This window comes from Chelon labrosus, assembly GCF_963514085.1.
Source record: "Chelon labrosus genome assembly, chromosome: 6".
In the NCBI taxonomy this organism is placed as follows: domain Eukaryota; kingdom Metazoa; phylum Chordata; class Actinopteri; order Mugiliformes; family Mugilidae; genus Chelon; species Chelon labrosus.
The window spans coordinates 1,394,143-1,455,090 of NC_140342.1; the positions used below are offsets into that span (position 1 = coordinate 1,394,143).

The 60,948-nt window shown below is 40.4% G+C and overlaps 2 protein-coding genes across 3 annotated transcripts; both read left to right on the forward strand.

Annotated features, from left to right (window-relative positions):
- The first annotated feature begins 30,854 nt into the window (after nucleotides 1-30,854).
- Nucleotides 30,855-40,707, forward strand: fam110b (family with sequence similarity 110 member B). Its single transcript, XM_084546628.1, has 3 exons — nucleotides 30,855-31,357; nucleotides 33,632-34,044; nucleotides 34,649-40,707. The coding sequence occupies exons 1-3, from the start codon at nucleotides 31,235-31,237 to the stop codon at nucleotides 35,550-35,552; spliced, it is 1,440 nt and encodes a 479-aa protein (XP_084402754.1). The 5' UTR covers nucleotides 30,855-31,234; the 3' UTR covers nucleotides 35,553-40,707.
- A 2,607-nt stretch (nucleotides 40,708-43,314) lies between these two features.
- Nucleotides 43,315-48,947, forward strand: atg10 (ATG10 autophagy related 10 homolog). 2 transcript variants are annotated; one of them, XM_084547336.1, is made up of 7 exons: nucleotides 43,315-43,428; nucleotides 45,304-45,410; nucleotides 45,512-45,646; nucleotides 46,528-46,702; nucleotides 47,517-47,614; nucleotides 47,697-47,794; nucleotides 48,542-48,947. In XM_084547336.1, the coding sequence occupies exons 2-7, from the start codon at nucleotides 45,306-45,308 to the stop codon at nucleotides 48,639-48,641; spliced, it is 711 nt and encodes a 236-aa protein (XP_084403462.1). In that variant the 5' UTR covers nucleotides 43,315-43,428; nucleotides 45,304-45,305; the 3' UTR covers nucleotides 48,642-48,947. The 2 variants fall into 2 exon arrangements, with proteins under 2 accessions (XP_084403462.1, XP_084403461.1); XM_084547335.1 differs by lacking the exon at nucleotides 43,315-43,428 and having other exon boundaries at nucleotides 44,799-45,410.
- The last annotated feature ends 12,001 nt before the right edge of the window (nucleotides 48,948-60,948 follow it).

The following is a 60,948-nucleotide window of genomic DNA, read 5'->3' on the forward strand; positions in this document are numbered from 1 at the left end:
CTGGTACACTCCTGAACTACACAATATGAAATCACGAAAACGACAGCTTGAAAGACTCCACAAGAAAACCGGTTTAACTGTCCATCTACAAGCCTATAGAGATTACCTTCAGCAGTACAAGGATGCTCTCAGTACTGCCCGGTCCACCTACTACTCTTACCTCATACACTCTGGCTCCACCAACCCCAAGGCTCTGTTTTCTACAGTAAATAAACTCCTCAAGCCCAGCGGCAATACCTCCAACTCATTCACCACTGACAAATGCAACTCCTTTCTCTCATTCTTCCAAACAAAAATCGACACCATTTATAACAATTTGTCCTCCTCTCCTGCCCCCACGGTCTGCACTCCCACTCCCTCACCTGCTCCTCCCCTCCTCACCTCTCAGCCTCTGTCTCAGTTCTCCCCCGTGTCACCAGGGGAGCTGCCCAAAATCATGATAGGCATGAAAACCTCTACATGTGTTCTGGATCCCATCCCATCTCACCTCATTAAGGACTCTTTACCAGCCACCTCCACACACATCACAGAAATCATCAACTCCTCTCTCAGGTCTTGCTCAGTCCCCCGTTCACTCAAATAGGCTGCTGTCACCCCATCCTCAAAAAACCTGGACTCAACCCTGACATCTTGTCGAACTTCCGGCCAGTCTCCAATCTCCCCTTTCTGTCCAAAATACTGGAGCATATTGTCGCCACACAACTCAAAGCCCACCTCTGCTCAAATGACCTGTTCGAACCATTTCAATACGGTTTCCGTTCCCATCACAGAACCGAAACAGCCCTCCTGAAAGTCACCAATGACATCCTCCTCTCCGCAGACTCCGGACACCTCACCATCCTCATCCTCCTGGACCTCACTGCAGCTTTCGACACCATAAACCACACCATTCTGCTCTCCCACCTTGAGTCCTCCCTCGGCATCACTGGCACTGCACTCTCCTGGCTCAAATCATACCTCTCAGACCAACAACAATTCATCCACATCAACAGCTGCACCTCCTCCACTGTTCCTCTGTCCCAAGGCGTCCCCCAGGGTTTGGTGCTTGGTCCTCTCCTCTTCATACTTTACCTGCTCCCCCTTGGCAACATCATTCGCCACCACGGTCTCCATTTCCACTGTTATGCCGATGACGTCCAGCTTTATATCTCCACCAACTCCATCACTCCTGCCACTCATTCCACTCTCTCCAATTGCCTCGCTGACATCAAATCCTGGATGCAGACCAACTTCCTCAAACTAAATTGTGACAAATCAGACCTAATCATTATCGGCCCCAAATCCCTCACCAAAACCACAGACAGTTTCCGCCTCACCATCGACAACTCCACCCTGTCTCCGTCCCCCCACAGTCGCAACCTCGGAGTCATCTTTGACAGTAACCTCTCCTTTGATCCCCTTCCTATCTCACTGACCTGCTCCATTGCCACAATCCATCCCGCAGCCTTCGTTCATCTGACGCAAACCTCCTTACTCCACCACTCAGGACCAAGCACCGAACCTGGGGCGACAGAGCCTTCTCTGCAGCTGCCCCCTCCCTCTGGAACTCTCTCCCTAAACACATCTGCGACTGTACCGACCTTCCTACATTCAAATCTCTGACAAAAACACACCCTTTTAAAATTGCTTTTAATGTTTAGCTCAGTCTATTGTGTTTTTAGTGTTCTATTTCACATTGTTTTGCTGATTTGATGTTCTTTTTATGTAAAGTGTCTTTGAGTATCTTGAAAAGCGCTTTTAAATAAAATGTATTATTATTTTTATTATAGCAATGAGGAAACTGTGCAACACTTTCAACAACCAGCTAAATGCACATCCACACTTCTGTTCAACCCAAATGATCAACATTTTTAACCTGTCCCTCAAACAAGCTGTACCTGTCTAAAATCTTCCACCATTGTCCCTGTGCCCAAGAAAACAACAACTAACTAACAATATTCAACATAGCCTACAGCTATACAATTCGATTTATTTTCTGTATTGTAGATTCATATTAAGACTAAAATACTATAAGACTAAAAGAACACCAGAAACATACAACATTACATCACTGATTGAGATAATAAATCATAGTGGACATGGTTACAGATAAAGCTTTTTACACAGACACTACAGTGGTTAGAGGGATATGCATGTAATTTGGACTATTTGAAGAACTGCATACACTATGGCAGGTAGTAGTAGCAGGTGTGCCTGTTTGTGTGGCCTCAAATGGCTTTTACATTTTGCTCTAACAGCCACTTGGTCTGATTTTGTGTGAGACTCTGAGATGACAAGGATGCTGTCTCTGTACCCTGGTTTTTCACGGTTGCTAGGTAACAGTGTGGGGGTTGCCCACATGACAACACTGAAGCTCAGAAGCTGTGTAAGTGTGCGTGTGTGTAATGGCTAAACAACACTGTTAAGGAGGCACACACTTACTGACTCTTGACACATTTCCTCCTGTCTTTCCTCCTCCCCATCCATACATGTGTTTAAGGTTTTTCAATGAGACATTTTTTAAATGTTTTTTTACTGAAGAAAACCACATGGAACTAAATAACCCAAAACATGCATTTAAACCAGATGTAGCTTTTTTTCTTGCTGAAATTCTCCTCCAGCATGTGCATGTTGATAACATCCACTGTCAACTGAAAGCAATCTTGGCTCAGGACGTGGTGGAGTGTTGCTAAGGTTAAGATTGTTACATAGAACTTTGTCTTCTGCACAGATGCCTTATGACCCATTAAACTAAATAGGTTCAACTTGCAAAACAACTTGAGAGTTGTAAAAGTATTAGATCAGACAAAATGCGAGAAAAAAATTCCTTTCTCCACCTTTGTAGGCTGTTTAACAATGAACAATGTATCTCCACTAAACAAATGATATCTAGAATGTTAATCTTGGATGGTACACTGAGAATGTTGTGCATTTTATTAGCTTCAATTCAATTCAATTCAATTCAATTCAATTTTATTTATATAGCATCAATAACAATACAAATCGTCTCAAGACGCTTTACAAAAACCTGGCCTGAAACCCCCAGAGCAAGCCTGAAGGCAACGGTGGCAAGGAAAAACTCCCTTTTAACAGGAAGAAACCTTGAGCAGAACCCAGCTCATATGGAGGGACCCATCTGCCTAAGGCCAGCCGGGTACAGACAGAAGAAAGAGAGAAGAGAACAGCAAGATAAACATACATCTGTCTTAGATAGACATATCTGACTAAAGCGTACATGTGGAATCTTATGATACAAACTGATGATGTTACATGACAGTTTGAAAATGTAAGAGGAATCACAGGCAGGTTGGAGATTTGTTCATTCAGTTTTTTTCTTTTTTATTCAGTGTCTTAACACAAACTGGACTGAACCAGAAGTTGGTTCTATAAGCTTGAAGAGACTATTGTGGAAAACACACAATCAAGATTTTGGACACAAATCTTAAATACAGGACAACAAATAACTTGTTTAATCATTTATGCATCAAAGGGGTATGAAAAAATCTGTGTTGGAGAAAGACAGAGAAAATGCTTAAAATACAGTGATTTTATTTCGTGGGGTCGTACTTTTGAGCCATAAAGACTGCTGCCAACGACAACGACGCACTGGCCCTTTAATAAGTGGACGACTCCATTCAGATTCATAGGGGAGAACTGATTGGTCAACAACTCAATATTCTTGAAATTCAGTAAAAACTACAAAGTCTCGCTGGGATATATTGGAGGAAATCACTCAGACAATCTTGGTATGGCAACATAAATACTTACAGTCGATTTCAAATGCAGTAAAAAATATGTCTGTCCGGGTTGTTCTCCTGTTCAGCTGCATCTATCAGTCTCATTGCGGAGACAGCCGCTGGAAGCTGCGTCAAGGTATCTGCACTAGTGGAACACAAACCGGAAAACGCTGGATTTTAATCTACAAAATACACGGGATTAAAATAGTGCCCATGACATTTAAATAATTAGTTTGAGGACTAAATTAAAACAAATACAATCTCCCAGCAAAATTTTAACTTCGACATATTTCCACTGTTCTCTTTCAACAACAATATATATCAGTCTATGTTTACTGAATTGTATTTGTGTAAAAAAAATCCTCTATTTTTCCCTGTCTTTAAAAAATCAAGTAAATATTTTTTCATACGATATCCGTGGTAATTCTTTGCATGTACAGACAGCACAACCACATGAATATCTGAATCGTGCGTGATAACAGCGCTACACAGATTTTGACCAGCATTATGAAAGTTATGACCGGAAGTTCCGGTCTCATTTTCGTGCAGTCTGTCTGACAGTGGCGCTGGTGGCAGGGAACAGGATGCTGCCAGGCCGAAGAAACGCACCGACCTAACGGAGCAGCATCCTTTGTTTTCTTTAACTGGATAACCAGGTAAGGACGGATAACTGTCTTAGCTGTGGGGCTATGTTGGCTGCCTGCCATAACTATATTTATTAAAACGTTACGCAGCCAGCTGACGATACGCAGGACCTGTATTTTTTTTCTTCATTTCCAGTCATGTCGAAACTATACCTATTGTTCGACACACTGTCATACAGGCAGCAGTTTAGAAAAATCATCAAAACGCAACATATGTCAGTTCAGTTAAGGAGGTAAAGTATTAGGTGGTGGTGTGTTGTCTAACTGCTGCTTGAGTTTTGTGGTGATGTTACAGAACTAGTTTGCAGCGTAGGAATACTGTAACAATCCGTGCAGTAATACATCCAGGGCTGTGTTGTAGTATCGGTGGGCTTTGGCATTGCATTGCACCACCGCTAGCGCGCGCGCACACAGATGTACGCACGCAGGTGTAGTTAGTGTTTGTGTCAGCTGTTGGTAATGGCGTCAGATGCACATTAGCAGCTCCTAACACATGTTTAATCTGCTCATACCAACTGGACACTCTCTGTTTTGCCTGTGTATTAAGAATAGATAAGGCCTGCGGACTGGATTTTAGGGGTGTTGTACATGTACATTTCCTGGCTGATTTTTTTTTTTAACTATTAATGTCATTGTGTACATCCTATCCTGCATATTAATTTTGTTGTGATGCACAAATATGAGGGATATTACAATTTCCTTATTGCTCCACACACGTCCAATGTTTTTATCCATTCTTCGGTGGATGTTGAAGTCATATGCTTCATGTACATAGGCCATGTAGTCTTTTCCCTTTGCACTTTATTCTTTTATTACCATACCAATTTTCCCAGCACAGCCAAGTGTAATTTTTCATTTTCTAAATCTTCAGCAATTCAGAAATTCTCATAAAAACAGGTGGATGGAGTTATTAATGCTTTATGGTCGTGAACATATTTTGTAAGCAAACAATTCATAAAAATGTTTAGTAACACAACAGCAAAGACTCACAGTAAACCATCAGCGCCAGTAATGCTGGTTAATCATTGTACGTTCAGTTCAGCTGATATTTAGTTAAAAATGACTGTCAAGTGTCACACAGTGCTGTAGCTCTCTGCAGAAACCTGTCCAATAGTGGTGAGAGGAGTCATGGGGTAAGGGAACTACAATTTGTACAATTAATTATTATTGATTATTATTATATTGATTAATTGATGTACTGGTTATTTTCTGACTACTCAATCAGGCCTTAACTTAACACTAAGAAAATAAATATATCCTCCACTAGCAGTTTTAATTCACACATTTTCTCATAACATATTTTAACCTAAAATCTATGAATGAAGAAACATTTTCAAGCTTACTGTTACTACTTACTATTCAGCGCAAAGGTTAAGATCTGTGCAATGTAGATTAAATTAGGGCAGGTGTTGGTCTGCCGTTAAATTGGTAGTGTTGATTTCACTTAAATGGCTTGTGCTGAATGTTATGCACTTGTATTATTTATCTGCAAAGGTTGCTTAAACTGGCTTAGCATAGTGTAACACAAAACACACTGTTATAGCCTAAATACTGACTCTGCTGTCTTGTTGTTTTGAGGTTGGAAAGGTGATGGATCTTCTTTGTTTAGATGCTTTGATGCATTAACCTCTTATGGCACAATACAACTTAATACATTTATGGGCACATACACCTTACTCTGATAGTCTGATACTCTGATATGTTTTGCACTGACCTTCCCTGGTCGATATAAATTAATTGGAATGCTAACTACTTAGCTTGCTCCAGATTTACAGCAGCTAGCACATTTTGCAGCGTATGTGTGGGGAGATCTCAGACTGCCTATCTGTCAGTCCATCATTGTATTGTATGTCAACCAAGTGTCATAGTGAGGACAGATGAGAGACTAACATCTGAAACTTTTATTTTAGGGATGGGACGTTAACACGTTAATTACGATTAATTAATTACAAAGAAAATGAATACATAAAAAAACAAATTAACGCATTTAATCACAGTTTGCATTCCGAACATCGCGGAACTTTTGTCAGTGTCACATTATCCCAATAAGGTACGAATGTCTGTGTCTATTTGATACAGTCATCCACTAAAATCTATTTAAATTAAAAAAAATTGCTTTTTGGGGCAAATATTGTTATGCGATTAAAATGTGATTAATCGAGATTAATGAATTACAAAGCCTCTAATTAATTAGATTAATTTTTTAAATCAAGTCCCACCCCTAGTATGCGATGTACCCACACTATCTTCGCAATCTACCCATCAATCGCAGTCGACGTATTGGGCACCCCTGCTGTAGAAGGTTACCATTTATACTCACATTAATCTAACATGCATGTCTATATGAGAGGAAACACAGCAGACATAAGGAGAACATGGAAACCCCACATAGAAAGATCTTAGCCGGCCATCAGGTTAGAATCCAGAACCTTCATGCTGTGATGCAACACCAAAAGTTGCCAACATCCACTAGGGCATAATGTTGATTGAACTGTACACCGTTTAGTTTTATAAGTCTATTTTATAGGTTCTATGTGCAGAAGCAAACTGCTTACAACTTGTGAATGGATTGGAAAACAGCTCTGACATGCTAGTGATTAGCATCAGCTATTGAGTTCTTTTCTCAAAAACAAATGTTGAACACACAACGAATCCCAGACTAAATTCACTGTAATAGTCCAAATATTCAGTGGCTCAGTTATAGTTGGGAGGAGTTTCAATTTTAGTAAGTATGTAACCACTCTGTTGTCCTCTTTTGGGGTTTTGGTAGTTTAGAAATACTGGCCGTATTACTGCCATCTGCACAATATTAACAATGACAAGCGTCTCTCGAGCGCCTGGGTCTCTCTTTACCAAATTTGCTCACTTTTGACATCTGGGTAAGGGCTTTTTAGGTAAACACTGCAACACATCGATGAATTCGATGCAAAGCGGCTAATTTGTGTAATGGACGCCATTGATGACATCTGTGAGTTGTTGATGTTGTGTTATGATATGACATAATTATGTTTGAAGAAAAGAGTTTAATAGGGGGAAATCTGCTCTCTTCCCAGAAAATAGTTGATAATTAAACCAACTGACAAAATAATTGCTTGTTGCAGGCCTAGTGTGATGGGTAGATTTTTGATGTTTCACGCCCTTTAACCTCCTTTTAGAGTCAGGTTAAAGTAATGGAATTTTACATCAGGCCCACAGTGAGAACCTTGCTGACAGTGCACTGCTTCTGTGTGCAATCTTGATGAGTAATGCTGGATAATTTAGTCTAGGCAAACACAAACAGTCAGGGTTTTTCCTGGCTCTGGCTGGAGCTTTAGCTTCAGGGCTGCAGTGTCCAGGAAAAGTTGGGGATCAGATCAGATATGAGCTCTGCTGGGGGATGAAACACATTATGAGAAATGTCTGCATACGTGTTTACATGTTTTAGGTTTAGGTGGTCTAGGTGGAATAGATTTTTCACTCTCCAACTAATGGGTTTTTAAAAGTTTGTGTTGAAACAGGTGACATATAGACATATAGTCATTCATCATAAGCGACTGCATGCAACTTCAGGTTCAGTTCAAATAAAGTTCATCCAAACATGATCTTTGTGCTGTTATTGTTCTCCCACTAATATAAGTGACAAAACTAACCATTTGTAACAAATGTTGTTGGCTATTTTTTCTTGATAGAAATAAATAGAATTACTGATTGTTTCAGCCCTAATTCAGTTCAATTCAGTTTTATTTATATAGCATCAATAACAATACAAATAGTCTCAAGACACTTTACAAAACCGGCCTGAAACCCACAGAGGAAGCCTGAAGGCGACGGTGGCAAGGAAAAACTCCCTTTTAACGGGAAGAAACCTTGAGCAGAACCCAGCTCATATGGAGGGACCCATCTGCCTAAGGCCAGCCAGGTACAGACAGAAGAAAGAGAGAAGAGAACAGCAGAAACGAGATAAACATACATCTGTCATAGATACACATATCTGACTAAAGAGTACATGTGGAATCTTATGATAATCTTATGATAACCTTATGAATCTAATGACACCCAAATACCCTAACCCTGTCAGCTAGAATGAAGCCACAATGCTCCCTGCTTAGTCAGAGCTGTCATCCTTCCCATCCACCGTCAGTCACACTGAACAAGACATAACAAGGAAACCAAACACATAAGGGGAAGCGAGCTATGATATTATTGGAACAGATGTATGATTTTCTCCTCCCCTTAAAACGTGTTTAATATGGATTGGAACCAGTGAACACAGTAGACACAGCATGGAAGTCAGAATGTTTTGAGAAACTAACACTTATGAACTGCCCAGTTTATAGTAACTGGGCAGTTCAGTAACCAACTATGCATTTGTCACCCATATTTTTCTTGGCAAAGCAAGAACAGTCATAAGGTTAAAAGAACAAAATCTAGATAAACAACATTCGCAGTGGTACAGAATGAAAGAAACACGTGTCCCATAGCTATTTTTCGTTACTGAGAGAATGAGTGAAACAAGTTTGTTTGGGTGAGAGGCAAAAGAGGGATGTTGGACAGCATTTGTTGGTTTGCACATTGGATTGAATGAAAACACAGACTTTACCATGTAATATAGTACAGTGGTGGTTTGTGCTGTTAGCTATGGGCTTCGTAGTGGGCTCTGACACACTTACGTTTATAAATTCTTCTTAAAATGTGACTCAGGACTATAATGTTCTATGTAGCCAGAGGGAGAAAGTGCTTGAAGGTGGACTTCTATTGGGACAATAATCTGAGCTTTGGTCAGAGATGCTGCGATCATCATCTGTAAAAACTATTGGGTAGTCTTGCTTCATGGCCAGACTTTCTGAGTATTGTCTATTTCTGCTTCTTATGTTGACGCAGGTTGTGGACATGTTGTTTATGCTTAGTGTGCCCATTCTGCTTCTTGTTATCCCCTTTTGAACAGTTTTCAGGGTGATCTTTTGAAGCTGTGGAGCTGCATGACACTTTGGCATTTGAGCAAGCGATCTTAGTGATTTTCCCCCTAGTTCTGGAATTGACAACTGCTTCCCAAGCAACCTGTGCCATCTTCCTTATCTCCTGCATTGAAAGGGCTTACTTTTACTTGCTTTGAGAACAACACGAGTACAAATGCATGGGTGACTGTTCTGTACAAGACCTTGAAGATGAAGTTTCCATCTGAGCCCGGTGAATTTTTGCCCTGGAAGTTTGCATTCCTCAAACATAGCAGTCTCTGGGATGAATGCCCACAACTGGAATGTTTATTCTGACTAGCTGCAACAATTGACCTAGGCTCATCAGTAGGAGAAGAGAGTTCTTCTATCAAACCCTGTCGAAGCTCTTTGTAGTAAATGCTGTTACTGGGAGGCTGTGATTGTATAAACTGATCTGACACTTTCAGAGCTTTTCTCAGACAAGTTTAACTTTTACCGTTTCAGGTTGTGGACTTGTTAATAACAGAATTGTCAATGTGGGAATCGCATGGTCTGGATCAAAATGCTCAGTGCTATAAAATCAAGCACTGATGTTTAAAAGCAGGGACTGAATAGGCAGGGTCACTCTCATCATAGTGAGAAGAGGAAGCTGATCAATCCTGAAAGGTTCTAATCCCGCTTTCAGAATGATGAGCATTGCTGAATGGGTTGTGCATCAGCTGTTAAGAGGAACATGGGGTTAAAGACCTTCTAGAGCAGTGATTCTTAACCATGTGGAAAGGCCCTCTCTTAGCCATAGAGGGCTGCAAAGAAAAACGATTTGTGGGCTGCGGGACTGCATAGGTTATCATTTATATACACCACAGACACCACTACTGTTATCCATAACAGTTTGAATATAGCTTCTCACCACTTAGTGGCAGTAACATGCAAGTAGGGCTGGGCGATAAAACGATAACGATATCTATCGCGACAGACAGGTGATCAATATCAATAGAAAATACGTTCGATAGAATGTTCGATAATTTCACTTGAACTCCGTGAAGAAAACCCCGATTCAGAACTGCAAGTCATTATGGGGGATGTAGGCAGAGGAAGGGCTTTAGCCTCTCGACCTATCACGGCCCAGCTAAGCCAGGTTGGTGGCATCAACAGCAACAACAACAAAAAAAAGAAAAAGAAGGAAATTATTCATAAAAAAAGGAAAGGTCACGTCACCAGTTTGGCAATATTTTGGTTATTTTAAGTCAGGCAAGAGTCAGACCGATGTTGTCTGCAAACTTGGTGGCGAGTGAGCATATTAATTGGCTCTCGTCTCTCTTGATTAATAGTGTAAGAGTCGGTTAAGAGTCGGTTAAGTTTCGTTTATCTTCCCGGTCGAGTGAGTGGCTGCTGACTCTCAGTTAAGCAGGGATACACGAGCAGCAGTTATGAGTCAGTTAAGTTTCGTTTCTCTGCGTATTGTGTGTAAGTGAGTAGGTTAAAAAACGAATGAATAATTATCGATATCGGCTGATATGAAACACTTATATCGTGATACATTTTTCAGCCATATCGCCCAGCCCTACATGCAAGTCAGTTTAGCCGGTGGGATTTTTCTAGGGAAAATAAAATGAGCTACAGATGCAAAAAAGACTGGCAACTTTGATAGCGAGCTACCTTGTAGCCAGACTTGTGGCACAGAGTAAGAAAGCATTCACCATAGTGGAGGATTTGGTTCTGCCTGCTGCTGTGAATATGTGTCATATGTCACCACATAATTTTATTTATCAAATTTCAAATTCTTCTCTACATTTTTATGTTAATAAGCCTGAATAAATGTCTTTTTGATGATCACATTGTATCATGTCAAATATTTGGTTATTATTATATAAAGTGTAAGTGGATTTGATTTAGTTATTGAATATAAATCAAACCAAGAGTGGGATCAGTTAAACCAATACAGTTGGGCCCTAAGGTCAAAAAGTTTAAGAACCCCCATTCTAGAGGATAAACCGCATTTCCCCTCAGAGTCTATTGCAGGAGGGTATGAAGTCAGACTGCGCCTGTCACCTCTCTCTAAAGACTGAGGAGCTGGGTTTATCCACAGAGACTCTTGGGTGTTGGGAATTGGTCCCAACTTTCAAGAGAAGAGGGAGTTTATTTTTCATTAAACGTCAAGTGTGTATCTGAGTAACCAGCATGACATTGGCTGAGTGACTGTGATTGGCAGAGAACCCTCGTAGGACATGGTTTTCTTACTAGCATTCTGAAATTCCTTTTGCGCATGCTCAAAAATAATTTAGAACATTGTGTTCTCTAAATGATTCTATCTCCTTTTTCTAAGGCTGTTTTGCTCTGAAAAGCAAGACTGGTTGGCTTGTGGAAGTTTAGAAGCAAGCATTTTAACAGGGGGCCTTTGGATGTGCTCAGCACAACATTGAGTAGCTTCTCTTTCTCTCTCCTTCTCTTTCCTGCACTCACTGAAGTTCAGCTTGCTGATAAATTCAGAGTAGGCAGGTTTTAGGCTCCGAGCAAGAGAAGAAATCAATTTCTCTACGTATGGGTACTGCCTTGTTGGGTCAGAAATGGAGTTTGAGATTAGGTTGTATAATAACAAAGCCATGGGCTTTCTTAGTGTAACATTATGAAGGCTTGAAGCGATGGTTATCAGAAATTGGAAATTGATTCATTTTATTCATTCAAAACACAATCATAGAAAACAAATATATCAGTGTTTCCCACACATAGACGAATCTGTGGCGGTGCGCCACAGATTCAACTCCGACCGCCACAAATTCAACACCGACCAAAAAAAAAAAAAAAAAAAAAAAGATTTAACACCGACCGTCACATATTGCGTTTCGTTATTCTTTTTAAAGAATAATTTTTAAAACACGCAGCGTATTCGTTCAGCTGCATTTCCTTTCCCTGCTCTCTCTTCGTCTCTCTGTCACTCACGCGTCTCTCTCTCTCCCCTCCGTGCACACCACGTCTGTCTGGATTAGAGTGCGGATCGGGCACTTTTTCTGTCCGAGCCCGGCCCGCGTCCGACAGAGCAGTAACCGAACCCGACCCGAGCCCGACAGGCATTAAGATATTTATGTCCGAGCCCGACCCCAGTCCGACACAGTTAAAATCTAAGTTTTTTTCTCATACTAATGACACATGCACTTTTTTGTGTGGAAAGCCCTCTTTTATTAAGCAACTGTAGGAAGGCGTTCGGAAATGTCAACAGATGAGCGCATCAGCGCACACGGGGCAAAAAGCGCCGTTATAACACAGGCGCACACATGTAGCTAAATACGCACGTCTTTCGTTGTCCTGGCTAGTTTGACACATTTCCGCACACAGGAAGACGGATTTGGGGTAATATTTTATATTTATTTTAATCACAAAAACGAACCTTTGCATCAAGTGAAACAGGCCCATTGGCTACCTACATAATAAGCAGTTTTAAATTTTAAATGGTCAATGCCTTATCGCGCTGATGCCGACCCGAACCCGAGCATCCCTCCTAAATATCTGTCCGATCCTCTAGTCTGGATCATCTGTGTCCTCATGCACATACCCTATCCAGCCCCCCCCCCCGGCCGACCGCCACACATTGCTGTCAAATCTGTGGGAAACACTGTATATACATCTAATTTTAAAACTAAGAAAACAAAAGAGTTGGAAACAAATATTGTGTGACAGTCCATCCATTCATTTTATCAGTGTCAATCTCCCATGTATCATGCATGGCCTAGTATTGTTTACTCTCACTTGTTTATATGCTACGTGTATTCCTTTCTCTTTTTTTTCTCTCTCTACCTGAACAGCCTTCAGAGAGTTTTTCCTTGCTAACATCACCTTAAATATAGTATAGTATATCAAGTCCTACGAGCTCAAGCTTTTGTAAAGATGAGATGAAAGTCTTTGTCGTTGTACACAGAAAGGGTTTGGCATCGGTCACTCGATATTGAGTATTGACTGATCCGATTCCCTATCTGATCTTTCATAAACTAAATTAGCTCTCCTTGGAGATTCATAACGGCTTTTCTCATCTTGCATTCTTCTTGATAATGTATGCACCGTATGGCTTTCAAGTTTAACATCTATATCATTGCTACCCAGTCATCTTGAAGTGGATATTAACTGACTTATGTCTTTGAAATAACCATGTGGCAGTGTGTTAAAAGTGATCCTAAATAATGAATGTGTTGTGTTGTGTTGGCTTGATTAGGTTCTTTTTCTGGGTCTTTTTCATGCAGTCTTTCCAAGTGATTACCACACAGGGATATTAGGTCAGTCCAACAGATTGCTGAAACAAGTCACAAGAGTGCAGAGCACCGCACATTGTTACACAGCTTTAGTATCTGTTTTTTTCAAAACAGTTGACCACGAAACAACACAGCTTCCGATTAAGAGAAATAATGGAATTAGCTTCTAATCTAATTCCCCAAGAGTTGTTTACACTGCATGTGAGAGTGAAATTTTACTCAGAATCAGTTACTTTATCATGTGTCCATGTACCTGTAAAAGTCTTGTCCGAATAGTTCTACTATTGTCAGCAGAAAGCATTAAAAGGTCTTTAAGCAAAATGTTTAACACCTCCTTTGGCAAGTATCCTTGTAAAAACAATTGCAAAGAATTGCAGGATTTCTTTCCAAAATGTATCAAGCCTGTGCACTTGGACAGTGCATCATCATATCCAAGTAGCCCATACAAATTGATTTATACTGAATTATGGTGCAGAAGTATTGTCAGTTTCAGGTGTCACTAAAGCGCTTTGTTTTGTCTCTGCCGGGAGCCTTAACTGGTCAAGCTAGACCACAGATGTTCTTAATAACCTGATGGGATATGTATATTGTGTTCCTTCTTACTTATTGGAGAACAAAGGTTGAAGGGAAACAAAACAAAACAAGACATTTTACTCAACCAATACACACAATCTTGTCTCTTTATTTCAGCTCTCAGTTTCCAAGTTCAACAAAGTAGTATACAATGGAAAGGCATTAGAATGATGCCATCCCCAAAGACCTTTTATTGCTTGGTAGAAGACGGCTTTGCACACTTTATTTTCCTGCCTTTTTCTTTTCTCTGTTGCCAGTCAGATTGTTGCCAGAAGATTGTTGCTGCCCCCTCCACATGTCAAAGTGTCCTTTGGAAAAACACTGAACCCAAAGTTAGTCCTGATTCCATTAAAGCACTGTGCATGTGTGTGAGTGTTTGAATGAATGGCTAAATGAAAAACACTGTAAAGCACTCAGTTCTGACTACATTAACCTTTTATACTTTTGGGGGATCTGTTCATATTCTGCTGACTGCTGTGAATACTGAAGTATAAACAAAAAACAAAAACTATTAACTAGAATTTTGCATGCCACTGTAAATAAATCCTGCATGAACCATCTGTCACTTGGCCTCTGACATCATGTCGGAAAGACTGTGTGTGCATGAGACACCCTATTGTCCTGTTGCCACATACACACACACACTAGGTTTTGTATCTTTTTTTGTTTCTAGGGCTCCTTGACAGAATTTATGGCCAGATTATTAGGTCAAATTAAGATGAGGAACGGTGGAGACGATGAAAAATGCAAGAATGGCATTATGTGTGTGCGTCAGGTGGGTGAGGGTGGGAGAGCGACTTCCAGATGGCTACCCCAATGAGATTAAAGTTGTTAAACCTTTCTGCTCCACCACCTCTGAAGACAAAGGGGAGTGTTGCCGTCATTCTTTTCTGTTCATCATTTTACACTGAAGGGCTCTAGCAATTTGCTTTCCTTGAGCGTTCTTAATGAATAAATACTAGGGATGCACCGAAATGAAAATTCTTGGCTGAAACCGAAAACCAAAAATGGAGAGCCCAAGGCCGAAACCCGAAACCGAAACACCAAAAGAAATTATTATGACTATTATTAGTACCATTGCATTTATGGCTATTACTGTGTACTAACCTCACTAAAATCAAGGAATTGCAATTGCATAAATTAATACTAATGTTTCAAAGAATAAATCAATTGCAAAATTATGAAAATATTTATTTAGCACATTCCAACAATGCACAATATAAAATAAAATAAAATAAAATTCAAAATAAAATGTTTAACTTGACTCCACTCATGTGTACATTAAATAATAATGGTGCGGAAGCTTTTGCAGATGGAAATCTGAGAGGAGGAGGCGAGAGAGAGGAGCAGGAGTCTGTCCAGGTGGTATAATAGATATCTAAATGGTATTGTATTTACCAGTGTTTCCCATAAATAGTAATAGAGATAAGTAACTGGACTTATTAACCCCTGAATACGGCGGAATATATTTTTTAACTCTTTTTTTGTATCAGTGGGAACAGTGATGCTTTGGACTGAAGGATGGTTGGCACAGCAGAGCTAAGTTTGGTGGTTGAGATGGGAAATACATTACAGGATGGCTGTTGGTCATTCTGATTCTTAATCTTCTTTTCTGTAATGTAAAGTACGTTATCGTCAACTTCACTATAAAAAAATGAATAGCTGTTAATGCGGTGCTGGTTGTTTGTGGAATCCATGCTCTCACACTTGCAATCGACAAGTCTTTAATTTGCAGCACAGCTGTGTTTCTAGACATGTACATAAGGCACATTCATCCTGTGACTTTAGTGAGGCACTGTTTTATGAAGTCGCCATCTGAGATTGGTTTTCCATCTCTGCCAATGGGTTGAGTACCTCGAAACTGGCTGTTGTGGCATTTTCATGGGTTTTGCGAATATGGGGGAAACAAAACAGTTGTCAGACTTAAGTGATTTATTTCTGGTGTTCTTGCTCTGCAGATTGTCCTAACCATAATACTGTGCAGGATTTATTATTTGTTTCATCCTTTTACATTAGGATCCTCACATGGTGTTTATGCTGCCATCAGCCAAGCATCCTCACAGATGAACATCTACCTACTGGAGCCCCAGTAATACCTCAAATTGGACAGACGCTTGTTTTTTGACATTACAGTAAATGCCGCTTTTCCATTGTGGCCCAAGCAGCATGAGTCTGCCTTTGTGTGTAAACAGCAAGTCACTTTCAGTACTTCAGTCATATTCTAGATGAGAAAAGACAGTTTTCTAATCCTCTATTGGCCTACTCTATTGAGAAAACAGATAAAGACTCTCTATAATGATTATTTCCATTTGAAACATTTTTTTGGCTTTAATATAATTTCATTCATTTTCAAAATTGGTGCTCTGTGTGTACCTTTTATTCAACCTGTGACCACTGTCCCACCCTGCCTGAAGTCCTCAACATCAGCTTTGTCCCAAAAAAGACCACCATTAGCAGCCTAAATGACTTCAGACCAGGTTCTCTCACTCCAGTCATTATGAAAAGAAACTGGTCAGAAGTCACATTACTCAAGGACTCCACCAGTTTGCACACAGGGATCACAGATCGTTAGAAGATGCCAAAGCCACAGCCCTCCAAACAACCCTGACCCATCTGGAACAGAAGGACAGTTACGCCAGGCTTCTTTTTATTGGCTTTAGCTCGGCATTTAACACAATCGTCTCTAACAGACATGGTAACAAAATTAAACAACCTCCTCCTCCCACACTCCACCTGCCTCTGGATTAAGGACTTCTTCAGCGACCGCTCACAGAGAGTCAAAGCAAGGCCCCACCTCTCCCTGACTCTCAGCCTCAACGCAGATCTGACCCTCACACTACATACGTCAACACTGATCGAGAAGGCATGGCAGTGACTCCATTTCTTGAGGGTCCTGAAAAACAGCTGCTGGTGTTCTTCTGTAGATACTATGTTGAAAGTGTACTGGTGTACTGCATCCAGTCTTTCTCCTACCATTATACCATTTAATTTTATTGTCTATCACAACAGAATTATTATCAAATCACAACAGAAGCTGCGATCAGCAATTGGTGATCAACAGCAAAAACACTCATCAGCACACCACTACAGATCAGTGTTATTTTTATTATTTTCAAAATATTCTTACTGCTAACCACTGCACTACTGGAAATGTGCTGAATCATAATACCAAAACTTGGATACATAGGCCTACTGAATGTTTTGTACTGTACATCCCTACTTAAAGTGTTCAAACTTTGAGCTAAAAGAGTGCCCAGTCACTGAAAGGATAGTCAAAAGAGCAGAGTGTTGATGCACGTCACGGATGTGTTTTTGACGAGTGACTTATGCTTTATATACACTTACACAGCACGTTGGCGGCACAGCTAAGGTGTTGTTTTGAACAGTGGACCATACGCCGGACCGTACCTGCTCCCCAGAAATTAATCTATGCGTCGCAGCTTGTGTGAAGTGCAGAGTCAAACACAACACAACAGGCCGGTTGGCGCGTAGTATTTCGGTGGCGTCATTACATAACAATACAGACACACCAGTGCACAGCTATAAATGCTTTCGACAGCGTAACCCCCTACGGCGTAGCTACGCACTCAACGTGCCGCAGTACTGTAAATTACTCTTCAGTGGGAGTGCTGGGTGATCGAGGTACATTCAATTTTTTCTTTCCTCTAAGATGTGGCAATGCAAATCTTAACTATGATGCCATACATTAGGACTTTTAATACTTCTACTTGAAATGTAGCAGGAGTTTGTGTTTGTGCAACTGTCTTTAAATGTTAATATGAGTAAATGTATTTTGTTACTTCAACCCTGGTGATATGTCGCAGGACAGACCCTCTCTCTCGAAAAAAAAAAGTCTAGTTTTTGTGTATATCTTACAAATTACCCCTTTCTCTGTGAACTAGTTTGAAACCTTTTTTGAAATACTTAGACAGTATTGTCTCATCCTTCTTTCCTTGTCTGCTGCTCATAGGGTTTAGTCTCTGAACTGATCATGGCACTGCTTGTGCAGGCATTCCAGCATCATACAGTCCTGAAGCACAGAGCACACAGGCATAAATACCAAACTAATTTTCTTCTCTATTCCCCCATGTCAGCCTCATTTCTGACTGGTTAAAACTGTAAATGGATTTGTTTGTTTTTGTTGGAGGTTTTTGTTCTTGTCAAAATCAAGTTGAGTTAGTCTTGTCAGTGTGGTTTCAAAGATGTTTACTGAGCGTATTTATTTCATCACACTTGTATTCCACAAGGTGGGTTTGTGAAGAAAAAGCTGTTCTCACCAGTAGGGTGATTAAGGCAGTAAGTCTGTCTATAAGATTTGATCTGTGGCTCTTGTAAACTCATTAGCTAAGGCAGACATCAGCTTAGCGTCACTTGAACCCAGGCTTGTTCAGTGCTCCACTGCTGCACCTCATTGTTGTCTTCTGTAGGTTTTCAGACATTTTTAGTGGTATTGTCTGTGTTCTACATCCTCTGAACCCAGCGTTTCTTGTGATATCTGTGTGTGAATTATATTTTACACAAAATATGATTATAGTTTTTGGTTAACCTCTACCTTATTGTGAACAAATACTGACCTACTGTTGCCATGGGCAACAATGTGCACCGTGATTGTGTGCTTCGTAATTTGGCAGATTATCAAATGCTTGATAACTGTGGAATTCCAGGAACTGCTCTTGTGGTAAGTCCCCCGGTTTTAATACAGACTGTAGAAGCATGAGTGTCCTTGTTTCAGGCGAGTACTATATACAGTACAGTTAATAGGACAAACGTGTCAATGCCCTATAGTGGTTTATTCAGGCTGATTGCACCCATCATTTGATGATGCCAGTACTCTAGTACTCCAGGAAACTAGTTCAGAAGGACCACTTTAAGACCGACTCTGCAATATATCTAAAATGTTTTCTATTTCTGCAGGTGTTAGTGGAAATAGTTAAGAGCCCATTTGTACTTCATTAAAGGCATATGAGAAAAGCAGGTACTGTTGGCAAAAAGTGAAATGGTTTTTACAGTACCAGTACCATAGTGAGTCTTCATTGAGAACATTCTGAAGTACAGGGGGCAGCTGTGGCTCAGTAGGCAGCGCGGGTTGTCCATGAACCAGAAGGTTAGTAGCTCAATCCCTGAAACATGGTCACATAGATGTGTCTGCAATGCCATATAAAAGCATCCATTTTATTAGGTCTCAGTTTAAAGAATTCTTTGACTTTGATCTTCAGCATGCCTGACATCCGGAGCCACCATAACTAGGGATGAGGATAAAACACTAGAGCGCATTGTTGTTTATACAGCATTTACGTCATCGGTTAACGCGTTGTTGAAGCGTTTTGCTTATTGTCTTCACTTGGCCTCAGTCAGTTTATAATAAGTAGCTCTACCCTTCACTATATTAAACCAGATGGCCTTGGTATAACACACAAACAAAAAACAAACACACACCCACTGGTTGTCTGTTAAATTCCTTAACTGCATATTCAGCACAAAGAGACTTTGAGTGACGTATCAGAATTGGTATTTATAACATGGGCAGGATCCCGTTGTGTGGCCCTTGCTGTGGGACCCTGCTCTGTTGCAGGCTGTCCACCTCATACCCTGCTGAGAGTGTGTGGGAGGAGATTAGTAGATGAACAGGCTAAGGTGAGCGAAAAGGAGGGTAGTGAGGAGCAGAATGTCGCGAGGAAGGACACAGAAAAGAAGAAGCAAGATGACTTTGTTGTCCTTTGAAAGGTCAGCATAAAGAATTCCTTAGCTGGTGTATTTGTACGTGTGTGTGTGTGTGTGTGGGTGTGTGTGTGTGTTTATTTGAATCACTAATGATTAATCTCTATAAAGGATTAAATTGATCTCAAACAATGAGTAAAGTTCACAGGGGTCTACAGTGTTTTTGCATAGTCAGCTGGTTATTACAATGAGCTTTTTAATGTTTGTGCACAACCTTCACTCAGTGCTCTCAGTAATCCTCAGACAATCTGTCAGTTTAAGCTTCTGAATTTCTGCATGCTTTGCATGTGCATAACTTTCATACCAGGCTTAGGCTGTATCCCAGTTAAAGTGCACCACAATTGTTTGAAATCCCAAAGGTATGATCTTAAACGCTGTGTAAAACATCCACTCCATTTTTTATTAAACTAAGAAGAGATTCTGTATTTGGGCGGTACAGTGGAGTGGTGGTTAGCACTGATGCCTCACAGGAAGAAGGTTCCGGGTTTGAATCCATGGGCCGACTGGGCCTTTCTGTGTGGAGTTTGCATGTTCTCCCTGTGTCTGCATGGGTTTTCTCCAGGTACTCCGGCTTCCTCCCACTGTCCAAAGACATGCTTTTTATGGTGATTCTAAATTGGGTGTATGTGAGTGTGAATGGTTGTCTGTCTCTCTGTCCACGGTGTACCCTGCCTCGCCCCATGACAGCTGGGATAGGCTCCAGCCCGCCCGCGACCCTTCACAAGACAGCGGTTACAGAAGATGAATGAATGAGATTCTGCATGAATGTGATATATTGTAGTTCAAACTTGCACCACCAGACGTCAGTAACCAGCTAGAGGAACAGGCAGGCAGCTGAGCTGAGTAATATTGGATGCACAGTGGGAAAACAGGACTTTCTGTATGATTTCCAATCTAATGATAGACGTGACCCAGCCAACACAGACATAGAAGTTTTACTGAATTCATTTATTACATGGCCTGCAAGGCATCCTCTGAATGAAAGTCACCACAATGCAACACAACACAACGCAACACATGACCTTATGTTCATCCAGTGACCCAGTATACACCAGGATAAAGAGTAAATTCTATTTGCAAGACTGAATAAAATAAATAACAATAAAATCATAACTAAAGTAAGGACAGTATTTACCATAGGGAACCTAGCAGTATACAGAAATTATAATGCGTCTAATTTAGTGTTCTGGTCTTTTTAAAAAAGTGTTCCCCCAGGTTGAACTTTCAAGTAAGTTGTTTGAGTAGAGATAGAGACCAAATTAACTAAATGAACCAATTTAGGAGACCAATTTGGTTTGTGCAGATGTTCTGTCAGCTTTCCTTTTAGCTGTCAGTTCTCTGCTTTTTATAGGATCATGGTAATGCAAGGGTTGAGGGAGTGAGACACATGATTGAGCACTTCAACAGTGTGCATGTAAGTGAGAGGTAAGATTCAATATCATTGAATAAAAGGTTTTGTTCAAGATCTTATATACTTGCTTAAAATTCCATATGCAGATGCAATTAAAACTGGCCCACTTGCTTTTGTGGAATCATTCAATACAGAACCAACTGCATTGTGTAACTTTACTCACAGAGCTATGACATAGGCCAGAAGCCTTTGTTTCATAACAAGAATTGTCCAGGTAATTAGTATTAGGCAGAACTTTGGGTTACGGAAATGTCATACATGTATGAGAATGTTTGATTCTTTTTTTCTTTTATACTTTCTTTAAACTTTAGACTGCATTCAGTCATAAAGTGGCAGTGATTTACAGTGAAGGGAACTTCTCTTTTCCATGACATGATCAGCCACCCTGCATTGCAAAGGTACACATGAGGAGTACACTCTACTGGCTGTAAATAAGAAAAGTTATCCCAAGCATTATGACCACTCACAGATGAAGATATAGTTTATGTTGTGTCAACACAATATGTTAATATATTATAAGGCTTACATGGTGCTCCCTGTTGATAGTGACAAGTACCTATCAGCTGTGGTCCCCAGAAGGGCAAACCATGAATCAGAGACAGATTATTAGTGGATGTGCTGACATGTTTTCTGCAATAGGTCCAACTAGCAGCTTTTAGGACTCAGGACGCTTCAGGACACCTTAAGATGTATTGTAGAGTGCACATTTTGCAGGATAAACCGGAATAGCTGATTATGTAACCAGTCTAACTTCACTCAGAGGATGTGACGGGTTGCTTGGTCTTTTTTTGCTTAAGTTTGATGTCAGATGTGCATTTAACTGACATTCAAAATTGTTTGTATACCTCTCTCATTAATACACCATATAATAATGTCTCATAAAGAAGGTATGTTGCTGACATTAAGGGTGTGTACTTTAAACTGCTGCTGTTATTGTGTTTCTGTTGCTTAGCTGTGGCAGTACAGCCCTCACCGAGTGGCCATCTGGACCTCTGGGCAAGAGCATACAGGCAGGTACTACAGTGAGCCATGATGATGTCAGGTACTAAAAGAAATAGACTGACATGAGTACAAAATATCTGGAAAACTGTGGAAACAACAGCCAGAAGATAACCCATGAAGTTTAAATTAAAGTTTGAAGGGTTTTGGAGAAAAGTAAAACACCACATATTGTCTAATGTAACTGAAGAATAAGGGGTGTGTGGTGTGCATGCACGCCATATCGCATGTACCCCAGAAGGAATGTCTTTGTCTTTGATCTGCATATATGTGCTGGACTTGAACGGGAGATTTGATCTCTGCACGTGTGTGTCCATGATTAAAGTGTGTCAATAGCCCATGTCTGTGATTGCACCGGTGCCTGGTTAGAAGAGTGGGTTGTTAGTTTTACAAAGAAAACCCTCCATGCTGATATGCTAAACACTGCTAAAGGTTGCTTCCACCCATATAGAGCTGATAATTTACGTTGTTTGGTTTAATATGTGCAGGTAACAACTTGTGAACGCACTGAAAAAAAACTGATGAGGTCACAACAACAACTCCCAGGCTCTCTCCTGTTCAATGTAATGATCCGAATATACAGCGACCCAGCTACAGTTACGAGTTGTTTTTAGTAAGTGTGTAACCACTTCATCTTCTTCTTCTGGGATTTTGGTAGGTTAGATCTACTGATCATGTTACTGCCCTCTACTGCATAAAAGTATTAGCGGCAACAAATGTCTTTCAAGCACTTGGGTGTCTGCTTAATGGATTTCCTCACGCTGACATTTGGATAAGTGCTTTTTAGTAAACATTGCAACACGTTGACGTATTTTATGCAAATCGATGTATTTGACCCTTATGTCCTCATCAAATTTACTACCCTCCGGACATCTTTGTGGCAAAAATGTACACGCACAAAGAAACTGCCATAAAATTCTCATACATCAATATTTTCAATCAATACATCAGTATATCAATATTCAGACTTCCAGCATTTCAATAGTTTTCAGGATTTTAAACTTTAAAATGCCAGTTTAATGATTTGAAATATTTCATTTCAAACCGTTATCAGTTATTTTTCATAAAATAAACAGTATGGGGATGGGGCATTGGTGGTAATTGGAGTCTTGGACATGTCAAAGATTAGCAATAAAATGATTTGATTGCATTCGTATTTTTTATGTAGTGCCAGTACATTCTGTAATGTTAGCATTTTATTTAGAAGAAAAGTAGACATTTTTACTGTATTTGATCAGATTCAACCATTTTCCTATCATAGGTCGATGCATGAAATTCTTGTACACTTCCCATTTATTTATATTATGGACCCGTGTGACTACCAAGTGTGTGTGTGTGAATTTGTAGCATGAACTAATCATTTCAGGGTTGATAAAAGAGTATCTTCTTTTGAGGGATGTTTTTATGAGTCTTTGAAGAGGTGATTAAGTAGAATCATGGCCTCCTGCCTTTGCTGTACTCGAAAACAAAAACTGTTCGTGTATATATGTACCTAACTGCTTTCACAGCTAAAGATAAACATGCAGCTTGGCTGGGGGAGATTTCATCAGTGAGCAGAGAAAGACCTGGAGCAAAGAGAAGAAGCAAAAATGAAGAAGCATTTCAGTGCAGAAGAGGCTTTAAAAATGGCTGCTGCAGGACTCAAAGAAGACAGAAGCTTCGGGGCGGAGTCTGACATGGAATGCTCACTAGAGTCCTTCACTTTGGAGAGTGCCACTGACCCTTCCTAATAAAGTAGAGAGGACACTGGATCATGCCCATCCTAACAGTGAGTGGACAGCATAGAACGGACAAGTCTGGTCTCCAACTCATGCTGCGCTACATTCAGGCACCCACCGGCATGATGCCAGGGACCACAAGATATGCCATCATGCCTGAGTGTAACGCAACATTTCAGCATGAGATGGATGACCCAGATTTGCCCGTTCTTCGCTGTCCACTCACTGTCCCACTCCTGTTTAATCCAGGGGGACAACATCTGTGTTGATGAGCAGCTGGTACCCTTCAGAGGCCCCTCCAATTTCAGACAGTACGTCCCCAGCAAGCCAGTGAAGTACGTGTTAAAAATCTGTTTCTCCAAAACACATATACATCACATATAGCCTTTGTTTACAGGCCATATGTTGTGTGGTGTTCTCTTTTGTTGGTCTTTTCAAAGTAGTTGCAGTGCACAATAAATATTCACATTGATGAATCAGATGTTCATTTAAAAATTATTTCACGCACAAAAAATGGTAGTCACACAGCTCCATAATATAGCTGGCAAAAATAAAGGAATTTCATGCATCGGCCTACAATAGGAAAACAGTTGAATCTGGTGGAACACAGGCCATGGTTTTACTCAGCACCTCTTCAAAAACTCATGAAAAACATCCCTCAAAGAAAACGCTCTTCTGTCAACCCTGAAATGATCAGTTCATGCTACAGATTCACACACACTGTCTCTCTCGCACACACATGCACACACATGCACACACACAACAGATGACTTAGAAAGAATTCCCACCCCGGCTTGAGACATGTTTAATGTTGATCTCAAGTTGGGTTCCCTCAGTGAACTGCAGTTTTTTGCTTGTGATTTCTCAGTTTTTTTTTATTTTTATTAAATTTGCAAAATTCTCAAAAAGATTTTTTTTCATGTTGTCATTATGGGGTGTTATGTGTAGAATTTTGACGGGGAAAAAATGGGATATGGCTGTAACATAACAAAGTGTGGAAAAAGTGAAGCGCTGTGAATACTTTCCAGATGAATTCTAACACCCTGACAAAGACGCCGCCATGCTGCTGAGCTAAGCAGTGCTCGTCTCAAAGTCTTGGTGTTTAAAGAAACACTAGGGACCTCAAAGTCTTTGTCCCTAGTGTTTTTTAAACCCAATCTGAATCTGTAGACAGTGCCAAGGAGCTAGAAACTCTCAGGATGACTAGTCAGGCCAGAGCTTTAGCAACTATCATGGTGAAAATGTTACAACTGCATCTCTCCAACAAGCATAGGAGGACAGGCTTTGACTCATTTTGGCTGTCAGGAAATACTCCTCTTGGCTTTAGAAGATCGATAATGGACTAATTAAACTCAGCTCAAGGATCAATATTTCTTATCCAATGTCAAGATCACTGATTGCACACAAAACACGTTTTTGGACTTAACACAAGAATTCATGTACTTTGTATTTCACACAATGTCTAATAGGAATTCACCCTTTTCATGTCTTCTCCATGGATGACAACAAGTTTGGGAGACATCCTGTTCCTGTCTTAATCCAACACAAGCTTATTGGTTTTGCTGATATTAAGCTTCAGGTCATTGGCTTTCCACCATGTGACAAAGCTGTCTATTTCACGTCTCCTCTCCAGGCATTATATTAGGAAAAATCAAGCTTTGAAAGGAGGCACTGAACTTTGAGGAATACCAGTGGGAATGTGTAGTTCTAAGTGTTCTCTTGGAATAGCCATGTTTCTCTCTCTCTCAATCTCATGATTGTCATGTGTTTGGCAAAGGATACAGAGTGAGAGTGAGAGAAAGTAGAATGTGTGTTTCAGCTCATTTTTAGTTTTTCATTTTTGAAAGTAAATGAAACGTAGACTAATCATTCAAACATGAATTACATTTCATATACATAGGTGCAGTTTATAGCTGCCTTTCCCATTCTGTGTTTGGTGGGAAGTGATTTGGACACATGCCCCTAATCCTAGTGAAATCAATTTAGTGCATGTACTGTATGTGTGTGTTTGTTTGGGTTGTGTGTTTGTTGTGAACTGGGCGCAGAGGGCCCTGTTCAGTGCAGAAATCACATAATATGCTTCAGATGTCAAAATAATCGATAACCAGTGATGCTGACACTTTCACATTAATATATCTTTGTCAAACAGTGACTTTCACAAAAACACGTCAGCTGGACTGCTAACATGTGAAATATCTTTGAGTAAGACCAGGGACGGCTTTTTGATCTGAGATACTGATGCTCCAATCCCTTTTTAAACTATCCAGAATAGAAAGGCTAAATAAACTGATTGTGGACTTCAGCAGGAAACAGCAGAGGGACTTCCCTCCACTTATTATCTGTGGCTCTGAGGTGGAAAGAGTGGACACCTTCAGATACCTGGGAGTGACTATCTCACAGGACCTGTCATGGGCTCATCACCTGAACACCATCGTGAAGAAGGCCCGACAGCGTCTCTACCTCCTCAGACGCCTCAGAAGCTCCCTCTCAAGTTGCTCAGGAACTTTTACACCTGCACCATCGAGAGCATCTTTGGTGGGAGCATCACCACCTGGATGGGAAACTGTACCAGGCAGGACTTCATGGCCCTCAAAAGGGTGGTCCGTTCAGCAGAGTGGACCATCAGAACCCCCCTCCCCAACCTGCAGGACATTTACACCAAACGTTGCAGGTTAAGGGCCACAAAGATCCTGAAACAGCCCAGTCACCCCGGACACTCTCTCTTCTCTCTACTGCCATCAGGTCGGCGTTTCCGATGCCTGAGGACAAAGACTGAGAGGCTGAAGAAGAGCAGTACCACTGCACCACTGCACTTTACTCACATAGCTGCTAAATACTGTAAATGTATGTACATATACAACTACCCCCCCCCCAGTTTACACTTGAGTCTTACAGTCTATATTTTATTCTATATTACAGTCTATATTTTTATTCTATTTCTCTCAGTGTACATTTCACCTATATTGCTTACCTTGTGTGTAAACTACTGTTTTACTGTAGTACTTATATTTTTTTACTACTGGCTGCAGGTACAAGAATACATTTCACTGTGCATTGTACTATGTATAACTGTGCATGTGACAAATAAAACCTATCTATCTATCTATCTATCTATCTAAATATGGTAAGCATCTATTATGGATTGCAAAAATAATTATGAAATGAATAATACTTTTTCGTAGTGTGCAAATAGGTACATGCCTCCTATTGGATAATTACTGCATGGGTGATCTTTCAGGTGGCAGCAAATTTTTTAACCACAGAGAGTTCCCCACGCAATGAGTGCCTTCTCATTTCTTACCATGTAGGAAGACACATCCTGTGGTCGCGGAAAAGATGTTAGTCTGTTTGAGAAGGGTCAAATCATTGGCATGCATCAAGCAGAGAAAACATCTAAGGAGATTGTAGAAACTACTAAAATTAGGTTAGGAACTGTCCAACGCATTTCTAGCGCCTACTGTACAAGCCTGTGGGGGCAGTGCTATGATCTGAGGTTGCTGCAGTTGCTCAGTTCTAGGTTCAGCAACATTATGTGTCCAAAGAATGAGGTCAGCTGACTACCTGAATATACTGAATGACCAGATTATTCCATCAATGGATTTTTTTCTTCCCTGATGGTATGGACATATTCCAAGATGACAATGCCAGGATTCATGGGGCTCAAATTGTGAAAGAGTGGTTCAGGGAGCATGAGACATCATTTTCACACATGGATTGGCCACCACAGAGTCCAGACCTTAACCCCATTGAGAATCTTAGGGATGTGCTGGAGAAGGCTTTGCACAGTGGTCAGACTCTCCATCATCAATACAAGATCTTGGTGAAAATTTGATGCAACACTGTATGGAAATAAATCTTATGACATTGCAGAAGCTTATCGAAACAATGCCACAGCGAATGCATGCTGTGATCAAAGCTAAAGGCGGTCCAACGAAATATTAGAGTGTGTGACCTTTTTTTGGTTGCAACTTTTTTTTTGGCTAGACTGTATATTAAATTGGTAACTAAATGTTTGTCACACAGAATGCAGCTACATCCACCTAGAATGGATGCTTGATCCATGCCGAGGCCCATACTCATCCATAGGCATTCCCAGCTGGTCCCTTGGCTGTAATGATGTTCCCCTGAATTCAGTCTCACTTTGTACTTTGTCCTTTACATACCCACAAGGAGAAGAGGCAGACGGCTGTTGTTTGCATATTAAGTTATTCTGTACCAGGATAGTGTCACAATGTGTGTTGAACACTGAACAGAACCAAATGAAAAACGAGAGCAATACTGGTGGGAATGAATGATTTAATAGAAGTAAAAAAATAACAGTGCACTGCCCATCTGTTGTTAATATATTATGTCATTTTTTTAATTTAGTTTTTTATTAAGAACCACCCAGGTGTTGGTGTATAAAAAAAACTAGCAATATTTTTTATGCAAATAAGTATCCAGTTTGTATCCAGTTTCTAACACTCTGATGTCCTGCTATCTTTAAAGGCAGCATAGAGTTGTGCTTTGTTTGCTTTGTTTGCTGATGTTTCTATTCCTTTTGGCAATGGCTCATGATGCTTCGACAATCATGTTTCTAAATAATCCATATATTTCTAAATCATTGTGACCATAACAGGATTATCAACCAAATCGGGCAAAATCAATTTCTGTCACATTCTTTCTGCATTTTAGCACCTACACTGGTCAACAAACATGACCGAGGGCAAAAAACACTATTTACTGTACGTATGCACTCATGTGAGGTTATTCATGAGACGAAAAATGTATTTAAATTTACCATAATAATCCTTAATGCTTATATGGGGCTTATGATAAAAAAGGTTGCCATTTTCTTTTTTAAAAAGAAATTCGGCTATTGTTAAATCTGTAGTGGATCAAAATCAATCATTTAATGCTCACACTGAAGACTGAAATGTGAAAGACCCACAAGAACGCAACCACCAAAGACAGCTGCAGTAAAGCATGAGAAAGGAGGAAACCCATTCTTCTTCTTATCTTTATCCTGTAGGAATATATAACATGAGCACACCCACAGGATATCTGGGTTGTGAGTCTGTGACAAACACAGCTTGAGCATGTTTTCATAATAATAAGCTGCAGAATCTTGCAACGTTAAATTAACCATCAGTGTTACAAAAATTACAAAGCAGAAATGATCAAGCATTGGAACACTGGAGGTCTTATGTAACACTGATCAAGCCATACAGTCAAAGCCAGTCGTTGAAACAAGCAATGGGTGCCCAGCCCAAAAAGTGCCACAGTGCTTTTCTTGAAGGGAGGGGGTTTGGAGGGTGTGTGTGTGCGTGTGTGCATGTGTTTGTGTAAACCCTCTCTGCAGGGGATGGATTTGGATCACAGATTAAACATCTTCATATGTGTGCATGCGCGTGTGTGAGAGAGTTAGTGCTTGTCATTATCTGAATATTGGAGGCTGTTTGAAATAGAATGGGGATATACTGTACAGTGTGCTTTTAAATGGGTCAAACTATTAATGTAACCTTCAATTCGGTTATTTTTTTGTGAAAATGTACTTGTACTCTTAATTGTTTTTTACTAAGTGTCTGTGGCATCCTGCCAGTAGCCATAGAACAATGTTGCTTTGAGAGACAAAGCAACATCTCATAATAACTGAGCCTCTGGTTGATACTGATCACCCATTGTACTCATCAAACATGCCACCCATTCTATCAGAAAATAAGTCACTATAATTTTTTGCAATGAAGCAATGCTTATTATGTTGTGTACCAAAATAATGTTGAACGGCCTAGATTAAGCAATCCAGACAGCATTAAGCAACAATTATTGCAAAAGACTGTGGTCTGTGCCTTATAAAACAGGAAAAAAACAAAAGCATGAAGAACTTTGAACTAAGTATAGAACTATTTCTAATAATAGATTGAAACCTGGGCATGCCTACATAGTGACTATCTGCAGGTTGTAGGTATCAGGAATGCAAATGCCCCTCAGAACCTATGATATACACAAAATAAACCTTATGAATTTTTTATATCGAAAACTTACAACGAACGAACAGGTGATATACAGTACCTCCTAAATGTCTTTCAGAATTTTCTACATTTATACACAAAAATTACTCAAAACATCGGCAAAATATATTATTATAAATTGGAAGTGTTTGACTTTTTAGGGTATACAAAAGAATGACTATGAAGCAGAAACCAAACACAATTACTAAACACCGGTTTATTGTTGATAATAAATGGATGAAAAGAGGTTCAGGAGGGTGAAGCAGACGGCTGCAGAACTGGGCTGAGAGAGGGGCAAGCCTGCAAACAGTAGACCTAAAACACGAAGTAGAAATAAGGTTAAATTCCAAAGCTACTGAGCTTGTAAAAGAAAGAAGAGCAAGACAGTGTGGCCTTCATTTCTTGACTTAAAAGTCTAGTGGATAATGAAGTACAGAGATGTTGTAGGTACAGTGAAGAAATGATGTACGGAAGTGGAAAAACAATAGAAAACATTAGGAACAAGGGGAGGGCACAGATGGGACCATGACAAAAGGTAATACTGACATGCAGGGAAATCACAAATCTATTAATCTTGCGTTTGTTCATGATGTTTGGCTGTTATGACTGAGACAGGTAATGAAACTGAGCTGTCATTATTACACCTGTGCCTTAACTGCTGTCACAAGTTAAAATGTCCATTGTGAAAAAGGTCTATTTCTGCTGTAGTTGCTAGGTGCATGATGTCATATGCTAACTCTAGCCCCATTGGCTGTTGCTCTCTCTTTTTCTTTTTGGCCTGTTTCAGATTGTGTGGCGAGCTGAAAGACGAATTGAAGCAAGGCTGAAGAGGGAATGGGGCTTTCTCTTCCTACCATCCTCTGCTTTTCCCTTGGCCCCGTGGAAGCGCTCATCCACACCACTGCCCTGTAGCACACTCATCACTCCCCTTGCTTCTGTCCATTCTGTCACTGCAGTCATTTTCTCTCCATCTTCCTTGATGAATAGGTCAGCCATATCCAAGCTCCATAACCCAGTAGAGACCTCTGACTTAAGGCCAGTGAAGTCAGCCATTGAAGTTGTGGAATTGTTAACAGAACGAGTTCATCCAAGTTCAGCAATGCAAAAGTAAATGTGACTGCAGTACTCCACTAGCCCCCTTAGTTCAGCATCTGACTCAGTCCCACAGGCAGGAGGGATTCATCTCTTTCTAGACTTTCCCTTCTCCACATTGTGTCTTCATGCTTTGGGGGTCCTCCAGTGCCCCTGTCCTCTGTCGACGCCCTTGCACCTGTTGCAACCACGGCCGGCCACCCCAGCCACCTCGCTGCCATGCCGACAGAGACACTGGCTCCAGCCCTGCCAGATAGCAAGGCTGCTGGCCCTGCCGCGCACTTCAGTTCCACCGTACCCCTCCGCATCCTCAACAAGGGACCTGACTACTTCAGGAGACAGGTACAGTGTGAAAATATGCCTGTACAATCAAATCTTGTGTTGAACTTGAAATATTTTGACCATACCTGTTTTGAAGTGTGAAAATATGATTTCTATCTAATACCTATACCAGGACCAGGCTCACTATTATCCATATCCCTATTTCTATTTCTAGTTTGTATTGTTAAAAATAAAAAAAAATTAAAAATTAAAAATTTTGTATTAGTTGTGAGATAAAAAGTACATTATAGTCTTAGTTAAATTAAGGGATGCACCGAAATGAAAATTCTTGGCAAAAACCGAAAACCGAAAATGAAGAGCCCAAGGCCGAAATGCCGAAAGAAATTATTATGCCAATTATTACCACCATTACAATTATGACTTTGACTGTGTACTAACCTCACTGAATTCAATGCTTTGCAATAGCATAAATTAATAGTAATGTTTCAAAGAATAAATCAATTACAAAATTATGAAAATATTTATTTAGCACCTTCCAACAATGCACATTTTAAAATGAAATAAAATTCAAAATAAAATGTTTAACTTGACCCCACTCATGTGTACATTAAATAATAATGGAGCAGAAGCTTTTGCAGTTGGAAATCTGCATCGATCCACTGTGCGGTTAGACTGAGCATATTTGTTTTTATTTTTATTAAGAAAAATGGGTGCACTGCACCTTTAGAAAAATAGCGCTGTTCCTTTAATTCCCTTGGATGTCCCTTGGATGTTTGGATTTCAGGTGATAAATTAAACCCGACATGGAGAAATTCTTTGCAGCTGCACGCCTCTTGAAATTTCAGCATCACATGTTTTTCAAATCGCTATCAGTGGGTCTTTATATAATATTTATATAATACTTTATATATTGAAATACGTCCACACGGCAGACATGCCCGTGCTGGCTGCGGTTGTTGCTGTTTCGGCCGTGTTGTTTCGGCGATAAAAGTCTTTCGGCCGAAATTTTTCGGTGGCCGAATATTCGGTGCATCCCTAGTTAAACTTCATTCTCATGATAAAAACATTTAGTCTTTAACATTAATTGGTATTGACTACTACAACACAGAGCTACTATCAAAAGGTACAGTCACCAAATGAAAACTGTCTTACACAGGAGGACAATCCATGCATTTGTTTTTTGTAAAGAATAGATTTTGTAATTGTTCCTTTTAAATCACAAGGGAGAGGGGGATAGAGTTGTACGACAAGGGGGCAGTGACAAAGAAAGTGTGGGAGGAGGAAGTGTGACAGGGTTGGGTTTAGGAGGGAGGGGTGGAGCTGAGGAACTACTGGATCGGGCTGTACTCAGTGGCTTGTCATTGCACAGTCACAAAAGGTCAGAGGACAAGTGGGAGGTGAGCAGTTTCATCAACAGTATTGTGTGTATTACTTGGGCTCAGTCATTGTTTAATGTCAGTATTTTTCTGAACTATTTTGATTTAGTAAAATGTTATTAACGTGGTGTCACAGTCCTTTCTACATGCTTTACAAAACTGTCAGCCTGAAACCGCCAAAGTAAGCTCTAAGGTGCCTTGAGGAAGGGAAATCTTCCTTTTAAAAGAAAATAACCTTGAACAGAACCTAGCTGGGAAGATCCTGCTCTGCTTGATGTTGGAGGTGGAACAGTGGAAATGGAGGAGAGGAAGAGAAGAGACAGTTAGAAGCAAAGAGATAAATTCATAAATTTGAAACATAGTTGCATAACACATACATGTAGAAACTTAATTACATAATACGTAGGACGCTGGTAATGAATGTAAATCATTCAAAGTATTAACTGTAGGAAAAAGTGTTCTGCAGAGCACATCATCGTACACACAGCCATGTCGTCTCACATACTGAGGTCTGTTAGCTTAGATGCGTAGTTGGTCGTTGTTTAATTACAGGTTTGTAGATAGGCATGAGGTGGACCAGGTTGGTTTGTCTGGTTGGGATTGACCGAGCGAGGGGAGGGGCGAGGAACTGTAGACGTCATTCATTTTGTCCAGAGTAAGTCCAGAGTTTTATTGTCTCAATGTGACATGTAACATTTCTCCTTCTCCTTATTTCTATGAGGATGTTTGGTCACTCAACAGGAAGCAGTATTGCTGTGGCTGGATCTAAACAATAGAGCCATGGCTGAAAGGGTCTCCTGATGCTGAAATAACTAGTCTGAAAAAGACAGAAAACTAATCTCGCCACTTGCACACCCATAGTAGTACACTGATCCAGACCTTGGATTTGTTTGGACGAATGGACATGATACAGGTATATAGAAAATGTCTTGAATTAATGTATTATTTTCTATCTCAGGTGGAACCTAACCCAAAGCGCCTCAGTGCTGTTGAGAGGCTAGAAGCTGACAAGGCCAAGTATGTCAAGAGCCAGGAAGTTATCAATGCAAAGCAAGAGCCGATAAAACCACCAGTGCTGGCCAAGCCTCCTGTTGGCCATGCCCTTCTGTCCAAGAGAGCCTCTGGGATTGGTGGAGGGGGAAATGGAGCCGGGATACCTTTCAAAGCATCCAATAACAATGCCAAGTCAGACACATGTGGAGCAAGCAGTGGCAGCAGCAAACGGGAGAATTTAAACCTGGAAATTCTAAAAAATCTTCTAAACTCATCATCCTCGTCAGGAGCAGGATCTGAAGGACTAGGAGGAGGAGCTAAGAGTGCTGTGCTGGTGAGGTCATCGGGAGGAATGGCCAGGAGTTGGACCCCATCTGGGTAAGCTAATATGTTATGCTTTCGTCTTGTGATGACTAGTTTTTGTGGTCAAACAAGTCCACTGCAAATGGGTCTTCCCCTGAAACATGGCCAATGGAAATTCACTACTGATTTTACTAACCGCAGAACACAAGCCATCGGCTCGCTTATGTTCGTCTATTAGATGTAAAAGTGCTCCCTTCCCAAATGGTTGGGGACTATGGAGCAAAAATGATATTTCTGTAATTTTGATATTGATTGAAAACTTCTGGTGAGTAACATCTTCAGATGTGCCTATTGAAACCCCACCAGTCTTTTAGAACTGAAGAAGCTACTAGAATGATTGATGAAATATCTTCGAGGAACTCTACAAGTCCAGTTACCCTTGTTTGAGCTTTTCGGTTATAGAAAAAGGACTTTCTTCTCTGCCTAATAGTACAAGGTCTGCTTGCCACTTGTCCACACCCCTCACTCTCCACTGCCTCTTATGCATCTGCTATGTGATGACCATGCACATTTTTTTGAATTTGTGAAGATCGTTTGTGAAGTTGCACTACATGGTCACAGTGTTTAGCTCTTAACTCTTTTTAATACATTCCATTTACATATATTTTTTTGCCCCTAGGATGCCACTTACCTATAGATCTACAATGACTCTTAATGAACAACCACCAGACTCAGCCCCCAGTCCCACTACCTCACACTCCCTCCGATCCTTCCCCCACTCTCTGAAGGTCCCACTAATCAACAAAGGGGGTCGTCGCAGTCCACAGCAGGGAGGAAACCTCAACCTTAGCAGACGAGTTCTGGATGAGAGAGGTGAAAAAGTGATTGATCGATCTCGCTCCCCACTACCACCACTGCTCACTTCCCACTCGTCCTCCGACCTTTTGCGACTGTGCAATGGCAAGCCACTCCGTACAGCCCGATCCAGTAGTTCCTCAGCTCCACCTCTCCCTCCTAAACCCAACCCTGCCACACTTCCTCCACCTGCACTTTCTTTGTCACTGCCCCCTCGTCGTACAACTCTATCCCCCTCCCCTTGTGACAACACCACCCCTCAGTCGCTACCTTGTGACTTTGGAGAATCTTCCAATATGTCAGCTGATCCCCACGTGGAGCCTGAGTTCGGTTCGTCTGTGGCACGCCGCCCCTCACTACACAGATCGAAATCAGACTTGTCAGATCGGTATGCCCGGGCTGGTGCTGATGTGGAACGCTTTTTTAACTACTGTGGCCTGGACCCCGAGGAGCTGGAGACGGTTGGTCCAGAGAACTTTGCACGGGCCAATTCAGACATTGTCAGCCTAAACTTCCGATCAGCTTCTATGATATCCTCCGACTGTGACCAGTCACGGCGATCCTCCAATGATGGGCTATCAGATGCGGACGAAGGTGAGGACGAGGAGGAGGAGGCTGGGGAGCGGGTGCCATATGGTATCTCAGCTGTGGAACGAAATGCACGGGTCATTAAATGGCTGTATAGTATCAAACAGGCAAGAGAGACGCAAAAAGTCTCACATGTTTAGGACAAGCACTACAACAGACTGTAGGTACTACAAACTACACCATGTTCTCAGAATTAATAGGTGGACCATCATTTCTTACAGTGTTAGAGACCGTCTTCTTGGGGCTGAACTGAACATTTGTCGAAATGTTTAGATGAATGAATGGATGGGAGAGAAGGATTGACATTTCTTACCGAAGTAGGAAAATACACAAAACGTTGGAAATTTATGAAGAGATGAGGAAAGTGACTCGCATCCTCTTAGATTTAGAAGAAGATGAACACTAAGAATACAAAGGAACAAAAGTTGGACAGTCATTTGAATAAAAGTCTGGAGAAAAACACTCTCTAATTGTAGTTAGGTAATGGTTTCTCTGTGTTCTCTGTATAAACCGACAGAAAAGGCTTGCTTAAGCAACAGCAACAAGAACAAAATGCACTATGATTGTCTAAGGACTGCCTCATAACAAAAGGTTAAAGGCCTTTCTCACAGAGAACATTTTGGCTAGTCATACATACTGTAGGTGTGTAGACATTCCATTAAAATGTAGCCTGGTTTTACACCTTTGATCATTGTTTACCCTCTTTTCAGTGAAAAGGTCTGGTTTTGTCTTGTTTCCCCAGTCGGATTAACATTATCACCTTCCTGCACAGCTAGCTAACTAAGTTGCAGCATCTGTGAGGGGGAAAAAATGGCCGCAGTTTCTGCGTTGACCTATACACCCCAGTTAGAAATTCACATTAGAAGCAAGAGATGAGCATAAGTGCTGTTGAAATGTCCTGTTCACACTGATGCCTGAGGAGCTAAAAGGACGCTAGCATATCCAGTGAGCCTCACTTACTGAAACAAATACAATTATCCAAAGTTGACCCATGTCTCATGTTGTTCCAAAAGTCATTGTGGAGGGATCCCTGTAATAAAATGGAAGCGTGTGTAGTGTGAGTCTGAGGAGTGACAAATAAAAAAAAACAACATATTTTTAAAATAGATTCTGTTGGGAGCGGCACAGTGGAGAGGTGGTTAGCTCTGATGCCTCACAGCCAGAAGGTCCCGGGTTCGAATCCATGGGTTGACTGGGCCTTTCTGTGTGGAGTTTGCATGTTCTCCCTGTGTCTGCGTGGGTTCTCTCCAGGTACTCCAGCTTCCTCCCACCATCTAAAGACATGCTCATTAGGTTAATTGGTGATTCTAAATTGGCCGTAGGTGTGCATGTGAGTGTGAATGGTTGTCTGTCTCTCTGTGTTGGCCCTGTAATAGACTGGAGACCTGTCCAGGGTGTACCCCAGCCTCTCGCCCGATGACAGCTGGGATAGGCTCCAGCAGACCCCGCGACCCTTCACAGGAATAAGCGGTTACAGAAGATGAATGAATGAATGAATGATTCTGTTGGGATTTCCCATTTAAATCAAAATATTTGATTTTTCAATCAATATCAAGGCTGACACTTTAAAAAAGATCTCAAGTTATATTATAAACAACTAACATGCTCTATGTGTTTGAATTCATCTGAATGTATCCCACAGTTTTAGTATTGTTCATGCCATTGAGCACATCTCGGTGCAAGAGAGCCACCATGACCGTTCCTCCTGTGCTTTTTCCGCAATGACAAGTCAAAATGTCCACTGTAAGAAAGCCCGGTGTCATAGTGTTGATGTCTTTGTTCAAACAAACTTTGGAAAAGGTTCTGGCCTTTAAAAATCTGCTTCTGTAAAAATAAAAAATAAAGGTTCAGTGATGTTGGTACACTTTAGGACTATAATGAAGTACACTCAGTGAAGTAACATGACATTTGCTGCGGGTGATTGTTAAAGGAACTACGGATTCATTCAGCACTAGCCTAATCAGTCACAAAGACTCATTAATGTATAGTATGATAATAACATTTCAAGATGATGAGCATCTCAAATGGTGGAACGCTAGCTTTCACTGAACTTCAGCCTATGTTAAGATAGATATTATAAAGGTGAAATGAAGGCCTCGGCGTGTGTGATGAGTGAAAGATGAAGGAAACGGGACAATGACAATAACTGATGTTGAACAGAAACACACAGAATATAATGTATCAAGAATACTTGTCTGTACAGCATTAAAGTTACACTATCATATCATATCACACTGATACAGTAATCTCGTTTTGACCTTTATCAGCAAATATGTCATGAGCCTGTTAATGTCAGACAACAAAACATTTCACCGGAGAGTTTTAGTGTCCTGTGATGGAATAGGCTGTTGCACACTGACAAGAACCTAAAAATTGTTAGGTGTGACCCCCTTTTATGGTGTAATGACTCATAAATGATACAGTCTTAGGGTTCTTTTACGTCTGACCTTTTTGGTTCCGTTTGAATTAGCTCTGTTGTCCTTACATTGAATTATTTTCCATTTAGCATTATGTGATTGATGTCATTCAGTCTTAAACAGACTGTAGACCAAAGAACTGTACCAAGACTTGATCATCTTCCAACCCATCTCTTGCGTGGTGTGGTTGTGGTACAAACTGTAACCAATCAGACCAATCACAGGACTTTGATAGTAACTATTTGTTTTTTAACATGATTTAAAAATCAACTATTAAATGTATGCCTTTTTATAAATACGAGTTCTTATACAACACTGTTTCCAAAAAAGATGGTCTGCTATGTGAAATGTAAATAAATAAAATAATCATTTGAACTTGAAAATATTACAAAAACAACATATCAGATGTTTCAACTCAGAAACACAATTGATTAGGTTCTTTGGCATGAACTGCAGTATGACCAATAGTCACTTACTCCAAATTCACTCTAAAAACACTTAGACTTACTTTTTTTATTTTATTTTTACTGGAAACTTAAATGAACCAAACCAAAGTGTTAAAGTGACCTAACTCGTCAAACTTTTACACATATTTCATATTCCATCACTTACTCAGTAAATTCTTTAACATGCAGATCTGTTGCACCATTCAAAAGTCAAATTAGCAGCCTGAGTATGTCAGTGATACTACAGGACACCAAAACACTCCTTTAAAAACAATGTTAAAGCCTGTCAAATACGTAGACCACCGGACACTATAAACCTACAATGAAAGCAATACTCATGATATAGGGACATACTACAGTATTGTACACCATCGGAAGTTGGAAGGGAAATTAAAATCATCAGCATGTTACGTGTCAGCATTTTCCCCAAATCAAGGTTTAGGTGTTCATAGTGGCCTATGCAGACTGCATCCAACACACATACACACACACCACACGGAACTGCAGCAGTGCTTCTGCATTACATCAAAGACCACTTTAGGCTGCACTCAAAATGAACAACCTTGCCAATGCTCTGCTTCCTCTGTCTGTATCTTTCTGTGTTCAAGTCCTCAAAACCAGTCAGGAAACCTGTTGCTTTACCTTTGTGTGCTCTTTGATAATGAAGGTGGATGGTTGCAATTCACCTCGTCCCTCATCGTCTGTCTACACCTCTGCAAGTGTCTCTGGCGTGTCTGAAGGCCTGAAGCCATATTGGTGTGAATGCAGTGCCTTGGTCAGCATCTATGAGCTGTCAGTGTATCTATCTGCCCCACCACCTCCTTAACCACACCTTAAATCTGTTCAAGGTCTTCGTCACTGTGCCCAACAACAGCACCAAACCTGCTGAGTTTACTTCACTTCCCTGCACACGATATGCATCTGACAATACTGGTGGTATGGAAGCACCAACATCTGAGACAATTATAGTGTGGTTTGGAATACACGTAGCAAAATTATAATGTGTGGGGACGGTGGGGTCAGACATTTGTAGTTTGATGACCATAGAAATGTATTGATTTAAAAAAAATAAATGCAACCAAGCCACATTGAAGACAGATTAAAACCAGGTGTAACAGATCCACCTTAGGACATGGTATGAGAATTTGTTGAAAAGATGTAAATGCATTTGTCTTATCATCCTCAAATACACACTAAACACAGGAATAGCAAGACAGCGCAGTTGTCTGGATTTTATTCAGATGAGAGACACTTAAAATACAAATTTTAAATGTGGTCTATATGCACACGTTTGAAGGTTGAGTATCAGGTATAATAGCAAATACCTTTTTAACCTAAACTTTGGACAGAAAAGTGCCACATTTCAACTATTCAAAAAGACCTTTCAAGGAAACTACTCTGATGACCATAAGGCAAATGTGGAATGAAAAGTTGAATTTAGGATTTATGTAGGACTAAAAAAAGCTTCCTGATGATACGACCTTTACGATTCTAAAACCGAATGATTGATAAAAAAAACAAAAACTGGCATGACTTTAAAACGTTTCCTCCCTGACAGAGACAGTAGTAAGTTCATGTTATAATACAATCATCTCTCTACTATTGATATACAGCTAGATTTCGTGGACAGTTCTGTTGTGTGGAGCTTATTATTTCTAACAAATGAAATCTTGACCAGATCTTGTAATGTCTGAAACCCCATTTCCAACAGTAGAAACAGAGGACTGTGTCTGGAAGGTTCAACATTCTGAAACAGACAATAACCAATGCTCAAGAACGACCTGGTAGGTCTCAGGTAGAAAAAAAAAATTGGAGTTGTCAGAAATTTTTAAGTTTAAATGCATCAATTCTTCCTAAATTGGACTGCAGTGGAAGTGAAGTGAAGCCAGTTAGGGAAAAGTCCTTCACACATGTCCTCGCTCTGAACTCATGGCTGTGCTATCGTGTTCCTGACTTGCCATTTCCCCCCATGTCTTCCCAATATTCCCTATGGAACCCAAGAATTCCTGCTGCTTCTCACTGTCTGCATTTAAAAAGACAATATTGTTCTGTTCTGGCAGAATCAGCATTATTCACTAGGACTTATGTCTTCATGGTGTATGTTCTTTTTTTATCCTTGGATTGACAGTTCTTCTGTGGTACTTAAGTTTTATTTTTCATGTGTGTGGAAATGCTGTAAGAAAAATGTAAATACTGTATTTGATTCTTTAAATAGTATTGTGTTGATTTTTTTTTTTTTTTTTTTTTTTTTACGTCTAAAGGTGTGTTATAAAAGACTGAACAAAAATACTGCTGTTTTGCCATTTGCCCTCAGTTCAGAACTGGACACAAATGTTTTAGAGACTCCAGTGTTGACTATGTTTTTCATTGTGGAAACAGTTACATTATGCTTGATTGAAAATACTGCATTCATTTAATTTTTTTGCATTATTTCAATAAATGGCTTCATTTGTCATCTCTTAACATTAATGTTTAAAGTGTTAACTTCTTAAAATGTGCCTTTATAACTTCTGCTGCTCTCTGACGGAGCAGGTGAGTCAGAGACAGGTAGGGTCAGTCGGGCTGAAGAATGCTAGAAAGTCTCACGTGGTTAATGGTTCCTGAAGTGCCTGCACGTCACCAAAAGTCCTAAAAATCACTGGACTCGGTTCAGTTCAAGATACAGCTCAAAAGATTTCTGATGAATTTCACATTTCACTGGAGAGTTTTAGTGTCCTATGATGGAACAGGCTGTTGCACACTGACAAGAACCTAAAAATTGTTAGGTGTGACCCCCGTTTATGGTGTAATGACTCATAAATGATACCGTCTTAGGGTTCTTTTACGTCTGACCTTTTTGGTTCCGTTTGAATTAGCTCTGTTGTCCTTACATTGAATTATTTTCCATTTAGCATTATGTGATTGATGTCATTCAGTCTTAAACAGACTGTAGACTGTGTGGTTAATGGTTCCTGAAGTGCCTGCACGTCACCAAAAGTCCTAACAATCACTGGACTCGGTTCAGTTCAAGATACAGCTCAAAAGATTAATGATTAAATTAGCACAATTCTTAAATATTGTCCTGCTTGTTAATGTCAGTTTTAAAATGTTTCCGTTTGTCACTGCAGATTTCGTGACTGTATCGGGCTGCAGGAAGCTGGTCACAAAGCCTATTGTGTAAATCCTGCTTTGTGTGGATGAATCAAGATTTCCACAAAAACTTTAATTCACTCTAGTAAACTGATCGTTTACTCAGTTCCTTAATCAACACACAAATCAGCTGGTTGAAAATAAACCAATAAAATAAAATGGTTTCCTCTCATTTCCGATGTGACGCTGTATTGCTTAGACCTGAAGTGGTAGTTGCTGCCATCTGGTGGTTCTAAACACAACCACCATGTTGAGCAACATTTCAAAGCTAAAACTCAAAGAATTTGTAGATTGACAAGTTTAAAAAGACAGTAGCTGTCATAGAAACCACGCCATCTGGTATGCCAATATTGAAGTTTTAGAAAAGATTACATTTTGAGTGTTCATAATGTACAATAATTAATAAATATGCAGTAATGATGTGTGGATGGAAACTCAGTTCAGTTAATATGAAGACAAATTCTTGAAATGCTTAAAACTAATTTCACAATCAAATCTTATCAACTGTGGATATCAATTTCAGTAGTGGTGAGACTGGAATCCAAAGCTAACTGACTAGCTCACGTCCATAGATCCAAGTAGTGCTGCTTAGTCACTGACTTCACTATATGAAAAAACTGACAGAATGATAGTTATGACTGACAAGTGACAGCTGGACACAAAAGCTGTCCACACATGTCTTTTAACTTTAGGTAACTCCACTAGAAAGACAATATACAAGACCTGCCTGTGTATCTACAACCTATAGGCACATTAGGTCACTGTATGTCCTGTTGGCACCAAGAGGAAACAGGAGTGACACAGAGATGGAGAAGTGGCTGGTGGCATGGTAGTAATTAAATGTTTCTGACCCTTTCTTATTGATTGCACTGACCACAATAGCTAGGAATACAATACAATGTAAAATCAGTGTGTCTCAAACTTGCACACCGATTTACACTAGCTTGTTACATCATATTGATATAACTAATGCCAGTCGAATACTTAGTACAATACATATCCTAAATGTCATAATATTTGTATGAGTTGTTAATCTGTTAGCTGTCGGTCAAAACAAATGGGACTGTCAGTGAACATGAGCTGCTTGTAGGCCAACAAAACTGCTATTTCAACATCACAGTCATTGAAAATATTACAGCTAAATTATATTTTATCGATTTAAGGTGTTGCTTGAAAAAATAACAACAAACAGTGAGCACTTTTTAACAAACATACAGTGACAAGGCTGATTCACAGTCCAGGGTTGGTGGTGGAACTGGGGCATAGGGGCATTGCAAAGTTCACTTCAGTAGAAGCTGTATCATTAGAAAAGCTGTAGTTTGCGACTGGAGGTGTTGAATTTCCTCAGTCCATTGATGATGATGGTGATAGCAGTGCTTTCAATAAGAAAAAAAACAAAACAAGCGCTGGTTCTCCCCTTATGTGTGTGTTCTGAATTGATACAGTATTTAAAATATCAATTTATTAAAGACAATTAGGCACTTTGTGCCTTTTTGAAGCTACACCAAGATTACCGTTGTTTTTTCACCGTTTCACTGTTGAACCAAAATTAAAGGCGTGCGACACCAGTGCCCCCTGGGTAACGTAGTTTAAGTTCCATTATGAGTCCCGTTTGCCCGACTGTGGTGCTGACACTGTTAAGGTGTCTTAAGAGAAGGGTGACTTACAGTGATATAACATGTTCAGCGCCTTCTGAACAGTAATGTATTGTGAGATAACGTATCACCTGTTAAATGTCATTTCCTGTTGCTTGTTTTTTATATTTCTCTGATTAGAGCACCCGACAGCAGCCTACCGGTCTGTCATTTTATACTGTTTGGTTTGGCCACACCCCCTTCTTAATATGGCTGCGGTACGGACAAGACGGAAGAAGAACGTTATTTGGCAGTGGTCACGTGACCTCACGATCCGGAAGAGAAATGCAGGCTCTGCTCTCTTGTTATTCATTCTTAGGTTCCCTGTTCGTATTAGTTCTCTGTCATACACCCGTTTACTAAACGGCGTTTAGTGCAAGTCGTCCAACAGTAAGTAATAGAAAATAAGAGCTGAATCCCACCTAATGCCTGCTGTATCGGCTCTTAATTTTGTGTCTCTGTAGGGATTCAGTTATTTAGGAATATTCAGTGCAGCTTCTAAGGTTATCTCTCCCATTTAAACAACCATTTGCAGCTCTGTTATATAGCTACAAGCATATCAGATTGAGAAATGATTGATGCATACTTTTGCGGCTTGTTTTTAATTTGACACGGTACAACCGTAACACGTATTGTTTGTTTCTTACACCTTACAGAAGTGAGGTAGGAAGTAGTTTTCTTAACTTCAAAATCGCAATACTCTTTGTTGATAAGATAAGATAGGACTTTATTCATCCCCGTGGGGAAATTAGGGTGTTACAGCGGCAGGAAACAACAGTGCAAGATGCAAAAAGATACAAAAAAATAGAATACAGCAGACAAATATGTACAAAAATATTTACATACTGCATCAGGTAAAAATTACAGTGGCTAGTCAGAAGTTGAAACAACCAACTTGTGTAGGTTGAGGGCTGAGGTGTTAAGGAGGTTAAATATGTATATTGACAGTGACATTCATGAATATCATGAGTAAAACAACAAACTCCAATAGGAGTTGTATTACCAAGTATTGCAACTAGAAAGATGTGAGATAATGGTTGTATATACTGTGCTCTTGTATGTCCTGAAAAGAAGCTCAGCAGCAGAAGGGCTAGGAAAATGCTGATGTTGTGGTAAACTGATCAGTATTTTAACAAACCGGTGTTTAAAAAAGAGCGTTTAAAAGGCTTTACAACCACTTTCGTCAGTACTGTACTGAGTTTCAGTACTGTTTTTGCTTGTTTCTTTGTTTTGTAATCAAGGTAGCTATCAGATTCAGGTTTATTTGTCATGTACAGAATTAACACAAGTTTAACAGTGCAATGAACTGGTCAGCTCACCCATAAGTAGTACAAAAAGTAAGAGCACCAGTATAATTACCTCCTCCTCCTGTCTCATCATTGGCTGTGATGAGGCCCAGAATGGTTGTGTTGTCAGCAAACTTAAAGATGGTTTTAGACATGAGCCTAAAAAAATTGCTCAAGTAGTGCTTCCACAAAATTAATTAAAAGGTATTTCTAATTCTGTACAATTCAGAGGAAAATATTAATTAAATAAAGAGAAATATTGAAACGTTTTACTTGCAGTACTCTTGTTGTGTATGCATGCGTTACTTTTCAGATAAAGAAAATCTATTAAAAAAAAATGCAAAAGGTTTGCAGATGTGTATTTGAAATGACACACTCCACACAATGTGCCACACGGATAAAAAAACAAAAACATGAATACAATTTAAACTAATACCTTCATATTATGATTAAGACTAATACAACTAATAAGACATGTGAGCTGAAAGACAGCTAGCCAAGAGAGCTGTTAAAATGGTTCTAAGGAACTATACATTGGCCAGCTGCTATACTACAAAGCTGCCTACACTTACAGTAAATACATCTGCAGTTATCGTTTTTTGATAGGGGGATACTAAGCAGTAATACTGATGTACTTTGGTTTTACTGTAACTGTAATTTAATATTTGCACAAATTTGGCACAAGGGAGACCTACACAATATTAGGCAGGTGGTCATAACGCTGTTGGATCATGGATGTTTTGAAGTGAAAAGCTCAAAGGCACAGTGTCACCAAAAATGACAATGACAGATGTGGGGCTAGTAACATACCCCAATCCGCCCCACTTAAACAGTTTAGTAGAACGCAGACCATAACAATATGTCAAAAAAAAGTAAAGGAGTCTAAATACTTGAATGCACTGTATATACTGTATGTGTGTGCTTAAAGTATATACAATATACATTTGTGTAATAAATTACAACCCCCCACACCTTGCAGAGATGAGCTGTTGTACACTGGATGAGGAAAAATTCCGTCACTGGTGCCAGCTCTTCCTCCTACAGTCAGAACAGCTGAGAGATGGGTGGAGATGGGAAGTGGTCCAGGTGAGGACTTCTGTGTTGTCATACTTAATACTATAGACACAGCATGAAAGCCTGCTGTTCCCTATGAAAGTGTCCAATGGTAGTTTCTGGTCTGTTTTTAGGGTTCAGAGGAGGGCTATCTGAAGAAGACTGCTCTTAGGTCAGTTACCGTTGGCTCAAGCCCAGCACAGAAACCAGAAGAATCAAGCTCAGAATCAAAATCATTCATTTCCTGTCACTCCAGCCTCGAACCACAGGTGAAACTTTTGTCTTATTGTGCTTTATTCTCCAACTGAGCCTTTGCTGAACAGTCTCGGTGAATGTGAACACTTGAGTGTCAGCAGTTGGTTGGTACTTAAGATAATAAGATAAGATCTGTTTTATTTATTCCACGGTGGTGAAATCTGCAGTGTTGCAGCAGCACACTACAGGTAAAAAAGTGAAAACCCAAATAATTACAAAAAATAGAAAATCAAACACAATGGATGTTGTACATATGAGGTCTAATTGGAGCAGGTTTGGTTGTACAGCCTCACAGCAGCAGGAAGGAAGGAACAGTAATACTCCTTCACACAGCGTGGGTGAAGGCACTGCCCAGTGCTGTTATAGCACCATGGAGGGGTGGGATTGGTTTTCCATCAGGGAGGACAGCTTTGCTATCATCCTCTGATCACACACCACCTCCACAGGCTCAAGAGAGCAGCCCAGAACAGAGCCGGGCTTCTTCACCAGTCTGTTCAGTCTCTTTTTGTTCGCTGCTGAGATGCTGCTGCTCCAGCAGACCACTCCATAGAAGATGGCTGATGCCTGTACGGAGTCATAGAAGGATCTTAGTAGTGTTCCCTTCACTCTGAAGGACCTAAGTGTTCTTAACAGGTAGAGTCTGTCCTGACCTTTCTTTTAAAGTGCCCTAGCATGGTCAGACCAGTCCAGTTTTTTTTAATTCAAGTGAACAACCACGGACAACAATAGTCCACTATCTCTTTGTCCATTCCCTGGATGTTCACCGGTGTGTGTGTGAAAATGAAATAAGTAAACTGCACTAATTTCACCACCTTTAATAATTGAGGCAGGTCATTTCCTAACTTGGGAACCATTTCAGAAACAACCACAGCTGACTCATTCTCTCTTTCTCCAGTCTCTCCATGTAACCCCAGGTGATAGTCACAGTATCAAAGGCAACATAGATGATGAAGATGATGGGGTCTGCACAACGACTGAAAGCAGCAGCCAGGTGCTTCAGTATGAGTATCACATCTTGTACTCATGCTGCTACAATACTCCTGTGCTGTATTTCAGAGCCTTCACTCTAGGTTAGTTACATATGAGACCGTGACAGCACCAAGTCAGTAAAGCATTTCTGCACACTATTAATTTGCAGTTTAGTAACCCCCTCTTACCAGCTGTCTGGCATGGAGGTGTACATATTCTTTGGGGTTTTGAGGTTGTCATTGACACTGATAGAGATTAAAGAATGTACATAGTAACTAATTCTGGGCTGAATGTCCTTCAGAGGCTCCTTTTGGAGATCTTAAAAATGCTTGAAGATAACCTAAAATATTGCAGAACCTGAGATGCTCTCCAAGAAAGAACACTAAACTCTGCTGGATACAAAGTTTGAGGGTTTCTACTACAGTTCACAGAATTTGCTCATGGTGCCAACCATGCTGCCCCTCTGCCAAGGTCTTTGAACAGCAGCTGAGGATATCTTCCAAGCATCCTCTTTTCTGGCAGAGTCTATCCAGTTGAAAAAGCTAGAAAGAATCAGTAAGACATGATGCACCGACTTGACCAAATGCTGGGATCATTATGGTTTAGCCTTCCAGTTGATCTTTCTGCAGGTTGTATGCTCTCGTAGACAGATTTATACTGCTTTGTCTTGGGTAGAAGTTCCCACAGCTCACTGTGTTTCCATGGCAGAGCTGGGTTTAGAACACACTGCATGCTTGATACTCTACTGTGAAGGCTGGGACTTTTGGGGGTGTGAAACGGGGCTAACTTCATATATCAAAAAGGTTTGTTCCCTTGGGAAAGGAGAGGGTTTGTATTCCTTTTCATATTCTATTCAGTATTTCACAAGAATGCACTCTGAGATCTTTTTACTGCTTCTTCTATCCTGTGTGTTAGAGGGGAAGAGCCTGACTTTAGAGGAGGTGTGGCGCTTCATTCATCCAAATTTCAGGCTTCGTCTTCAGAGCAGTCCTCTGAATATGATCAGTCAACAGGTAAATGCAGCCATGAGCTTCACTTTGATCGTCTCTGTCCCTGAAGCTCCACTGACATCTTGTCTCTGTGTCTGTGTACCAGGAGCATCCACTGCTGGGTCAGCCTTTCTTTATGCTCCACCCCTGTAAAACAGAGGAGTTTATGAGGCCTGTGCTGCAGGCATCTCAGGACCTGCACAGGTAGGATCACAGCTGGATTCATTGGCCTATACGATGTCCTGCTGATTTTTTACTTGTATGTCTTTCCAATCATTCTAGGCTGTAATTGGGAATTAACATGTGTTTTGAATAGAGTTGGATTTAGACTGTCTGTGCAAATTCATTCAGTCATTCAGGTGAATCGTCTTCAATAATCCAAAGCAGCCCTTCTACGTGTGTGCCTTAACCACTTATAACCACTTATTTGTGGTCTTTTATCTGATAGGTTCCAAATTCTAGTGTCATTGCGTACATGCAAAGTAGGAAACACCGACAAAAGCATCGGGTTTAGCAGCAGATGCAGTGTCTAGCATATTGGTTTCAACTCTAGAGTGTTGGTTGGTTTCTTGGTGTACTGGGTGAAACAAAAATGGAAATGATGTACAATATTGTGAGAGTCCGAGGTTCCCAGCGACAACACACCATGGCAACAAGTATGTCCCTTGGAAACATGTCTGTGACAGTATTTAGTTATGTTTTCTGTTTTTGCACCTTGTCCCTGTGTCCCCTGCAGGCTTATGTTCACTGAAAAGCTGCATATAGCCGGCAGCATTTTCATTAAGTTGATGACAGTTTTCCATTCATTAATTCATTCATTCAGTTGAAATACAATATAGGCATCCACATGTCCAGATGGTGCAACCAAACTATGCTTAGTGACTTCACTCCATACATTATTGTCAAATATTTCATTTTAATTGTGTCAATTGTGTTTGTGTTGTGGGGCAGGCCAGTGAACTATGTGTTATCATGGCTCAGTGCGGTGGGACCTGTGGTGGGTCTGGACATTCCTCTAAAGTACGCCACTCAGCAGGATGAGCCAGACTGAAGCTGCACCTGCTTTTCCTCGTTTTGTGTCAGCAGCACTGTGGAACTGGGTTACCAGCCAAGCAAAGCAAACTTTCCTATTTCCTCAAGACGTCAAAGAGGTGCTCGGTCATGACAGATTTCTCGTGAATTTTCCAAGCTGTTTAAAGGGACAGTCAACTGAGGGTATGTAAACTTGACTGACTGGAATTGTGTGAAATAAGTGAAGAATCTGTTTATAATTGTTAACTTTTTACACATCTGTGATACTTGTACTTATCCTGTTGTGTTTTTTTTTTTAAATAAAACTTTGTACTCCACTACATGTCAAGGGAAAACATGGTGCTTTCTTTTTTGTTTCTTAATTTTTGCTCAGAAAACTAACAAGGAATGGCTCAGGAAGGAGATGTGTTCTGTCTCGAAGAAATTAACATACTTGATATGAAAAGTGCAAGACACAGGGGTGCTGCATTTAATGACAATAAAATAAAATTTAAATTAATAAAATAAACAGTGTGAGAGATGGCATTAACTCTGTTACACTTGTAGATATCAACTCATACTGAATGCCTGAAAAGGACTGTTCCTGCTGAAAAACATTAACCAGTCTGATTCCCCACTTAAAGCTCTTAACATACTGGTGGATCAGGATTATAAGAAATACTGATTTCTAATTCCAACATTTGAACAATGCATGCCTGGATTGTCTGTATTTGCTGTTAATTGACGTAGAGACGCCAGTTGATGACACTGTAGCTCACTCATCAAGCCCTGACAGAAGCATTTACTCATTACCTTACATGTTTGGGGGTATTTCACAAATCCAGTCTCAATTGTGTTTGTGTGCAGTGTAGTGTCTCCACATCCCAGGGTATCTCTGTCACTGCCACAAAACAAATTACAACTTGACAGATGCTTTATGAGACAGAAAACTTGGAGCTGTTTCAAAAATAGTAAAGTACTTATATTTTCAACATGGACACTGGGATAACCTCAATGTTGACCTGTAGCATAACACTGAGGTTATCCTAGTGCCCATGTTACCAATTCATAACACGGTGAAACAAACACGAGCAGGCCAAGCCCTAAATTAATTGAACAACTCTTCTGACAGTCTGTTGTCATTGTCATAGTTATCAGCTTTGATTTCCTCTGACGTTTCGCTTTGCCCTGTTTTGTTTCTTTACCTGACCTGCCTTTTTCATTACCTCTCGACAGCATCCATGGACTCTTGTTTAATCTTATGATAGTAGTAACATGTTTTGCACAAACCAGGACCTCGTGAAGAGACAAGGAATGCCTTGTGATAGTCTAGTCTGTCTCTCTGCATGTCTTTTAGCCTTAGTCTTTATTATTATTATGCATATCGTTATAGAGGATGGACAACAAACGGAGAGAATCTCAGTGTAAATCTGTTTTTAAGGTTGACCAAGGATCATTCAGGTCCAGTGTTCCCTCTGACTGAGTATAGATCAGACTTAATGTCACCAGTAAAAACAGCAATTTTGGCAGGACTGGACGGTGCAAGAGGTAAAGTTGTTTTCAGTGCGGGTAGGGGGCTTCTGACTGGTCCCAAATTCCATTAGTTCAGCTGTCAACATCAGCACCATGAAGTCAGGTTGGGATTAAACTGAAAAGACAGAACACACTGAGAGCTAAATCCAGAGGATGCATGTAAGTGGAAGTAGTCATAGACTGTTTTGCTTTTAAAAGCAGGTAAACTCAGTGCAGCCAGTTGGAGATGGCTAGAGAGTGTGAGAGAGATTTGCTGTTCCAATGTAGCAAATAAAGCAGTATGCTGCTACAACACCGATATTATTTTTAAAGACGAGGAGAACACCAAGGCAGATCGACTCATGATGTAAGTAGGTAACAACATTTGAGTTTGCGTCATTTTGTGGGACTTTTTACATCAGTGTATTAACATGCAATTTGTAAGATTTAGGTCTTTGACTGTACTGTCCTGGTGTACTCTGTACATTGATCTGTGACCCAGGATAAATAAATTTAGAGGCATTTAGCTTACGCATCTTATATTTTTTGAGTTAAGTAGAATTGAACAAAAATGTCTAAATAATATATATATATAATAATATAATATATGTATATGATAGAATAACTCTCCATCTCAAACCTGGTTACCTTTGACATCTTTATTTACTATATACCTATATTCAGGTGATTTATTTTTAATGGCCTGCGTTTGTCATTGAAAACATCTGTCTACTGATGGATATTAAAGGAGAATGTTTAAGTTGATGTTATTCTTGGTTTTGCCCTGCCTTCTAATTCTAAAATTCTAAAACATGATTAAACTCAGCAATATATGACGCACAAGTTGTCAAAACTATGGAAGTAAATCTTGGAAGTAAATCATTTATATTGTAAGTCATTTGTCATCATTGTCTATGATCTGCTAAGTTTAGACTGATGTACTGAGCACCTTTCTTCTACTCTCCTCATTGCATTGTCTATGCTCTCTTTGTCTCTCTGTCTCTCTCTCATCTCCTCCTCTTGTTCTCCAATCTCCCCTTTTTATTTCTGTCCCTCTGCTGGGCCAGCCTTCTCTTATTCACTCTGGGGGTGTTTCGGGCTCTGGTTCTGTAAAGCATCTTGAAACAATTTTAATTGATATTTATGCAGTATAAATAATAATTTATTAAATGGAAACAAACCTTGATCTGAACATGACATGTCTCTCCTTTTCCAGAGGTGTAAGGACAAACTGAACTCATTGGCTATTTCAGTCATGAATAAGTGGCCCGGGATTAAATTTAGGGTCACAGAGGGCTGGGATGAGGTTGGCCGTCATTCTGAAGAGTCTCTGCACTATGAGGGCAGAGCTGTGGACATCACCACCTCGGATCGAGATAAGAGCAAGTATGGCATGCTGTCCAGGCTGGCTGTGGAGGCGGGTTTTGACTCGGTATACTGTGAGTCCAAAGCCCACGCCATTAAGGTATTTTACATGGAGTGCAATTTTTAGGTTGATTCAGTTACTCTGTTGAAATGCAACATTTATCTGTTACTTTTACAGTGTTTCTTTGTTTTTGGCAATCCTAGCATATAGGGCAACATTTTGTCAACTCTGTTAATATCTTGCAGCAGCCTGTCAAGTCTCGTCCTAGATGAGGTCATGTTTTCTTGTATGTTGTCTTCCTGTTTTATTTTGTTGTTTATACCCTCTCCTGTCGTTTCAGGTGTCTTGACTTCCTGTCCTCATGATCTCCCTTGTGCTGGTTGCAGCAGCCCCGTCCTGATTGTTTGCACCTGTGTCATTTTTCCTTCCCCGTGTATTTAAGTCTTGTCCTTTGTGTTTGTCATTTGTCTTATCTGTTTTTGTCAAGCGTCTCGACTGTCGTGTCCTGTAAGTCTTGTCTTTTTTTCCTGACTGCTCCGTTCAGAATAAATCCAGTTTTGTCACTTACTCTTTGAGTCGTGCTTTTAAGTCCAGCTGCCTCTGAGTCATGATACAGCCAGTGAATTTGATAAGAATAGCTCGAAGCTGCTCATATTTTTTATTTATTTTTTAAAAAGGAAAACTGTTCATTTTGGAGTCAATGAACTTAGTTCATAAATAAAATGTGAACTATGAACTTGAACTAATTCACTTTTATCTGTGCGAACTAAACTTTGAACCAGTTCTTCTTTAGTGTGAACTTGCACAACACTGGAGGTCAGACCCTTTGGACGAGAAGGCCTGGCTCACAGTCTTTGCTCTAATTCATCCCAAAGGTGTTCTATCGGGTTGAGTTCAGGACTCTGTGCAGGACAGTCAAGTTCTTCCACACCAAACTCGCTCATCCATGTCTTTATGGACCTTGTTTTGTGCACTGGTACGTACAGTACGTGTCCTGCCACTTAGTGGCTGAGTTGCTGCATTCCCAATCGCTTCCACTTTATTATAATACCACTGACAGTTGACTGTGGAATATTTAGTAGTGAGGAAATTTCACGACTGGACTTGTTGCACATCCTATCATAATGCCACGCTGGAATTCACTGAGCTCCTGAGAGTCAAATGTGAAGCAAATGTGGGACAAAAAGATCAAAAAGCCCATTCATGCAAACCTAACAAAAAGCGCAATGGTATTGCACAGCTGACAGGTAAAAGGTGTCTTGTCTGGTGCAAAATAAATTATGTAAAGGCTCAATCTCTGTGGGGCACATGTGCACAAGTGTCCATCATAAGTGAGACATGGAAGTTCCAAAACTTACCTTATGTATCCATAATATCAGTGACCTGTTGAGAGAGGATAAAGTACTGGACTCAAGGGTAGTCAGCTAAAACAGTCGGGTTTGATGAAATTCGAGCTCCAGTATTGGGGGTTAGAGACATAGCACAAAGATCCATAATAGGTTTAATCTATTAAGGAGATCATGAGAGCTAGAGAGAGTCAGAACAGAGAAAAAGTAGCTTTGCTCAGAAACTCCTTCAGGTTGGAAAGCCTGAAGCACTGCTAAACCAAATTCAAGGAGCTGCAAACAAAAGTGTTACCTACCCTATCCAAACCGGGTGGACATCAGTTGTAGTCCCAGGGGGTCAAGTGCAGTGTATTACATGCTCAGTCAGCATTAACCTCAAAATGAAAACTGAAATGCCCTTTGAGCCAGAGGAGAAAACTCCATTCACAGAAACCCCAGAATTTTCTTGCTGTAAGTTAGCAGTGATCCCATGCAAACACCCTTGTAGTGTGCTATGATAACCAACAGATGGTGGTGTTTACCAGTGTCAGCTGCTCATGCTCCTGCCAAAGCTGGCAGAAAGGCTATACAGGTTTTAGGGAAGTCAGACATAATATTCAGGAGGTTACAGTGCTTCGCCTTTCTCTGAAAGGTTTCATTCTCTGGGTTCTGTAAGGAATCTTGTGACAATTTGTATTGTTATTGAAGCTATAAAATTTCATTTCATTTCATTTAATTATACAGCATAAAACTCACCTACTGAGGAAAATATCAAAGCATGTATGAGACTACCATCTCATTAACTATACATGATCCAATAATGTGTTAAATAATCACACAGTGACACAATGCTGGATACACCCATGTATAAAAATGAAGAAAAATTAAAACAAAAAGACACATACGGTGGTACACAGTGAAATTACAAAACTGGACCAAATTCTTTCAAGCGTATCAGTTCCCTTCTGGCATTGTTTCAGGATATTTAATGTTTCCCATGTTTTGAATACTACACTGCTACATACTGAGCCAGAAGAATATAGATTTTACAACCATGTTGAGGACACATTTCTGTGTTCTGGCTTTTTGGTCCTATGAAGTCTTACATATTGTATTATTATTACTGATAATGATATAATTATTACATGATCATTATTGCTATTATAACTGTTAAATTGACAGCCCATCTTGTCAGTTTTCTCTGGCTACATTCTGACACTGCAGTGGCCAAAGAGCTCAGTTTTCACACTAGATTGCTTTCTGATGGTATTAGTAATCAGCGCTCCTCCCAGTCTTTAATAATCTCTTACACAGCCTGGAAACATGTAGAGGAGACGTTGACCCAGCTGAGAGGATCTTTCTGCCATCAGCAGGTTTCGCTCTACAGGACGCTGGCAGATGATGGAAAAAGCCCTTCAATTGACACGGAACAACACAGACGGTCCAGATCCCATCTCAGCACTCACATCCTCCTTCACCATCCCCAAGCTCCTCTCCCTCCCAGACCTCCCTCTCCTCCTTCCTGTGCTTGTCCATTCAGCTGAGCTGTTTGGCTCTGTTCCCGTTATTTAATGTCGTTCTCTTCGTAGACAGCATATGTATATATGTAAAGTGGAAGCTTCTTCCTTTTATACTCAACATCAACACTGCTGCTAAAACAGAGAAACAAACTACTTTTTTATTTTTATTTTTGTAATTTGATTGTATTTTAAGATAAAATACAGACCCAATTTGAAATGGGTCTTAAGTTTTTCATGTTGTTGCAAAGCATTTATGTACAGTGTTAATTTATTTAGTGTAAAATATATGACACCACTCTCTCTTTCCGTTCTTACATTAACAACATAACCCGTTTAGCCTGTTTTCACCTATGCAATATCTCCCGTCTCCGTCCATCCCCCTCAACTGATACTGCCACTCTGGTCCATAGCCTGGTCACATCCCGTCTGGACTACTGCAACTCCCTTTTATTTGGTTTACGGACAAATCCATCCATAAACTACAACTGGTTCAAAACTCCTCACTACAACCCCCTCCATGAGTCACATCACACCGGTCCTGCAGCAATTCCACTGGCTTCCTGTCAAATTCCATTTTACCTACAAAATCCTACTTCTCATCTTCAAGGCCTAAAACAACTTCGCCCCTCAGTACCTCACTAACCTGCTCCACATAAACATTCCACTCTTAGGTCATCCTCATCCATCCTACTCATCCTCCCACCTGCTCACTTGACCACCATGGGGTCATCCTTGGGTACAATTTCCAGATGCTTGAAGGTGCCACGTTCATCTGTTCAAACAATTATACGCAAGTATAGACACCATGGGAATGTCCAGCTATCATACCGCTCAGGAAGGAGACGGGTTCTATATCCCAGAGATGAATGTGTTTTGGTCCGAAATGTGCGAATCAACCCCAAAACAAAAGCTAAAGACCTTGTCAAGATGATGGCTGAAGCTGGTAAGAGAGTGTCATTCTCCACAGTGAAACAAGTCCTGTACTGACATGGACTGAAAGGCCACTCAGCGAGGAAGAAGACATTACTCCAAAAGCAACATAAAAAACCCAGATTACAGTTTGCAAATACACACAGGGACAAAGACCTTAATTTTTGGAGACATGTCCTGTGATCTGATGAAACTAAAGTGGAACTGTTTGGCCATAATGACCATCGTTACATTTGGAGGAAAAAGGGGGAAGCTTGTAAGCCTGAGAACACCATCCCAACTGTGAAGTATGGGGGTGGTAGCATCATGTTGTGGGGCTGTTTTGCCGCAGGAGGAACTGGTACACTTCATAAAATAGACGGCATCATGAGGAAAGAACATTATGTGGAAGTATTGAAGCAACATCTCAAGACATCAGCCAGGAAGTTAAAGTTTGGACACAAATGGGTCTTCCAAATGGACAATGACCCTAAGCATACTGCCAAAGTAGTTACAAAGTGGCTTAAGTACAACAAAATCAATGTTTTGGAGTGGCCATCACAAAGCCCCGATTAAAATCCCATAGAAAATTTGTGGGAAGATCTGAAAAGGCGTGTGCGAGCGAGGTGGCCTACAACCCTGACTCAGTTACACAAGTTCTGTCAGGAGGAATGGACCAGAATTCCAGCAGACTATTGCGAGAAGCTTGTGGAAGGATACCCAAAGCGTTTGAGGAAATGTATGTGAACTTCTGACTTTGAAGAAAGTAATAAAAAAATTCTCTAACAAATTCTCTCTCTCATTATTGTGGCATTTAGCAAATAGAAATAAGTTTGGTAATCCTAACTGACCTAAAACAGGAGAGGTTAAGTCTGATTTAACTTCAGACAGTGAGGAAAAAAGGTTTATGCGTCTTTTAACGCAGTGTATGTAAACATCTGGTTTCAACTGTAACTATATGTGTATATATATATATATATATATATATATGTTATATGTCCTGAAAGGCGTCCATAAATAAAATGTATTATTATTATTATTGTTATTATATGTGGAAGGCCTTATCCACCTATTTTGGTGTACTTTTCTTCAGCGTTAATCTTTGTTGCAAAGGAGGGAAATCTGCAACGTTACATACATTAGTATTTTAAATAACAATCTTGTTCCAGCTGTGTGTCAACAGTATATACCCTTCTCCTGCTTGGACATGACCATGCCCAGTGCATAAAGTCATGAAGTCATAAAGGCTTTATGACTTTATGCACTTATGACTTTACTTTAAAGGGGAACTACTGTTTTTTACAACCTGGACCTTATTTCTGGCATAAAATACGATTGTTTACTCACCCATATAACTTTGGTGTCATTTGGAGTCATTCGGACGATATTTAGATCCAACGACGCGTATATCCATACAGTGGGAGTGACTGGGTTCACTGAAACACAGCCTTTAAATAACGCATTAGTTACCTGTTATCGATTCGCAGACGTGCAGTTGTTGGTTGTTCCTCTCTCTGCCTCCGCATTCTCCTTTCGACGAGCTCCTCATCTGTATACTCTGGCTCAAAACGGTAAGGACGTCCATCATAAACAAAGTCGTCGTCCACAACCTCAGAATCGGAAAGATATTCAGCCATGTTGCAAAAAAAAAAATAGCAGTAGCAAATTACAGGTAAACAAGCAGCTGACATCATCCAGGTCAGAGGTCAGTAGGTCAATCTACAAACCCTGGATGATGATAACAGGTAACTCCGGACTCAACGGGGAATAGCACTAGCGTATCATTACAAAATATTGGTGAAATGAACAAGTTTCGCGGGAGATAAAGCGTTATTTAGAGGGCTCTGTTGCGGTACCCCTGTTGCGGTACCCCAGTCACTCCCACTATATGGAAATATCGTCCGAATGACTCCAAATGACACCAAAGTTATATGGGTGAGTAAACGATCATATTTTATGCCAAAAATAAGTTCTGTGAGTATATGTACTGTCAATTATGTCTCCTCATCCACTGTGTCTTCTTCCCTACCCTTCTGGTCTCTGCTAGCCCAGTACTGACCAGTCAAGAGTCATGTGATAGTCTTGTCTTATATTTCAAGACAAGACTGTCCATGAATGACTGACAGGAGAAGACTGTGGAGTCAAATCCATTGGGCTGCACATACACACTGTACTGCACAGTCTACAACCAGCTCTATGGCATATTTTACTCAATCTTTTACATATACAAATACATCTAGTCCTTATTTTTTCAACAATGAACAACTTTTCAATGAGTTTTGAATGAGAATTTTGATCTGCTGTCCACTAGGAGGGAACACCTAATTAGCAATTCAGGAGTGTTTAAAACATCACAAAAGAAATAACGTGCCTGAATAAGGAAGTTCCTTCAGAAAATGTGTCGTTATTGTTTGTGGGAACGTCATCAGCTAAGACAACCTGTGGTCAAATCATCATCATTAACCTTGAAGATATCTCTCTCTTTCTCTCTTTCTCTTTGTCTGTGTGTTGGGGTCCATGGGGAAGTGTGTATCTGCTACCTTGATAAGGGGCATATGGCCTTTTTTTTTTTTTACACTGAGCCCCTACCTCAAAGGCCCTGGAGTATACACACACACGCTCCTGCCAACGTGAAGCTGGAACTGAATTGGACTAACACTCACACATACATCCCTCAGCACCTTTCATTCTTTTTAGACTTTGATTACTTAAGTGTAGTTGTTGTGTTGCCATGATGTGTGATGGATGAGTGAACTGTGAACTGTGATGTTTTTGTTCAACACCTATATTGCCTGATTAACTTTACAAGCAAAAATCCTAAGAGAATTTGATTTGTAGTTTGTCTTTGGGTTACACATTAAATGTTGCTTGTTTGAAGTACATGCCCCTTTGAAAAGCATCCAAAGGCAGCTCCAGCTCTGTGGAAGAAACTGTGAAGGTGCTTCAGCTGTGTTTTAGAGACTGAATCTGATGCTTCAGCTCCATCTGAAGACCAAGAGGATGGATTATCATCATAGGAGCAGGGATGTGGCCTGTTGGAATACACTGGAACCAGTGGCTCCATTTGAAGTCCAGGAAACTACAAGTCCACCTTTATAACAGATGGAGGTATCTGGTCCACTAAATGGCCAAGTTCCTGGACAGTCATTAATGGTATCAGTGTTTCTGATACTTCTGATAGGACAGCTGACCTCTGATCATGCTGAGAGGCTGCAGAGGTGTTGACCCTGTCTGCTGAGCCCTCCACTGGGCAGATGCTCAAGGTGGTGGACTGAACACAATTCCAATCAAGCAGCTCCTTACACAGTTCCACCTCTTATGATATGACATGTGTCACTTACTGTGTTCTGTTCACACAAGTTCACAGGAGGTCAAGGTCAAAAGGTCATTTATTGTCATTCCAATCATATACAGCAGATGAAGTACTATCGTCTTCTCAGTTGACCTCACTATCCACTGGAGGGTCTGAAACAGTCCAAAACAGAGCAACTCACCTGACAGTGATGCAGCCAGTCAAGAAGCTACAGACACACTGTTGACTTGTGTGGGCGGTGTAGATCTGACATTGAAGAACAGCTATTGTCTCAGTTTATTGTTCAGATTGTTAGTAGCTGTCACTAGTCAAGGTCAGGAAGCATGTCTATTCAAAGCTTTATCATTAGATTAGATGATGAGCTCAGACAATGGCTCAGAGACAGATCAATACACCTGGCCAGGCCCCTTTCACTGGCCTGCACTCTCAATCAATAGACACTGTCAGACTCGGTATGAATTCAGTGTGTCCCGTCTGATCAGGTTGTTCTCTGATTGAAGGCCAGAGGTGGAAAGAGAGGTGATTTTACTTTACAAACTGTTAGTAAGCCAATATTTATTACTCGGATGACACTCTACAATGAATTAGTCAAATGCTGCTTCAGTACATCCTGGAGAATGTATGTACTGTATTTAAAGGAGAGGAAAGACAAAAAGAAGCAACTTTCGTTGTCATTTTTATTTTAGTGATGTAATCAACGTGACTGCTGTCCTCTAAGTAGTAAACTGTAAATGGTACAGGTAAACAGTAACATTATTGGGGAAATGTAGGTCACTGCATCAATTTCATCAGTTTTCTGGACTTCCATGTGGGTTGTTTACATGAATACTATGTGAAATACACTGTAATGGGGACAACACAGCAGAACAACAAAGCAGTTTGTGAAATAGTCAACATTTTATCAACACATGTGAGTTCCTGGACACTTACATTACATTTTGTGAGTATTTGACAAGACTGCGCAATGTGCAAATGTGCAGATGAACACTGTACATACATTCTCAAACACTGGAGCTTGAACCACTAGAGACACATTTGTGTAGACAACTCAAGAGGATGTGTCTCACGTTATGGAGTGGGGAGTTAATGAACCACTGAGCCTTTGGCAAACCCTATCCTTTCTGCTGTGGTGCTACTGAACAGGAAACTCTCTCTTTATGTGTAGTTTTTGGTAAAATCTGTTAAGGTCTTCAGAAAATAAATACGCACTACTGCGCATTCTTGACCAGGTATGAGGAGTTCAGATTTAAGATTATAACTTATAGCTTGGGCGGCACAGTGGCGAGGTGGTTAGCACTGATGCCTCACAGCGAGAAGATCCCGGGTTCGAGTCCATGGGCCGACTGGGCCTTTCTGTGTGGGTTCTCTCTGGGTACTCCAGCTTCCTTCCACTGTCCAAAAGACATGCTCATTAGATTAACTCGTGATTCTAAACTGGCCGTAGGTGTGCATGTGAGTGTGAATGGTTGTCTATCTCCCTGCGACAGACGACCTAGCATGGCGTGGGGTCCAGGGTGTACCCCGCCTCTCGCCCAGTGACAGCTGGGATAGGCTCCATCAGACCCTGCGACCCTTAACAGGAAGCGGTTACAGAAGATGAATGAATGAATGAACTTATAGCTTGCTCTGCTGTTTTAAACAACTGAAGAAAATTGAAAGCGCAGGAATGTAACATTAGTTTGAGGAATAGCAGGGACCTTAATGTTTAACTGAAAAAAAGAAGAATGATATGCCCGTGGTGGTGTCAAGAGTCACTGACCACTTGGCATTCAACTTTCTGTTCCTACAAACAACAACTCCTGTTTATGAAATGTGTGTGTATCTCTGCGTCTGCCTGTAACTCACGTGTAAGGATTAAACAGAGTCGACAGCAGAATTAATGTGTTTTCCTTTGACGTGCTGTAGAGGGATCGTGTGTTATTGCTCTGAGACCACCACTGGCTGTCTGCTTTGTCTCTGACCTGAACCTCGAACAATGTTATCTCAGTCTTTCTGTCTCCCTTTGCTTCTGTCTGCTTCTTTATCTCTTTATAATGCTCTATTGCCACCACCCCCACTTCACTTTCTATCTTTCTGGCTCTGGCTCTTAATTATTCCCCCTGATTTGGATCCTTCAGATAAACAATGCATGTTAATTAATATTTTATGTACACTGCATGCGAGTGTGTACCTTATTGCAGTAACTAAAGAAAGCCTTTTCAATTACCAGTGCGCGGTTCTCTTTTGAGGGGCTTATTGTGATAGACAGCAGATTAGTGAAAATTTCATTTTCATTGCCAGTGATACCTGAGAGCTTAAGAAGTGGCAGAAATCCTGAATGGCATGCAGAAGAGTACCCGTGATGTGATAGGTTGATTATGTTTTAATGAAAGACCATGTACTCAACATTATTATAGCATTTC

Excerpts from the sequence above, each read along its gene's own strand:
- fam110b (XM_084546628.1), top strand. The coding sequence starts at position 31,235 with ATGCCGACAGAGACACTGGCTCCAGCCCTGCCAGATAGCAAGGCTGCT. Across the intron at positions 31,358-33,631 it reads CTGACTACTTCAGGAGACAG|GTGGAACCTAACCCAAAGCG; the intron begins GTACAGTGTGAA and ends TTTCTATCTCAG. Across the intron at positions 34,045-34,648 it reads AGGAGTTGGACCCCATCTGG|GATGCCACTTACCTATAGAT; the intron begins GTAAGCTAATAT and ends TTTTGCCCCTAG.
- atg10 (XM_084547335.1), top strand. The coding sequence starts at position 45,219 with ATGCACTGTATATACTGTATGTGTGTGCTTAAAGTATATACAATATAC. Across the intron at positions 46,703-47,516 it reads TTTCAGAGCCTTCACTCTAG|AGGGGAAGAGCCTGACTTTA; the intron begins GTTAGTTACATA and ends CCTGTGTGTTAG. Across the intron at positions 47,795-48,541 it reads GCATCTCAGGACCTGCACAG|GCCAGTGAACTATGTGTTAT; the intron begins GTAGGATCACAG and ends GTTGTGGGGCAG.